This window comes from Puma concolor, chromosome B3 (genome assembly GCF_028749965.1).
Source record: "Puma concolor isolate L17-30 chromosome B3, mPumCon1.1.hap2, whole genome shotgun sequence".
NCBI lineage: Eukaryota > Metazoa > Chordata > Mammalia > Carnivora > Felidae > Puma > Puma concolor.
In genome coordinates this window covers 83,374,502-83,446,590 of record NC_141672.1, presented here as the reverse complement: position 1 = coordinate 83,446,590, position 72,089 = coordinate 83,374,502, and the positions used below count along the sequence as shown (strand labels likewise).

At 37.4% G+C, this 72,089-nt stretch overlaps 1 long non-coding RNA gene across 1 annotated transcript; it reads left to right on the top strand.

Annotated features, from left to right (window-relative positions):
* Positions 1–25,102: 25,102 nt before the first annotated feature.
* LOC147580165 (uncharacterized) lies at positions 25,103–54,848 on the top strand. The gene is made up of 3 exons (XR_015251894.1): positions 25,103–25,340; positions 29,646–29,724; positions 54,728–54,848. It is a non-coding gene; the product is annotated as an uncharacterized LOC147580165 (long non-coding RNA).
* The last annotated feature ends 17,241 nt before the right edge of the window (positions 54,849–72,089 follow it).

Sequence of the window (72,089 nt, the reverse complement as noted above, 5' to 3'; positions counted from 1 at the left end):
TCCTTCATTTCTGCATTGTATTTGTCCTCTTTATTTCTACATTTTAACAAAAACCTATGTGACTTCTGCAATAAAAATTTAGATATGTAAACTTCCAGGAAAATATCCTTTCAAATATACATTAACACTTCTAATTAATAATGGTTAAAACTCAATTGTGCATTTTCTATGTGACAGGCATGTTCTACGTATTTTATATGCAATAACTTACTTAATCTTTCTAATCACTCAGTGAGGTGGAAAGTATTATCCCCATTTTACAAATGAGAAAACTGAGCCACCGAATGGCTGAATAACTTGTGCAAGATCAAACACACTAAGCAAGTTGAGAAGCCAGGGTTGAAAAGGACAGTCTCACTCCATAGTGAGCCTTCTTAGCCATTGCACCTTTTCTCCACGTGATGAACAGATTTACAATAACACAGCAATGAATAAGGTACTCAGAGTACAATTTAAACAAAGGAAAATGATTACCAAAACATCCATGAACAAACACACACATACACATACACCCCCAATCCAAAACAATGAAATGGTAAAGGCATCAAATTTTAGTGGTGACTGTTTTTCTGTGGTATAGTCAGAAAAAGTTTCTTCATATTTCTGGTTTTCTATATTTTCCAATATTTAGTTAACAATAGTATATCTTTTGTATTTTTTTAATTCTTGAAAAAACAACAGATCAATAATTAAGAACTATAATATGGGAGGGCCCCAAATTACACTCTCAAGAAAATATACAAATTTTGGAGGCAAAACTTATGAAGAGCTTCAAATTTAAATTGTAGAAGTCCAGCATGCCTCCTAGAAAGTGAGCAGAAAGACTGTGGCTTCCACCACTTAAGAGTATTAACTTCTTACAGTTGGGATAATGTCTCTTCCTCACTTTTATTGGTGTGTGTCTTTTTTAAAAAAAAAAATCTTTTTTTAACATTTATTCATTTTTGAGAGACAGAGAGAGACAGAGCATGAACAGGGAAGGGGCAGAGAGAGGGAGACACAGAATCTGAATCAGGCTCCAGGCTCTGAGCTGTCAGCACAGAGCCCGACACGGGGCTCAAACTCACAAACTGTGAGATCATGACCCGAGCCAAAGTCAGACACTCAACCGATTGAGCCATCTAGGCGCCCCTTGTTGGTATGTGTCTTAATGGCTACCATGAAGTTATGAATCAGATGGCCATCCATTGCTAAACCTGAATTGATTTGTGCTTTGTCATATGTTTTTCCTGGGTGACTTGACTTAAGAAGTAGGTAAGAAAGGGGGATAAGTAAACTAGCAAACAAACAGGTAAACATTACTACAGAAAATCATGTATGCATTTTTGCTGGATTCCTTTCAAATTATTGGCTGCAAATCTCAACTTGGCGCTCAGAAATACAAGATGCTAGTTGTTTGCCTATTAAATTCAATTTTTTCCTCTTCAAAATATCTATTTCATCCTTTCACTCTCCTCAAATCCTCCACTAATGTTCCTCTATTCCTTCACTCTTAGATGATGCTTTTGCTCCATGTTTTATGGACAAAATAGATGTGATCAGAATCACTGCATATTTCCACTACTAATTCCAATAACCTACCTGCATCTGTAATCACATAGTCTGTCTTCCCTTCCCTTCTGCACAAATGTAAGCAATGTCTCCACTCTTCTCTGAGACCAACTGTTCTACCTGTGCTATGCAGCCAAGCTCCTTTCCTTTCACTTCATATCCGTTACTCTTCTCTACTGCATCATTCAGTTTCCTTCTCTGACTGATCACTCCCACAGACATAAAAATACTCCTTAATGTTAACTTTCTTTTTACAAAAAATAAAGATCTTTCTTGAGCCTGTTTATTTCTCCAGACTTTGCTCCATTTCTCTGCTCCCTATTGCAATAAATTTATATTTTTTAACTGTCTGTATTCCCCAAGTCCAATTTTTAACCTCCCAATATCTCTTGAAGATACTAAATCTTTCCTGTTGCTCCATTGAAGGAATCTTGTCTTCAGTGATCAGGAGTAAACTATGTTAAATGTTGCCTTATCTAGAATTTAGTGATTCCACACATGACTAATTTTCCTCCACCTTCACTGATCACTCCTTCCCAATCTGCTTTGCCAGCTTCCCTTGTTCTGCCATATCTGTCATGATAGAGTATCAAAGTTCTATCTTTGGCTCTCTCTTCTCTAACTACAATCTCTCAGATGATTCATTCAGTTCAAATACCATCTATATGTTAATAAAACTTAGTTTATGTCCCATGTCAATACTTCTCCTTGAACTCTGATCCAACTGCCTATTTGACATCTCACTTGGCTCTCCAATGGGCATCTCAAACTTAACAAAGGCCACACAGAACTATTGGGTTTTAAAAAAAAAAAAAAAAACAGAACAAAACAAAACAAAAAAAAACCTCTCCTGGGTCTTTTCTATTTCAGTACTCAGCCATTTGCACAATTGCTCAGGCTTGATACCTGGACGTCAATCTTGAATTCTTTTTTACCCTCAGCACACTTATGTTCAAGGTATAGGTAAGTCCTTTGTTCTACCTTCTAAAATTCACTTAAAACTTGACCACCTCTCAACACGTCCATCATTACAACTGGTCCAAGCTACCTTGCCTGGATGCTGTGATAGCCTGTGATTTTATGCCTCCACTACCACTGTTAACTCTATGATCCAGCCTCCACAAAGCCGTGAGTGAGCTATTCAAAGCATAATTCATTTTATGTCACTCAACTCCAGCCCCTACACACACATATACATACTCCATCACTACCTGCTTGCCTTGTCTTAAATCCTTCCCATGCCTTTCCATTATATTTAAGTAAAAATAAAAACTTATCACTATGGCCTGCAAGACTCTACGTGACCCGTACGACCAGGTCCCTGACTGCCTCTCTGATTTTCTTTTAATCTCTCCCTTGGTTACTGCAGGGGTGCCACACTGGTATTCTTTATATACCCTGAAATCAGCCTCATGCCTGTCTTTCCTTTGACTGGAAAGTGTTCCACTAAATGTTTAAAAGGCTGAGTCCTTAGCATCATTCACTGTTAACCTAGATGTCACCTCCTCAGAGAAGGAGCTAAAGCTGCTCATGTACACACACACACTACTTACCTCTCTCATGTTAACCTATATTATCTTCCTCATAGTATTTGCCAGGATTTGAAATTATTTTATTTTTTGTGTGTGTTTATTGTCTTTTCCCCCCAGTAGATCATAAGTTTCTTGAAGCTAGGAATGTTTTTTATAGGCATTTCTGTGTTCACAGGCCCTAGAATATGTCCAGTATCTAGATGTCACAAAATAACAATTTTTGACTGGTCACGGGGAAAAAAAATATGTCCTCTTCAGAAGAAAATAGGTTGTCTATTTAAATAAGATTGTAAGACTAAAAACTATGGACATAGCATGCAGTTAACCAAGGGAAATCTGGGACAGAGATGGCTGGAGAAGAAAAAGAAGAGTGGTTATGGTTGTTGGAGATAATTAGTCTTCTTTCAATATTATTGTAAACAGAAAATATACTTATTTCTTTAGAGATGTACTGAACCTAATAAAACAATGTGCTGTGATATTAAACTTTGACTGTCATAGAAGACTGGTGAGTAAAGAAATATATGTGCCTCTTGTTGGGATGAGCACTGGGTATAATATGTAAGTGATGAATCATTGTTATCTACTCCTGAAGCCAAGACTACAGTGTGTTAGCTAACTTGAGAATAAAAAAAGAAAGAAAGAAAGAAAGAAAGAAAGAAAGAAAGAGAGAGAGAGAGAGAGAGAGAAAGAAAGAAAGAAAGAAAGAAAGAAAGAAAGAAAGAAAGAAAGAAAGAGAAAGAAATATAGGTGCTTGAACATGGAGCTTTTGAAGTGTTCTGTAGGTAAAAAAAGGACATTAAGAAAAGAATATAATGACACAAATATCAGGGTCATCTTTGGAATATAATGATCTGAAAGAACTTTTAATTTTAAGACACATTAATAGAAATGTTGCTTAGCTTAAAGTCAGTCTCCAGTTCACTGTTCGTATATCTTACAATATCTCCAACTTTCCCCCTACCTAAAATATAAATAATGTGAAAGTCCCATGGGAGTCCCCAAAAGGAGAAAGGTAACTTAACTTTAGTATTTGAACTGCAAAGTAGTGATCAATTAGTTTATTAATAATCAGATAATTGAGCAGGGGGTTCCTGAATAAAATGAAAAGTAGAAATAACCAGCAGGACAATTTTAAGAACCATCTCTCAGCTTTATAAACTAATCCTCCTCTAATGGCCCTTTTTAATGTAATTTATAGTTTCATCATTACCCTTTTTGTATTAGTAATTATTTCTAAAATACCAAAGAACCATCTTTTTTTCAAGGTCCTTCCCTCAGTCTGATTTACAACCCAGCTCAAGTTGGACTCTGTCTTTCTGAGGTTTGACATTTCAAAATATTTATTGCTCTTTTACATTAATGCCTTTCTCATGAATCTGAAGGTGACCGTTATTTCTTTCATCGTGTTGTAATTAAATGGATCAACTATTGCTTTATTATTTCCACTATTTGTCTGCACAGCACATTAAAACTTTCAGATTAGAAAGTGATATTGAGTGCTGTGTGAACTATAACAAACAAATATTTCCGAAAATATAGGGTCCTCTTGATGCATCGCTGAAGGAGCTGTTCCAAGCGAAAGCACAAAATCTTTAATATTTTATTGATCAGATCTAAACCTTCTGCCCAAAGTGGCAATTAAATTTCAATTAAACTGACTGAAAGCATCATATTAAATTTCAGCACTTTACGAGCTATCAGATAATGCTGCAGGACAAATCTTTAGTATGATCACACTCTTTTCAAATTATATTATCCTGTTCATTCACAATAAAAGTGACAGTTTTAGGTATACTTTCAATATTTCTTGAATATAAACCCTCTAATGAACACATTTTATTGCCTTTAAATCAATTATTATTGGATATTTTAATAAAGTGAATTGAGCACTTTGTTTTACACACTGCTTAGAAGTTATTATATTTTGCAGTCTGCACAGCAAAGAACTGAATCAGAGAGAGAGAGAAATGGCCAACTACCTGACAGTTTAGGAAAAACGGAATGAGCCATTTATAAGGAGGTGGGCTTCCTGTCTCACTCTATAACATTTAATGATACATGCTAATTAGCATTTGATTAATGGATTTTTTTTTTCTTTCTGAAATTTAGGTGCAAGTTCTAAAAGTAGCTCTTCTCACAAGAGGAAGATGCTAGAAATCACAAAACCATACAGGATTATACCTTGTTTGGGAAATTAGGAGCTTCAGGTTTTTGCTTCTTTGTTTCTGTCTCCTTTGCCTTTTGGATTTGTGATTTATAACACTATATTGGAAGTTTTTAGAACCAAATTCATGTTAAATGTTGCCCAAGATCGTACCTATCTGAATGATATAAATGGAATCCTGAGGCAGTTTGTTCTTCAGACTCCAGATGTCTGCATACAGCTGGGGTGGTCAGTATTATAGCCAAAATGGCCAAAATGGGTGCTTTGGCTCTGTGCTATCCAGATCCCTTGGCACATACTTGAGATACCATCTCATATTCACTTTGTACAAAGTTCAGTGTACTAGTCCCATTTTATGCATATATGGGCGCCATTAACTTACAAAATGGACAAACATAGCATGGAAAGGCACTTGGAGAGAGAAGACTAGGCAAGAGAGTGGCTTCAACTTTGAAAGAACCAAGCCGCATATAAGGGTCTTGCCCTGCTTTGTGAACGCAGAGATGCCTTTACTGGTGAAGTTGAAAGGATACTATAATCACCTCAGTATAATTCATTAGAGTAGATTAAATTAAAATTTAGATGAAAATCATGATTTCTTATTGAAATGATTTAATTAGATTATAGTCCCTAAAGTTGAGTAATTGAGTCTCAAGGCGACAAGGGACTTTAACAAGCCATTAAAACTATCCTTCTGTGTGGAGTTGGATTAAGGAACCAACAGCAAGTCTGTTCAGGGACCTGGCATCAGTCTCTAAGGATACAAGAACGTTATTTCAAGAAATACAGGGCGGCTAACTCTGGCTTTCACATACAACCCATATAAGAGGTAAGCTACAAATTGGTCAATTCCTGCTGAATTATTAAAATATTAAAAAATTTAATATTAAGTCACAATTTTAGAAATATTCCTTCCCAGCACTGTTTTTTTCTGTTGAGCATGGTCCACATCAGCTGAAATTAGGCTGTTTACTGTTTACTTGGAATGAATGCTATAGGATCAGTCCCAATAGCAGCAATGAATTGTGGTTTAAAAAAAATAGGTAATACAAGCAATTTAAAAAAGTAGTATCAACCACTTTAGACTATCAATTGTACTTTAAGTAGTTGAAGTGAATTAAGACACCAGGCTCGGTACAACTTTTTTTTTTTTTTTTTTTAATTTTTTTTTTTTCAACGTTTATTTACTTTTGGGACAGAGAGAGACAGAGCATGAACGGGGGTGGGGCAGAGAGAGAGGGAGACACAGAATCTGAAACAGGCTCCAGGCTCTGAGCCATCAGCCCAGAGCCTGACCCAGGGCTCGAACTCACGGACTGCGAGATCGTGACCTGAGCTGAAGTCGGACGCTTAACCGACTGCGCCACCCAGGCGCCCCTCGGTACAACTTTTAATACAACAAAATCAGTTTCTCCTTGACTCAAATTCCTGAAAGGACCCGACGAAATGCTGTGCTAAGCAGGACACCAGGTATCATTCTTCACAGATCACAAATATGGGCATGGGAGTTATTAAAAACACATTCTAGGGGCACATTCTAGGGTGGCTCAGTTGGTTAAGCATCTGGCTCTTGATTTTGGCTCAGGTTGTGATCTCATGGTTCGTGAGTTTGAGTCCCGCATCCGGCTCTGCACTGACAGGGTGGAGCCTGCTTGGGGTTCTTTCTCTCCCTCTCTCGCTGCTCCTCATCTCTCTCTCTCTCAAAATAAATATACTTAAAACAACACCCACATTCTAACTTTAAAATAGTCACTATCAGTAAATCCCCATACACATAACTGGGCCCTAACTATAGCTTCAGTCTACTTATTTGGGTTCTGTTTTCAGTTAAGCAGAGACAGTTAACAACAGGCAATCCTAAAAATGATTACTATCATATCTATCATATCATATTACTATCATTTCATATCTTGGTGTTTCACCCATTGACAATATGGTATAATATGGGAGGGGAGGAGTTGGCCTCAGTTTGTTCAATTTTTTTGAAAAATAGGCATAGCAGAGGCGCCTGGGTGACTCAGTCAGTTAAGTGTTGGACTTCAGCTTAGGTCATGATCTTGCAGTTCCTGAGTTTGAGCGCCATGTCGGGCTCTGTGCCGACAGCTCAGTAATGCCGACAACATTAAAATCTGGAGCCTGCTTCAGATTCTGTGTCTTCTTCTCTCTCTGCCCCTCCCCTGCTCATGCTGTGTCTCTCTTTCTCTCAAAAATAAATTGGCATTCAAAAAAAATTTTAAAAAATAGGCATAGCAGAAAATATATTTCCCAAAAACAGTTGAATCTTTCCAAGCTGAAAACCTCAGAGCCTGTCCACATGGACTTCCTCAGGTGAAGCTGGATGACTGGAAGGAAGCCAGGATCACTTCCTAACCACTCTGCTACACTCAGCCAGGCCCTCCGGAATTCATTCCCTTTCCTAGATGTCTTCAAAGTGTTTAGGGTGAGGCACTGAGCTGAGAGAACACATGAGAAAGTCTACTTATATTTATTTTTATCTAAAAATGAGAAAATTCATCATCATTGAAACAATATAGAATTTGACCCTGACAACCTCATTCAGACATGAGTTGCAGCACAAGAATAGACTGAATAGACTGAGCGAGGTAACAATGCACAATCCCTTGTGCATTCGCCTGGTCCAGCCTATCCGAGTACATATCCTTTGTATCTCCCCAGTTAGATGGGCTTCCAGATCACGTTGTCTCATTTTCACTAAACGGATCCTCAAAGGATGGCCGCATGATTTGGAAAGATTCCTGCAGAAGAGCTGGTCGTGTAAGCTCATGCAACTCCTTCACTTACTCCTGATTGAGTGCTTCACTGTTCATGCTACAAAAATAATGATGGCCTAAATTGGCCTAACAAAAATTCAGGAAAAAAGTTTTTAAATTATCAGGAAGACTATTTGAGATTTAGATATACATTCACAATTACTAATAATGACCTTCACCCTGTTCACGTGACAAATATTTCCTGAGCACCTCCAGTGGGTTGAGCACTATTCTAGGTCCAGGAGATGGTGGTGAACAAAAAGACAAATTCTTGCACTCATGGGAAGAAGGGAAGGTGTATAATAACCTAAAGAAACAAATTATGTAGAGTATTCAAAGGTAACGCGAGACAAAAGAAGCAGGGAAAGGAGACGGGGAATGCCAAGGAAGGGCTTATAATTTTAAATAAGATTATCAGGGGTCTTACTGCAATAATGATACATGATAAAAATCTTACAGTGATGACCAGTGACACATATCAAAACTAAACACCCACTGCATGAAAACAAACGTCTACAGTTTTTTTTTTTTTAATTTTTTTTTTCCAACGTTTATTTACTTTTGGGACAGAGAGAGACAGAGCATGAACGGGGGAGGGGCAGAGAGAGAGAGAGAGAGAGACACAGAATCAGAAACAGTCTCCAGGCTCTGAGCCATCAGCCCAGAGCCTGACGCAAGCCTGACGCGGGGCTCGAACTCACGGACCGCAAGATCGTGACCTGGCTGAAGTCGGACGCTTAACCGACTGTGCCACCCAGGCGCCCACCCCTGATGTCTACAATTTTAAAGCAGAGGCACTGGTTGGGGCGCCTGGGTGGCTCAATCGATTGAGCGTCCTACTTCGGCTCAGGTCATGATCTCTCAGTCTGTGAGTTTGAGCCCTGCATTGGGCTCTGTGCTGACAGCTCGGAGCCTGGAGCCTGCTTTGGATTCTGTGTCTCCCTCTCTCTGCCCCTCCCCTACTCATGCTCTGTCTCTCTCTCTGTCAAAAATAAATAAACATTAAAAAAAACTAAAAAAAAATAAAGCAGAGGCACTGGTGAGATTCAAAAAGGAAATATTGTTTTAAAACTTTTAAAAATGTACTTCAAAATTAGTTCATTCCATTAAATCATTTTGCATGTTTTAAAAATAAATGTAATAGCACAGTGGGAACTGTATATTATTTATAAATAAAGAAATAAATATTCGTATCATATGTTAGAAATAAGTTCTCCAAAAAGCTTTACTGATGGGGTGTAGGATAAAAGAATTTGGGGACTCCTCCTCTCAACTACAACCAAAATAATTTTTCTTTTTATTACATTTTTTAAATGTGTATTTATTGTTGAGAAAGAGTGTGAGCAGGGGAGGGGCAGAGACAGAGGGAGACACAGAATCTGAAGCAGGCTCCAGGCTCTGAGCTGTCAGCGCAGAGCCCTACATAGGGTTCTAACTCACCAACTGTGAGATCATGACCTGAGCAGAAGTCAAATGCTTAACTGACCGAGCCACCCAGGCATCCCATAAAGTAGTTTTTCTAAAATAAATATCCTACTATATCTCCTTGCTTATTTAAAGTCCTTTGAGAGCCGCCTGGGTGGCTCGGTCAGTTGAGCGTCCGACTTCAGCTCAGGTCATGATCTCACAGTTCGTGGGTTCAAGCCCCGTACCGGGCTCTGTGCCGACAGCTGAGCCTGGAGCCTGTTTCAGATTCTGTGTCTCCCTCTCTCTCTCTTCCCCTCCCCTGCTCACACTCTGTCTCTGTCTCAAAAATAAATAAACATTTAAAAAAATAAAAAATAAAATAAAGTCCTTTGAAAGTTTCTGATTGCCCTATGGAATATATCCAGATTCTTGGCTCTTGAGACCCTGAGTGACCTGTTTGCTCTCTCCTCCCAACTTCAACCTGCATTTCTGGGAGACTGAACTCCTACTTCCTAGGGTAGACCATTCTCTCCCTCACATCCTGGATTTCATACACCCTGTTACCTCAACTGGAAACCCTCTTTCAGGGACCTCTCTCTCTCCCTGTCTCTGGGCCCCGTTCTTCACTTGGCCAACTGCTCTTTGTTCATGATGTGAGTCATTTCCTCTAGGAGGCCTTCTCTGACTCATCAGGCCCAGCTTAGTTGCCCTCATAAATGATCGGTTGGGTGCATATTTACTCCAGCCTCCCTGTGAGCATTGGAGGGGCATGGGTTTAGTCTGGGTCACTGTTGCTGCTTCAGAGCCTAATCCAGTGATGGACATAATCAGTGTTTTGCACAGATTTGTTCAATGAGTAAATGAATAAACAAATGGATGTAACCATGGCATATTTAAGTATTGCTACTGATTTCATAGCTTCTTTCCACACTAGTATAATTTAAAGTTCCATTGATTGTGCTGTCATAACAGCTTCTTTTATATATAGCTTTAAAACAGAACAATTTCACCCTGGATTTTAATTATTTTCACCTTGGGTAGTGTGATCACGGGTGGGATTTGACAAGTTCATGGTGCTTCGGATTGTTCCTGGTATACAATGAATACTCCAAAAATATTTATCATCTGAATTTCCTTGAGAATGTAAGATATGGTCCTCAATTAGGGCAAATATTTGTTCATCGATGATTAATTTTCACAAGACACAACAATGTCTTGTGACTAGGATCTGTAATTTTATTTTGCACTACTGAGAAGGTTACCTCTCATTCAAATTTATGAACCTGAGATAATTTTTCCTTTTATATTTTTAATTTATTTTACAATCACACTGTGAATATGATAGGTGGATGATTATAAAGTAATAACAATACACCATATCTGTATAATTGTTTTATGTGTTTTGCACGCGCGCGCGCGTGTGTGTGTGTGTGTATGTATCCAGATGTGTCTTCCCCTGGTAGCCAAAGGCTGTCCTTACCTCACTGACACCCGGTGGTTCCACAAGATCCCACCTTATTTATGATCTGCTAATTAGGAAAAACATGAGAGTAAATGGGACTATAAGGAACCAGACCTTCCTCCTTAAGAAAGACTGGTCACATAACCCCTGCTGGGAATTATGCAGGTCTTAACTCCTCCCGGTTGCACCAATCCCCTAATTGCTCAAGCCTTGGGACAGCAAAAGGACATGACAAAAGAAGAATGTTAAGAGCAGACAGACCTGGACTGACTCTTGTAGTAGTCAGGCTACATTCTTTCCACAGAATTCTCTTCATTTTTTTTTTCTTCATTTTTTTTCCCCTAAAAGCAACACCAATTTTTGATGGATAGTTAGGGGCAACTCCTCGCTTTGACCAGAAAAGAATCAAATCAATGAATGTAAACACAGAAAGAGATGCTGTTTGTTTAGAAGGACATGCTCTTGGCATTTAAGCAGACAGTCTGCAATCTGAGCTGTGTGTTGTGTTGATAAAGTACATGGAATTTGAGAGAGCATTTTTTTCCATGATTCAGTATGTTTGGTTTACCCTTAGCTATAAAACACCTTTTCATACAAATCTGCCTTTCCTTCTAAGACATACATATGTAAGCCATCTTGACAAACTGATCAAGTCAAGCTGCTAATAAATTTATTTGATAGCTATTCTTTGCTTATCCCGAACCTCCTAAATATCTAAATTCCCAAAAGTAATAAAAGACTAATTTTTATTGCATTTTAATGGAGCGATTCGGCAATCTTTTATGCTTGTGTTTTATTTTAATTACAGTGAAAGCCTTCAGAAAAGCTTCATGCAAAAGATACAAGTAGATGGGGAAAGGAAGGCAGGGAGAGGAGATGGGAAGTGAAGGGGTTTGCTGTGCTCAGAAAGTGCTTTTCATTTCATTGAGCCCTTACAATTCATTCTCAAGTACAGTAGCTCTGTTGTGCGAGCAAATCTCTTTGCCTAGACCATAATAATTGAACTTTTACAGATTTCTCAAGTACATCGGAACTGCTGCTAAATCAGAAAGGGTGAACTGAAGCCTGCCCCACTCTACCACACTTACTCATCTCCAATGCTATGCTGGATTTATTTTTGACACTAAGAAAAGAACCATGAATTTTTGTCAACTGCAGCATGGGAATTTACATTTGTTCTATAAAATGCACTGAAAGGACCAGCCTGCTCTTTGAGAATGGGAAATGTAATCTATCCAACTCTCAATAAACTTGAGAATATATATCTGGTTAAACCCATCTAAAATGAGATGCAGTCCTGGCAATATGGTGGGCTCAGAAAGGCTGGCAATAAAAGTAGATATACAGTATCTGACATCAGATTGTTTCAAGCTTAATTTCAGTAAAGTAATAATGTCAGGAAAAGAAACGCTCTGTGATGCACAGATTGATACCATTAGATAGAAACTATGCAATGCCTTATGAACACAACCATTTTTGACTTGATATTATGAGTAAAGAATAGAGCAGTATTCCATGTGCCAGCTTCAGATTTGTGGTTATAAAAGTTGACCCGAAGAGTGGTCATGGAAAGGGACAAAATATGGCATATATATTCTTCTGCAAATAAAATCAATTGGGATTATATTACCCTAAAATATGTCCTGTATAAATGCCCTCCACAATTTGCCCTAGGTAGCAAGTAATTGCCCACAATAGACCAGAGAGAGCTTTCAGACACATAATATTAAACAAAGAATGTGTATGTATCATAGTCAAATGAAAGGAAAGCACCTCTGTGGCACTTCTAGCCTCAGCAGCAGAAGAAATGCATGAAATAATTGGTGGAAGGCGATGGATATCTTGAGAAACCCAAGCATTGAAAGCCCAGTTCCATTTATTTTTCTCTTAAATTGCTTTTTCCAGTCAATAAATAATCACATAATCACATCCTACATTCGGTAGAATATACATGGTTGCTGTCCTTAGCAAGTTTCATGTGTGGGCTCACACCTCTATTCAGGATTCCAAGTGTCAGGCCTGCCTTTGGTTTGCATGTTAACAAATGTCAAGTGTATTCTGCCTTCCAAAACAATGGTGTTTCTGGTTTTACTTGTCCTGTATGAAAGATCAGTCCCTATTCTCCTTTCTCTTTTGGGGAAGACATTATAGCAAGTTCAGGTACAGAGGAAGTTTGTAAAAAAAAAAACGAAGTTGAATACACCCATAAAGGTAAAAACACACATGGAAATATACACTCCATTCCTCCTTCCGTAAACACACACACACACACACACACACACACACACACACACATTTTCTATCCAAACATGGCTGGAAGCCCTAACAAAGAGATTGCTTGGATACACACTCTAGAAAACAAGAAGACAAATAACCCATAAATAATTCTCCATTGTAATTTTGGAAAATATTTTGGTGTGCCTAAATCAATAACTAATGCCACAATTAAAAATTATTCCTAAATCCATTTCATTAAATATTGTGTACGTTCCCAATTATGCTGTGAAATGAATAAAAGAGAGACGTTAAATTTTTTTCTTTCGCTTCCAAAATAATGAAAAGATTACTGACAAATCAATACTGCTGCTATTAATAGTTGCATCCTCAAGCCATTTTGGGGGAGACATTCTGCTTTCCCTATTTGTACACCATGAGTCTGTCCTCTGTCATTCCCTTTCTCTTTAATCTTGTGTGAGTGTACAGCTCACTCGTCCTTATTTTATTGACTCAATCACAGGCGTACTGTCACTTTTTATAAAATGGTCACTGCAGAATCACATCAAGCAAATTTTTGATTCTGCAGTCAGTAATTTAGTGCCTTTATGGAATTGCAATTTCAGGGCTCACTGCTTGTTTTTCTAAAATGTACTTTAGGAATTAGTTACTCCAGCCACAAATCAGTTGAATTTATGCACAGTTGTAATACAGTTTATGGCCTCATGGTACATTGCTTCAAAAACAGCAGATGTGAAATTATGATAAATATAATGAGTGTTTTTTTGCCTGATCTAGTGGAGTAGAGAAGGATCTGGAGCGTGTTTACCTATCCCATACAGTACATTTAATGTCTTAGTCAGGAGCCCTGACAATGGCTGATTAATGTCCTCATCTCCTTTATTAAAGATAAGAGTAGCACTGCAGTCAGGAGATAGAAAGCACACCATAAATCTTCGTAAAATGAGCAGTCAAATAATCACTCATCAGAAATAAAATCTACATACATTAACACTAACACTCAGCCTTTCGCGCACGCTCCCATAAAAAGCAAGAAGAGATGGCGGACCCGAAGTTTTAATTTGAACTAGTTCTTTAAGTTGAGTATTACCAACCCCGTAACCTGGATGCAAAAGCTGGCATTTAAAAGCACATGCGAAAGGAGCAGATGCCTCATCATTACATTAAGAGCATGAAGCAGGCAACAATTAAGCGATTCACTGGAAAGACATAATGCTGATCTATGCTAGCAATTAATCACAGAATACATTAGACAATGATGGGTGACCTACAAATTTTTGACAAAATAATTTTTCATCATGTTGGCGATTTCTTAGCCTAATATGCCTGCAAGGCACAGAGTCAAAACCTGTCATTTATTCCATCGCTCCTTGACAGGCGGCAACCTGTCTTCCAGACAAAATGAACATTATCTGTGCTCACTAGACATTTAGTGCAGGGCTTAGCTTATGACTAATGATAATCGGCAGACAGAAATGTTAGAGTCTGAAATAATGTTCTCTTTGTTAAAGAAATTTCTTGAGGTAGAATTTTCTTTCCCGAAAGATGTATAAAGATAAAACCTGGTTTTTATCTGGGTTTTAATGCAACTCCAAGAACCAATATTTCCTTTCTACCAAAATAAACAGAAGGAGGTAACCATTTTTTAAATTAACATCTCATTTGAATACCTACTCTTGCCTGAAAATTTCTTACGTGGTTAGAAACTGAGATACAAAGGAAAGCTCAGGAGATAGAGCCTTAAACAAGAAAATATGGGCAAGCTGTTTTGTGTTCCAGGTTTTATTTTGAATCTGGTGGAAATAAGTTTGAAACATCATGAGTGCGTGTGCCGCAGAATATAAATAAATGAAGACCGTGTTGAGAAATGTACTCCCACCTCTCCTATATCTCTTGGTTTCTATCCGTCACGAGGTTCTTCAAAGCCTGAGACAACGTAAAGCATATCTGAGGAAAGCAATTTTGAGTGAGAGAATTGCATAAAATTGCAAATTTATTAAATGGATCTAAAATTCCACAAGCAAGTACTTTATGTTGTACTTATAATTAATATAATTGTTTTATGCACTTTGGATAAAGAGAAATGGATTTTTTAAAGTTATTTTTCTTGTGTGTTACATGTGCAAAATGCCATCCTAGAGGTAGATTTTTCTTTGGATTCAGGCACCAAATTCCTATTAGCCTTAATGGGACTTACACATGCACATTGATAGGAGAATATACCCCTTAGGCTGGAAATTTAAAAGAACAAATGGCAAGGACATCAAAATAGTAAAGTCTAATTTAGATGATCCATAAGCCTGCACAGTTACTTTCCTGAGAAGGCAAACAAATGTTATGCCTTATGATGTTGCTGATTGTTTTGATAGCCCTGTAAATACATCCTCTAGACTCATTACTTAAGGGAAAAGTCTGTTTTTATCAAGCAATACAATTTTTGACCATACATGTTTGGTTTAAATTACATATATTTTTTCAAATCTGCATAATGCATTATTGCAAGTTATTATAATATAGTTTACCATTTCAATCACAACATCCTGCTTTGTATCTCTTTGTACCTATCATACAGCCTGTACATCATTCTTTTCTCAAAGATGAAAGGGAGGAGGAAGAACCCAAAAAAAGGCTGTTGACCCTGAATTATAGGTATTTTATTAGATTTGCCCCAAATTCCTTCTGGAAAGAATCCGGTTGGTGCATGGTCCACATTGTTCTGATCAGATGGCTCCTGGTATTCTAAATCACATACGTTTGTTTTACCAGCATACAAAGCCAAATAAATAGTCATCTACCTGGCAAAAGTGGGGCTCATTCTGTTATTGTTCCAAACAATTCAGTGAAAGATGCTGAGAAAATTACCCCTTCCTCTCCAAATATAACCAGGGTTTCCAGTTCAAGGATCTGGGTATACTGAGTATGAAAGCTAATATTTAAATGTCTGTCTAATCTCAGGATAACAAACAACTTTAGCCTTCAGTGATCACAAATCCCTCATTTTCTGGGCTTTCATTTTATCTCTTGCAAAACAAATATGAAAAAATTATCACCCTTTTTCCCCATCACAGGGCCTCGTTCTCTGTCATGTACCTATTGATTCATCAGCAGCAAGAGGCTTCTAAATGAGGGTGATGAGAACCTGCATATTGTAACAGGTCTCCCCCAGAAGGCTACAATTTTGCCATTTACCAACTGGGTTAGAATTGCTGCTTTCCTGCCAGGGCGAAGCTAGTTCTCTGTCTGTTATTCTCACCTCCGTAGGCAACCCTCCAGAAAATCCTTTGTGTTATTCAAAACTTTGAAACTGTACCTCAATATACGTATGAATGAGTCCTATGTGCTTGCACAGTCAAATGGTCATTTGGTACAAGTCGCCCACTAAATGTCATGCAAATGTAAATTAAATTTGAGAAATGTAAATTAGTATGTTGAAATGTAGAAAGTAGCCAGGGTAGTTTGGAGCTATGGAACTAGAGGTCCATGCATGCTAATTCTAATTCTGGAAGTAACTTATTTCACGAGTTTGACCTCACTTCCATTTTTTTCTCTTCCGGCTCTTACTTACTACATCTCTCCTTTTCCCTCATCTGCCCTTCTCCCTCTGTGTCAGCCCATGGACTCATCCCTCTGTCTGTCCAGATGTAAAATGGAGACAGGAAACACGGATTCAAACATCTGGTATCTGGATCATAATCACAGAGTGTTGCCCAGGAAGAAAAGTTTGAAAACACATAGAAGAAAATAACTAGCGAGGGACTTCTATGAGTATGTAGATAATGACACTGCACATGGGACCTGCTACTTTGTTCCTGTTTTCAAACCCACACTTTATTAAATAAGGGAGATTCAGGAATTGTTTTCAAACCATGCCTTCAATTTTCTGTCTTCTCCTCAAGTTCACAGGACAGTGGTGACGATACTGAGTAGAAGACAAAGTCATAACATCACTGTACATTTGAATGGAGGGGATTTAGAAACGATCCACCCAGTGCATGAATTCCTCTCTACAACATCAGAGGTAATGACCATCTGTGTTTACGTCTGTTCTCTAGTGATGTGAAATTTACCTTGAGTGAGACTGCCTTCCCATAAGAATATAAAAAGTTTAAAAATAATAGTTACCATTTATTTCACATTTACTGTATACCAGATGTTGGGGAAAGACCTTTACATACGTACCCTCATCTAAATCCATTTGAAGGATCGTAAACCATTTTAAGGATAAAGTAATGAAACTTCCATGGGGACCGAGAGCTACTTAGTTCTATCTGAAACTAAATACACTTCTCGTGGTGAGTGCTTGTTAATGCAGATGATTGTGGGATCACAATTTTGTACACCTGCAGTGAATACAATATTTTAAAAATAAATAAGTAATTTAAAAGTCTTTGCAAGAAAACTAAATTTATCATAAATCAGATTACAGATATTAAGGTTTTGGAGCCTAAAGCATATGCGATGGTTCTCCTAGGTGTCACCAGAATCGGATGTGTTTTCAGATCTCCGGATGAAGCTGCATTTTTGACAAAGTAACTACAGTATATTCACTTTACTCTTGTCCTTAGTATAAGAATTAACATGGAGATTTTCTGAATCATTTTGATGTTTTTAGCACTGACAGTTTTTCATCATTTTTGACTAGCATAGAACAGGAAAATTGCAGGTAAGATTCTCTCTTTTTTAGGCTTCAGTGATTCTGGCAGTCTTCCAGGAGACAACAAGCCCATGTATGCCTCCTCTTTGCCTTCGAAAGATACCCAACTTATCTCTGAGAGCTCCAGAAGTACATGTTTTTTGAGAGAATTGTTCTGCCTGAATCCAAAGGAGGTAATAGAATCCCTGAATCATAATTTATATTTTGAGATCTCATTAGTTACTTAGTATATAACAACTACCAATGGAAGATTCTTACCACTGTTACTTTGCTTCAATCATTCCCATCTTTAAAGCAGATGTGGGCATTTGGGTTCTTTTCATACTTTGAAGGAAACATATATTGAATTGTGAGAGCATGCAATGTAAAACTTCAATTGATAAAAGTATCAAAGGTAAGCTAATATAAAACCTTATTCATTCAATATCCCAATGATATGGGGGCAGTCGTAATATACAGCTAACATGTAGAAGTCCTCAAATGTTAAGACACAGCCTTCTACTTTTTGTGGAGGGGAACAGAAAACCACAAATAATTTTGTGCACTTTCTGTCTGGGTGGTCTTGGACAAACCAACATTTGTCTTTGTAGCCAAAGACAATTCTTACCTTTCTGGTCATATGTTACCTGATTATCTGCAGTATTTATCATAGTAATAATTTCCATCTTCTTGAAACATTTTTTTCTGGCTTCCATAATATCATGATCTCCTACTTTTCCCAGTGGGACACTAATTCTCCTTTTCAGACCGCTTTACTATCTATGTATTCATCCTCTACCATACCTTAGGCCCTCGCTTGTTCTGTGTATACACATGCTTTCTGCTTGTTGAATTCACTCAGTCACATGGATTTAAACAGCATCCATAAGCTAGACTTTTAACATCTTACTGCCTATCTGACATTTCCACATGGGTATCTATTAGCCATATCAAACCCATGACCCCCGAACCAAAAGTAAGCCCAAGACTCTCTTCCCTCTGTCTTTCCCAATTCAATTTTTTTTTTCAACGTTTATTTATTTTTGGGACAGAGAGAGACAGAGCATGAACGGGGGAGAGGCAGAGAGAGAGGGAGACACAGAATCGGAAACAGGCTCCAGGCTCTGAGCCATCAGCCCAGAGCCCGACGCGGGGCTCGAACTCACGGACCGCGAGATCGTGACCTGGCTGAAGTCAGACGCTTAACCGACTGCGCCACCCAGGCGCCCCAGTCTTTCCCAATTCAAGAAGTAACACCACCATCTCCTCAGCACCTCAGGCTAAAATTCTAGGTGTCATCCTTGATTTCTACATTTTGTTTACCCTCAGCATCCAATTTTTCATCTAGCCTTGATGATTCTGCTCCAAAACAAATTTCACACGTAAACAATTCTTTCTCCACTATTACCAGCATGGCCTAAACCACCATGCCTGCCTTGCCGTGGCATTCTATCTGGTCACTTTTCTTCTGTTCTTTTCTTCCTTCATACATTCTCCACACCACAATCATCCTGTCCTTTCACTGTATAATCATACCACATCACCCTCCCATTTAAAAACCTTCCAATAGTTAGCATCAGAAAAAAAAATCCAAATTTTCTACACTGGCTTGCAAAGCTCGCATGATGCCTGTCCCTGCCTATCTCTCTCTCTTCTTTTATGGTCCTCTTTTCATTATGCACAAGCCACAATGAGCTTTTTCCCCTCCCCTGTTTGTCATTCATTCATGGCTTATTAATGCACTACAACTTTTCATTAATTAGTACCTCTGCCTAGAATGCTCTTCTCCATCTTTGCCAACTGGCTTCTTCTTATCATTCATCTATCAGCTTAAATACTATATCCTCAAAGAAGACTTTCCAATCAGCCCTGCATACTCCTTGGAGAAAGGCCCTCGTGCATCTTGTTCGTAGCTCCATCCCCCAACACCCAGAACATGACTAGCACTTGGTGGACGCTCAATAAATATTTGTTGAGTGAATGAATGGGCTTCATTTTTCTTAACTGTAAGATGAAGGAATTAGATTGGATAATGGTTAAACCCTTTTTAGTTCAATTGTATTAAGTATACGAGTTGGTCACCAGTAATTTAGGGCATTCATATCGAATCTACTCTATTCCAATATATTTTTCCACTTGAAAAGATTTTCTTTCCCAATGATAAAAGTGATTAATAACTGATATTGTTGAGCATGAAGATGTCATATCTTTTGGAGGTAATGTTAACTGTGGCTATTTTTATTAGCCAAAAGTACCAGCACCCTTTTTATAAAGCTGTTTTGACACAAATCTGCTGTTGATGTTTGATTTATTTGTCCACAGCAAAAAATTTATATGCTGATAGGGATGTAAATAGAGATGAGGCGATACATAGCATTTTATAATTTATCATCATATCAGATCTTATATTTTTTAACAGAAAAGATAGAGAAACACACTGTTAAGACTAACACATAATGAAAATCTACGCATGTCTCACTTTATTCTCTTTACATATATACTTCTCTTACTGCCTCTACAAGATACACACCTATTTCAGGATGGTGTGATTTAACTCATTTATCCAAGCTTTTAAGAACTTTTGCAGTCCAGTTTTATGATTATCATTACCTATCATCTTTTACCATCTGGATGAATTTCTTGGAAACAGTATGTATATCATACTCTACTGTGTCTTAAAATGTCCTGATCATCTGAGGACTTAGAAATAATCTCAAATATAAACACAAAATAGTTGTCCATATATTTCAGAGATTTATATGGCTAAAGTTTCCTGTTTTATATTTTTCTCTGATTGCTTCATTTGCCAGCCTCATCTTCTGGATCTTCTTAAAAGAAATGATTGTTTCTTATACACCCCGTTGCTTTTGAGTCTTGCATGAAAACTATATATGCCTGTGAAGAGTTAAATGTTAAATAAGCAGCTTCTTTATTTTGGTTTTTGGTCTCCCAAACTAAAGTTATTTTTATGTTTTATCTGCACAACAGTAAAGTATCAGTGCCGTCATGGAATTACTTCTTACAATTCATTACATTAAACAGTGGTTATAATTATAGACACATCCCAGTGTATTTTACAACTGTGTCCTTTCTTTTGCATAGATGCAGATCCATATTCCAGGGTAAAGCAAAGGCTTGTATTATTTGGTCACCTTCCCAATAGGTCATTTCTGCAGCATTTTCCCAAAGTGAGACAGTCAGTCTCAAACACACAGAGCCTATGACCTTATCCTATGATGATTTTTTAGTTATTATTGAAGGATAGTTGACATACGGCGTTACATAGGACTTAATGTTAGTTACATGGAGGGGAGTCTTACACCAAATATATGGACCCATATATGGGAAACATGAACACATTGTCATTATCACTTGATAGCTGGTAGTTATAGTGGAAAACAAACAAACTACCCTTTCTTTTTCAGGAGAACACGATCTTTAAGCCACATTCCATTTATCTATATCAATGTTTGCAGAAGTAAATATCTTAGGGTACCACCCACGTAGTTATTTGTTGATTCATTCCTGTAGTCTATCAATCTTTTTTCAATTCGGGGTGCACGGCTAGGGTAGTGTGGCAGCATATATTGCATCTCTATGATAATTTAATTTAACTGTAGTGCGCTGGGGTCTAGATTGCTCCTCTTAGCAGCCAGAGGTGACCGCAAACAGTGCCAGGGCCTAGATTGTTGTCAGCAATAATTACTGGCTAAAGAGAGCTTTGACAGAAAATGACATTCTGGAGAAATATCCATCAACAAGAGTCAGAGTGTATATAAGGATATATATAAGGGTATTTTAACAAAACCATAAATTTCTTTGTCAAAACAGGTTGTAATTTATTGGCTAACCAAGTCTCTAAACTGCATTTGCATTTTTGTTTAAGTCTGTATGGTATGTGTTTGCTTCAGGCATATTTCCTTAATGGGTTTATGTGTACTGATAATCTGGAAATGAAGTAAATGTCTGGGCTAAATACTGGAGAGAGTACAAAAGGAAAGAAGGGGAAAAAAATTTTGCTCATATATTTTCTCATTTTTCTGCTCACACAATAAAAATTCAACTTTAAAAATCAAAGGAAAGAAGTAAATGGCTCTTCCCTCTTTAATTACCATACTTAGGAAGAACTGTAAGTACACACACCATTTCAGCAAATGGCATTGGATCTGAGTGATGCCATATGATGCTAAACTAAAACGTTTGCCTTAGAAAGTGCTCTTTCGTCATGTGCTGGCTTTCTCAGCCCTTATTTCTGTGAAATAGAAGTCAAAAGAAAATGATAGGTATCCCAATGCTATGACTGCATAATGCTCTCCCACCCCCACTCCCAGCCTTTTAGGCTAACCTTCTTGGAAAGTATCCGTGAGCAAAACAAAACAAAAACCCACTATTGGGCTAAGTTAGCATATCTCTAGGTGGTCATAGAAACAAATTGATTTTCATATGGGTTTACATTAGCTACAAAATAATGACTAAAGCGCTCTGTCCTAGTGACACCGCTTAGCAACGGCTTGCTGAAGGCTGTGGGATTTCTGGTGAGCAATTTAGCCTTCCTGGTAAGAACGAGTGGAACGTTTGTTTACACAATCCATTTGAGAAGAGGAAGAATGAAAATAGCCCCGAGGCTATCATGAACATTAAGAAGAAAAGAGTATGTTTGGAAAACTTCATCTTAGTTAGAAAGTTTTCTAACACTACTGTCCCAAACAAAATGAAAGGAGAGGAAATCAGAAGGCAGTCCCACTGTCCAGTAGCTTGTTCTTCAGGAGCCCCAGATCCTGGTGACTGAAACATTTTCTCAGACAGACGTTATCGTGTTCTCCCTCTTCCTGAAGCAATGTCTCCATTCATCCCAATGGGGTTATTGCTGCATAGTGATGAGGAACCTCAGGGTTGTAAGTGACTTCAGCTTCCATCTTGTCAAGTTCTCAAACCCTCATTCCAGCATTAACATGACAAAGTTCTTCTTTCATGACGAGGATCTTTCATTTCTTTGTCTACTCCACGAGAAAGGCTTTAATAGTAAGGGAGTTCCTAGAAGGAGTTATTTCAAACCATACATATATTCCTCATTTGAGGTATTTACTCATGATGAGCTTGGTCTGTAACAAAGAAGCCAGCATATGTTTTACTCTACCTTGTATTTTTCCTGCTGATTTCATAAGTATATATATATATATATATATATATATATATATATATATATATATCTTGATTCTCAAACTGCATTGTAAATTCATCAATAATAAAGCCTTTGTCTCATATACAAGCCATTGAATCCCACCCCCCCCCCCCCCAGAACACCTACAAATATGAGTCGTTGGCACCTGAAAAGTGCTTATAAATACCTGGGGCTTGATGATGTGAAGGGGACTATTTTGTATGTGTAAGAGCAGGATATAAATCTCAGTAATAATTTTTCTTTCTTTATTCCACAAACTACTGAAAGTACCTTAGTTTCCATCCATGGAGAGAAAAATTAAAGAAAATATTGCCCTGACCTCAGTGAGCTAATAGTCTGTAAGAAGAAATAGGCTTCAAATAAATAATCACAATGTCTTAGGATACATGCTACTATCAAAGTTTGCATGAGGTCCAGAGAAAGAAAAAGAAGTAGAGGCTTGAGTTGGTTTTTAAAGAACATATTCGAAAGGTGGAAGGTATGGGAAAAACTTTCAAAGTAGAGGGAAAAGTAATCATTGTTACAACTGGAATGTAGTGAATGTTTGAATTATTGAAGAAAGAGCTGAAGAAAGCTAAGGGTCCAAAAACATAAATGCACGCTACCCACAAACTGTTTCATTCTTCAGAAATTTCTTCAGGTGCTGCCCCCAGCACCACACTCTTCATTTGACCTCATCTCCATGGCAGACATTTCCCTTCAGATCCAGTTCTGAAGCACTGCATCTATCCCGGAGCACACCTTCATCTGAGACACAAATATTAGCTCCCTTTTGTCCTTTTACCCATGATCATGGGACAGATGCTGAAGGCCCCTACTCAGGAAAGAGTCCAAGCCCCTCACCCATCCACGTACACCAACAAAAGCCTAGACAGTAAACTTGGCCAGGGAACTTCTGTTGCATGCCTTGCAAAAGAGTTTGGACTTTACCCTCTAGTCTAGGCAATGGGGTTCCATTTGTATACTTTGTTCAGAAAGTAAAAGATGAACATTTAATAGGCTATCGCTAAAATGGCATTAAATGTAGATCATAATCTTTAACTTGCATTATGGTCTTCTGAGAATTAATAGAATAATTACCTTAAACCATTAATCCAGGTAAACATTTGATCCATTGTTGTTTAGATTTTGGAAAGAGCATGTGAATCGAGTCTTGGAAACACGCCAATATTCTACTCTGCAGTTTTTAACAGCACTCAGAGAACCATTTTTCTGATATCCATATGTCATTACGTGTAGATGATTTATTAATGATCAGATGTATTTTAAAATACTGTACATACGCAGATTATAATGTGCCCAATAATCATGCACTACAGTGCATGATTTATGTTACAGACTTCTCTGTTTAACATCAGAGTTTTGTTTTTTCTGGAGGCAATCTCTTCAGAAAAGATTGGTTTCATGCCTCTGGTGTTGTTCTGTGGATAAAGGAGCTTTGCATTACAATCCTAAGAGAAGGAGCCATTTTTCTTACCACAGCTAACAACCATTTTAATCATTGGTGCAACACTGTCTCCATTGAACTTCCAGTTCAGCTTCAAGTTTCAGCAGTCAGAGTCTATCTATAAAGATGGTATTCTCTCAGTGAACGTATACAGCAATGATTAGGGCAACAATGTTTAGGTAAAGTTAAAGACTCTTCATGTCTCCTGCGTACAGTGGTACAGACTGTGCGTTGACCACCTCCAGGGAGAACCATTCATAGTCACTGTAGATTCCTTTACTTATGAGAACTCATGTTCTGACAAATAAGAAAATGTTTTAAGGAAAGAAGAGCTTCTTCTAATGTACACGAATGTGTCATTTAGGCCAGCAGCACATAAGTATAAGAGATGGAATATAGCCAAATTTATAAATTAGTAGTATTTCTTCTTTATTCCCAAACCCATGAACAATATTTTGATAGTATGCTTTAAAAAGGAAACAGGGGCGCCTGGGTGGCGCAGTCGGTTAAGCGTCCGACTTCAGCCAGGTCACGATCTCGCGCTCCGTGAGTTCGAGCCCCGCGTCGGGCTCTGGGCTGATGGCTCAGAGCCTGGAGCCTGTTTCCAATTCTGTGTCTCCCTCTCTCTCTGCCCCTCCCCCATTCATGCTCTGTCTCTCTCTGTCCCAAAAATAAATAAATGTTGAAAAAAAAAATTAAAAAGGAAACAAAACCAAAAGTGCTTGGAAAGTTTGAGAAATGTTGAAGGAGGTTGAAAATTAAATAGCAGTAACGCTTAAGAAACAGATTAAAATATGAAAGCAAACATAAGTTCAAAAGAAAAACTCATTCTAGAAATATGATTTCAGGGTGAAGAACCACAATGACCTTGCAAAGCGGAAAGGCCTGACCCAATGATTTTTTACTAATCGCAACTTTACGAACAAAACTAAGCCGAGAACGGCCAAATTCCAGTACATACTACTGGTGACTTAATTAAGACTGTCCGGAAGATTTTTTCCAAGTCTATAAATTGTCTTAAGATCCGGCCTCCCTGGGAGGGATCATAAGTCTTTTAACTTTTGAGGAGTACCATTTCCCCTCTATTTACAGTAGGTAAAACATCAGCTTGGAGCAAAGCACCTTGGAAGTCGGAGATAAAATGCAGCACTCTGGATAGTAGTATTTATTAAAACAACAGTGGTCTTGACTGTCAGAGTTAAAAGACCTCTATAGAAAGACTTCACTTCTTTATTCTTCCCATTCATGTTTTTATTTATTTTTTAGAGTAAGCAAATGGGGGAAAAAATTATATTGGCAGAGGGCTGACCTCTATTTTATATAATTTGTAGCTAAAAAGCTTACAGGCTAAAACATGTAAATATATGCAGATCTGAGAGCAAGACCTCAGAAGGGAAATAGCTGAGCAAGATTGAAGAGAATGTGGGCCATACATAGGAAAGCCGCTGGGGCTCTTAGCAACCTGGAAACCTGAAATGAATTATTATCTGGTCCGATTGTGACCTACTTAGTCTCCTGGCAGCATGTTGGCATAAGGAGAAATTTGGAGCTGTAGGAATGGCTTATTTACTTGACCTTGAAGATACCCGAACCAGTCGGATGACTGCTGATTCGGCCCAGTGAGCAGACACTGCTGGAGTTGTAAGCCAATCACATTGTGCTAAGATGACTCACCATGCGTCGTGGACAAAGACGGCCTGAGCCTATGTCCTCTGCTGAGTTTCTCTTTTATTGGAATATGCTGTATCAAAGTGGTAAGCATTGCTGATAATAGCAAATAGAAGAAAAGCAAAATGTACACCACCAACATTCTTACTTTTTTCAAGCCTACCGTGTTTTGTTTTTTCAATAACGTCACAAGAAAAGACACAGAGCATGAATTTCAGATGAAAGTTAGAATGAGAAATCAGTTGCTTTGAATAAAAGAGCAAAGCGTTTCTCTAAAAGGGAGAGTGTGGGTGAATGGAAAGGGGAACTATTTGTAGCAAGGTAGAGAAAATCAACATCACATTTCCTCAGACCTCAAGAATTCCCACCCACAGACTTTGATCATATTAAAGAGCTGGAGTGATCCAAAGAGAACATCAGTTGTACCTGTTGGGGCTTATAGACAAGGAACACAAGGAACAAAATCGTAATGCTACCTAAAGCAACATATCAGAGCTCAGTTCCCCAAATGCTCAGAACCTTCAGCATTTTCCCCACACTGCTCCCTGCAGCAAATATTCCTTCAAAGTCTCCTTGAATGTAAATCTTTTCCCATGCCGCTATGAATCCATGGAGTTTTGAGTAAAGTGGGCTGAGGTAAAGGCAATGCCTCTTAGTCTTATTTTCCTCTTTTGAGAAAGAATCTGTCGAGGGGCTAAGTTGTGCCCTCCACTCAATCAAAGCAGACATGAATTATAGTTGAAATTAGATGCTACACTTAATTTTGCTTGCGTATGTCTGGGGTATAATATATGTCTCACAAATGGGTTCTTTCAGAAGAGCCAAAACATGAGATGCCATGATTGATGGAAAATTCCAAGTAACCCAATTAGCATGAATGAAGAAGTTATCAAATGTGAAAACTTTAGGTGAATTAACTGTCATCCAGTATGTTATGATGTGATGAATAATGAGCATCTAGAGTTTTATTAATGAGCATCTAATGGAAAAGATGGAACTGGTACCAACAAGTTTAATTCCCAATAATGTGTAAAACAAGCCTAAGCCAGGACCAGAAGATCTGTTGGCACCAGACCCAATGACCTACAACAGGAAGCATCTTAACTTATAGGTGTGTTAAGAAAGACACATGCCAGCCAGCCCACAGTTCACGGGTCAGGAACTCCAGCCTTAAATCACTCCAGCTGTTACTCTATTGTCTTGACTGTCACAAGTGTGTCTCAGGATATATATTACCCAGAGAATCACCAAAGTCAGTGGTTTTTATCTGTACTTAGCAAGGTAAACAACTAGTGGAGGGCTATAGTTGTACTGAGATTTCCAAATAATATTACAATAAATTCTTGCACATGGCATAGTTATCACTCACAATTGGATATTATCTTTTTTTTCCTTCAGAAAAGCTTTCTATTAAGATGATTTCATTTAGAAATTACAGTGAGGCTTATTTGTGGCCAGAATAAATGGCTGTCTATGCTGAACAGTTTGAAAGATCCCAAAACATCTCCAGAATAAGTTGTTGCTGCTGTTGCCTGAAATTCTGCCATTAAAGATTTGTTCCATTGGGCACTGCCTCTTTGGGAAGAGGAAAGATAGCGTGTACAGTATCTTCTAAGCCAATGTCAAATATTCACACAAAGGTGTTAGTGTCCTTCCACAATGGAGAGACTTCTTGTGAAGAGGGAGAAGAAAATGGTAAGGTCCTGATCCTCATCCACCATGAAAGGGGAACCTACATGGACTTGTGTCCCTGGAGTTAGTAGATTCAGTGAAAAGAATAAATTCCACCAGAATCCTTGAAATTCATTTTCTTCCCTGCATTCCATCTCTGCACAAGTTCTGTCCTTACAGAGGTCTCTTTAACCCAGGCCACTTTTCTTTCACTTTTCCTGGGTAACTGAGAACTGTTTAAGATTAGAGAAATACCTTATTCTTTTACTCCTATCACAATGATTAGAATATTATGTACGTTCAACAATTTTTCAAATGAGAAAAATTGGAGTTAAGAAAATCCCTAGGATAGGGGCACCTGGGTGGCTCAGTTGGTTAAGCATCCAACTCTTGATTTCAGCTCAGTTCATGATCTCACAGTGGTGAGATCGAGCCCCGTGGCAGCATCCACACTGGGCATGGAGTTTGCTTAAGATTCTCTCTCTCCCTCTTTCTCTGCCCCTCCCCTGCTCATTCTCTTTCTCTTTCTCCCTCTCTTTTTTTTTTTTTTAAAAAGAAAGAAAGAAAGAAAGAGATAAAGAAAGAAAGATAAAGAAAGAAAAAATACTTAGGATAAATCCCACTTAGTTCACAATTTTGCCTTGAGTTACCCTAATTCAATGAAACTTATTTTCCTAATGTGTTTACACATTACATATACCTAATGGTGTTTACATCATTACATTGGAAAGACATTTGGCTAGAAAAAATATTACCAATGATAATGATTATATATTAGAATTATATGCATAAAAACCTTTAAATCCTCATTAAAAAGCATCAATGCCAAAAAAAATCATCGATGCTACTATGCCTATCATGAAATATCATGGTATTAAAATAACTAAAGAAAACACAAAAACACTAATTCAAAAGGATACATCATGCACACTTATATTTATAGCATCGTTATTTACACTAGCCAGGATATGAAAGCAGCCCAAGTCTCCATAGATTGGTGAATGGATAAAGAAGACATAGTATGTATATACAATGGAAGAGTATTCAGCCATAAAAAAAAGAATGAAGTCTTGTCATTTGCAACAACATAGATGGAGCTAGAGTATAATAGTGAAATAAGTCAGTCAGAGAAAGGCAAAAACCATACGATTTCACTAATATGTGGAATTTAAGAAACAAAACAAATGAGCTAAGGGGAAAAGAGAGAGAGAGAGAAACCAAGAAACAGACTCTTAATTATACAGGACAAACTAATGATTACCAGAGGAGAGGTGGGTTGGGGGAATGGATGAAAGAGGTGATAGGGATTAAAGAGTGTACTTGTTGCGATGAGCACTGAGTGTTGTATGGAAATTTTGAATCACTATATTGTACACCTGAAACTATAATAATGTATAGAAACTAAAATTAAAATTAAAAAATAATCAAGAAAGAAGGAAAAAGACAGGAACTTATCAATGTGCTTTTTCTAGCTCATATTATGTAGCCACTTTTGAGGGGGGATATCTCTGACTTTCTAATATTTTTATTAGTCAGAAATTCCCCAAATTCTAACTTTCACTTAAGAAAAGTATTTTTGTTGGAATATTTTGGTTTCCTTTCAAATCTCTTAATTCAGTAAATTTAAAAATATATATCTTTGTCAAAAATGGATCAAATGCATTTAAAAATAGAGATTAAAAGTTTGAGTGATGGTCAAACAAATATCTTTTGGAATACATGCTGCTGTTCTGGTGATGCACCTATAATTAATAAGAACTAGTGAATTGAGGACAAGACTATGGATCATTCTATTCTCAACTTATTAGTAATGGGTGGCCTCTGTAGACAAAAACTAGATTTGGGATGTTTACAGTAAATGCATTTCCTTCTGAAAAAAATGAAATATCATTTACAGCCTATCCATTGACTTTCCCTAGGAAAATGTTCTTAATGGACACTAACAGGAGCAAAATGACAGGCATAGAAATGACAACATGGAATCCCAAAATTCTGAAGGTGAGTGGTCCTTTCTTCTGGAGGTGGATTAATGCAAAGGTTAGAAATTATTTAAATTTATCATTAAATTTAGTAAATTTCTGTTAAATGAAGGAAGCTTTTGCACTTAAGAAAAACAAAAAGATGCTTTGCTCTTCATTTTTTCTAAAGAAATGGATAAATGAAAGGAAAAAAAGAGGTGGGGGGAGAAAAGTAAGAAAGGGACCTACATATGTTAAAGGATATTTACATTTGTAGTTAGGAGTCATTAGACAAGAAAACCGAAGAATCATTTCTTTTTTTTTCTTCCAAGTTTTTATTTAAAATTGAGTTAGTTAACATACAGTGTAATATTAGTTCCAGGTGTAGGGTTTAGTGATTAATCACTGACATACAACACCCAGTGCTTATCACAAGTGCCCTCCTTAATACCCATCAGCCATTTAACTCATCCCCTCACCCATTTCCCCTCCAGCAGCCCTCGGTTTGTTCTCTATAGTTACGAGTCTGTTTCTTGGTTGGCCTCTCTCTTTTTTCCCTCTATGTTCATCTGTTTTGTTTCTTAAATTCCACATATGAGTGAAATCATATGGTATAGGTCTTTTTCTGGTTTATTTCACTTAGCATTATACTCTCTCGTTCCATCCATGTTGTTGTTGCAAATGGCAAAACTTTATTGTTTTTTATGGCTGAATACTATACCAGTGTGTGTGTGTGTGTGTGTGTGTGTGTGTGTGTGTGTGTGTATACTGCAACTTCTAATACAAGTTTATTGAGAGGTGATTTTACAATATGAGCCAAAGCATTCAAAATCTACATAACATTCTGATTCCATAATTCCACATCTAGGAATTGATGTCAACAAAATCATCAAACAAGTGTATTTAGATTTATGTATCTGGATGTTCTTTGATATTTTGCTTATTATAGTAAAACGAATTTATGATGTTAAGTGTTTGGTTAAGTAAATTATATTCCATGATGGTATAGATATAGATTTATTGACAGAAAAATGCTTGGTGTCTTTATTGTATAAAAAAAGCAGATTGGGGTGCCTGGGTCTCTCAGTCAGTTGAGTGTCTAACTCTTGATTTCAGCTTAGGTCTTGATCCCAGGGTCATGGGATCAAGCCCTGTGTTGAGCTCTGTGCTGAGTGTGGAGACTACTTAAGATTCTGTCTCTGCCTCTGCCTTTCTCCCTGCTCCGTGTTCTCTCTCTCTCTCTCTAAAATAGAAATTTTTTTAAAAGCAGATTTTAAAGTGACATATATGGTACAGTCCCATTTTGTATGTGTTTTTGTGTATTTTATATATTTTCCCAAGAATATTTCATATATATGTGTATGTGTGTATATATGTGTGTGCTGTGTGTACATGTATACACACATACACATATATGCTAAATAAAAGTGGTTACCGATAAGGGTTGAAATTCAGTTTTTATTTTTATTAATATTTGCATAGTCTAGCTTTTAATAATGTGAATGACACAGATAAGTCTAAGAAAGATATTAAAGAAAACTGTTCTTACAATATACTGCAAATATTAAATTCAGGAAAACATATTATGATGATATTTGCCTTTAATGCTGACAACACTATTTTTACTACAGTTTTTATTCGAAACTAGAAAAAGGAAATGATTTCACTCTAGAAGTTTCCTCCATCCAAGTACTTCTCTCTGACTTCCTATTTATTTACCATATCTTCTGGGACATGACTACAAATCAGTTCCCAACTTGGGAATACACAAACCCCCCAAACTAATATGTAAAACAAATTGTTCCATCGTCCCATGGTTAACAATTGTGAAGAATTATTGGTAGTATAAATAATAGTCAATTGAAATTTTAGAACAGATATGGCTCTGCCTGAGTAGTTTATTGGAAAATCATTTGTTTCACATAAGGTTTGGCATCTAGTATTCAATGTGAATTATGTGGTTATAGCCCAGTTTATTATATTTCTGTTTGTGCCAGTGGGTATATATGTGTCTTAGGCTTTAAAAAGGTAATTTGTGCCCTCAAAATGTATTATGTAACAAATTGTGATTCATGCAAATCACTTTGATTTGTTTTCCAAAAATGTAACCGGCTTCAATTAATCAGTTGCTATTCATTTCAGATGTTTCAATTGCGCTCACAACAAAAGCTCCAGTGGGTTATCACTTACATGGGGGACTGACCTCCCAAGGGTATGAAAGACACAACAATCAGACATTATACCAAGCATACAATTATAGCGTGTGTCCCCACAAACTCCAGTAAATCACACATCACTTTATGTTGGACTCCCACCTCTCTGAAGTTCTCCGTCACTCAAGCCACCTACCTGCTGTAATCAGAGCAATCTGCAGTGCATGGATGCACAGCTCTCAACCTGCTGAGACCTAGTCCACGATCCCCAGTGTGTAGCAAAAGTCAGCCAAGCAGATTGCCATATCTGTGTTCTGCAGCCCGCCCATCACGATGTATCAGTAGCCCCAAGTGCTGTGCTCCCGTACATGGACCTTTTTTTATAAAGAAGGAAAGTAAAAGCAACATGTCAATTGTAATTGTGGTTAGGCATTGATGATACACAATATTGTCCCATAGCTTTTATTACTTGAGATGCAAAAATGGACATAGTGAACAACTTGCAAGAGACGTTGTAAACTAACTATGGAAAATGTTCTCTTTTATAAAGGTTTTATTTTAATTATGGGACATCTTAAAGTATAATTACCACTCATGCTTTTACTTAAGTGTCACGTTGTCTCAACCCTATCCCATTGAATGAACTAATAATAATGGACTGGGATTAGCATTTTGTAAGAGGTATATTATTATTTATTTTCCTAGGAATAACAGGGTACTTAGTGTCATCAAAAATAGAGGGCATTATTAAACCAAAACCACTTTTCTATGCCAGCTATTTATAAACCAACATATGAATAGTTCTAAAATATAGGGTACTGAAATGACTAATTGTACTGAGTAGATACTCATTAGGGGTAAAACTGCCCACGAAGGGAAGATTTGTCTATGGAGTTCTGATATCACTCTGTCAGCCATTGCAAAGTTACTCTGACGATAACACAAGATCTTATTTCTTCTGGGGCCAATTACCATGGAAAAAAGTAGAGGTTAGAGAAATGTAGCCTTAGACATAGTTCCACCATGTAGGGATGTTAGGTCTGAACCAGGATGCAAGAATTTTCAGGAGAGTAGACAAAACAACAGGAAGCCGATCATACAGCATATAACTCTGGGAACTTTCACATGGTTGGGTATCTGTAAGATAAACCTCAGTTCCATCAAGGTAAAGGCCACAAACAATAGTTGGCAAGTGCTTCAAAAGGAAACTCTCAACTTTGACACTGTTGACATCGTACGTTTACAGTTCTAATTTTCTGATCTCATTCTTCTAATTTGATACAATGAAGAGAAAATGAAGTTGAATGAGCAATTTATTTATTGAGTTCCTGCCATGCTATTCTTTTTAAAAACAATTTTTTTAACATTTATTTATTTTTGAGACAGATAGAGAGCCCGAGTGGAGAAGGGGCAGACAGGGAGACACAGACTCTGAAGCAGGTTCCGGACTCCAAGCTGTCAGCACAGAGCCCAGCGCAGGGCTCGAACCCACAAACCATGAAATCATGACCTGAGCTGAAATCGGTCACTTAACCGATGAGCCACCCACATTCCCCCCTGCCATGTTATTCTTAATCAGGACTTCTCTATGGCGTTGAACCCAATAATCACAATAAATCTGTGAAAGATAACAATCACCATTCGAGCCATCATAAAATCAAAGATAAGTTAACAATACAGGCTTGTAGTGGGCCTGAGTACTCCAAATGGCCAGATTTTCACTTGAGTTTTAGTGGTCTGGATAGAAGATCAAGCCATTCCCTTAAGCCAAAGCCTAATCGTGAGCAAGGCCCTAACTCTCTTCAGGTCTGTGAAGGCTGAGAGAGGTAGGGAAGTGGCAGAACAAAAGTTGGAAGCAGAGGTTGGTTCACAGGTTGAGTTAGCCACCTCTGTAACATAAAGTGCAAGGCAGAGCAGCAAGTGCTGATGTAGAAGCTGCAGCAAGTTATCCAGAAGAGCCAGCTAGCTAAGGTCATTAATGGAAGTAGCTACCCTAAACAACAGCTTTTCAATAGAGACAAAACAGCCTTATTTTGGCCTCAAAGCTTCAAAGGACAGGCTGACTCTCTTTAGAGGCTAATGCAGCTGGTGACTTTAAATGGAAGCCAATGTTCATTTACTATTCCAAAACTCATAATCCTTAAGGATTATGTCATATCTATTCTGCCTGTGCTCTAGAAATGCAACAACAAAGCCTGGATGACAGCACATCTGTTTACAACCTGGTTTACTGAATATTTTAAGCCCACTGTTGAGCATAATTGCTCAGAAGAAAAAAAATTGCTTTCAAAATATCACTGTTCATTGACACTGCACCTGATCATTCAAGAGGTCTGATGGAGATGCACAGTGAGATTGATGTTGTTCTCATGCCTGGTAACACAATAACCATTCTGCAGCCTATGGATCAAGGAGCAAGTTTTATCTTCAAGTCTTGTTATTTAAGAAATATATTTATCCACATACATGTATCTATCTGCCATAGATAGTGATTCCTCTGATGGATTGGGCAAAGTAAATTGAAAACCTCCTGGAAAGTATTCACCATTCTAGATGCCATTAAGAACATTTGTGAGGGGCGCCTGGGTGGCGCAGTCGGTTAAGCGTCCGACTTCAGCCAGGTCACGATCTCGCGGTCCGTGAGTTCGAGCCCCGCGTCGGGCTCTGGGCTGATGGCTCAGAGCCTGGAGCCTGTTTCCGGTTCTGTGTCTCCCTCTCTCTCTGCCCCTCCCCTGTTCATGCTCTGTCTCTCTCTGTCCCAAAAATAAATAAACGTTGAAAAAAAAAAAAATTTTAAAAAAAAAAAGAACATTTGTGATTCACGAGAAGAGGGCAAAATATCAATGTGAACAAGAGTTTAGAGGTTGATTCCCAACTGTCATGGATGACTTTGGGGAGTTCAAGACTTCGGGGGAGGAAATACGTGTAGATATGGTGGAAAGAGCAAGAGAACCAAAATCAGAAGTGGAACCTGAAGATGTGACTGAATGGCTGCAACCTCATGATAAAATTGTAATGGATGAGGAGTTGCTTTCTTATGGATGAGCAAAGAAAGTGGTTTCTTGAGATAAGTCTATTTCTGGTGGAGATGCTGCGAAGATCATTGAAATGACAGCAAAAGGCTTAGAATATTACATAAACTTTGTTTATGAAGGAGTGGCAAGTTTTGAAAAGATTGAGTTTAATTTTGAAAGAAGTTCTACTGTGTGTAAAATGCTATCAAACAGCATCACAGAAAATCATTCACGAAAGGAAGAGTCAATTGATGCAGCAAATTCATTGTTGTCTTACTTTAAGAAATTGCCACAGCCACCCCAAACTTCAACAACCACGTCCCTGATCAGTGACCAAAAACGACTCCCAGTAACTCAAAAAGTTAGGAATTGAGTTTTTAAACTCAGAAGTATCTCTAGACAATTACCAGTGCTCATATCGCAAGCCCTACTGAAAATAAAATGCTGATCTTTACTTCTAAGTATTTGAAGCCAGTGGCAAATTGGATCTAACTGAATCTATCACAAAGCCTGTGTTCAGCTCAACTGCAGATTAGACTGACTCAGCACTGATCGTAGCAACCTTACAGAAGAAGGGGAAAGCCCTTTGCTGGTAGTTTCTAATGTTATTAACACAAAAGACTGGCATAGATTAAAATAGGATAAAAATTTTAAAATGTGAAGAAGTAGAAAAATGAGACCAATAAGAAAAAGACAGAAACAAGCTGACAGATAACCCAGATATTGACTTTAGCTATCCTGAACTTTAAAATAATTCTGGTAAATGTGTTATAATATCTAGTGAAAGTTGATGAAGGAAGAGATTGAAATTTTCAGAAGATATATAAAACTATCTTTAAAATCTAATTAGAAATGCTAGAACAATATAAGAAGTTTAAAATTCACTTACTGGACATAAGAGCATACCGGACACAGCAGAAGAAAAGATCACTGAATTGGAGAACAGCAACAGAAATAAAACAGAAATAGAAAAATAAAAAAAATATCTAAACTGAACAGGGAGTCACAGATTTATTGAATGATTTCAAATCATCTAATATATGTGTCATTTAAGTTCCAGAAACAGAACAGAGAGAGAGAGAGAGAGAGAGAGAATGGGGCAAAGAATTATTTCAAAGAGATAATGGCTGCTAGTTTTTGAAATTAATGAAATATATCAACCCATATATTCTCTGCATAACATAGTCAAACTACTCTAAAAGGAGAAAATCTTAAAAATAGCCAGAAAAAAAAAAAAAGACAACTTATATGCAAGAGAACAGATAATAAGAATAATGGCTGACTTCTCATCAGGAAAAAAAGGCAGAAGGCAATGGAATAACATCTTTGAAGTCCTAAAAGTCTAAATAGAATGCTGTATATAGCAAATACATTCCTCATAAATAAAAGCAAAATAGATATTTCAAATAGACAAGGTCAAGAGGTTTTATATTGATAAATGCAATCTATGCAAAATGCTAAAGGAAAACTTTTAGCATTAAAGAAAATGATACAAAATAGAAGCCTATACCTACAAGGAAAAAAAATAAAAATCACCAAAAAGGGTAACTATGTGGGTAAATCTAAGAGATTTTTACATATATGTGTAAATACATATTATATATTATTATATATAATATATTATATATTAGAAGGGGAAATGAATCTTGTATCTATTGCTCTTCTATAATTAATTATATCCATTACTATATATTATTTCATATAAATACATTATATAATACATATTATATTTTTATATAGTATATATTTAAATATATTTTATATATAAAATTCTCTTATATTTATAATATGCAGTATACTTAAGTATAATATGTGCATATACATATGTGTTTATATTTAACCTAAGACTATTGAAAATTTAAAGCAAAAATAATAACCATGTATTTAAGATAAGACATAAGAAAACATATAAAATCACAGAGAATAGGAGGGAGATTAAATAGAATTCTGCTGCTTGGTATTGTCTTTCTCCCTCTCTCTCTCTGTTTTTCCTCTGCTCTCATCCACACACAAGTGTGCTCTCTTTCTCTCTCCCTCAAAATTAATTAAAAAACTCAAAAAACAAAAACAAATGAAACAGAACTAACTTTATTAAAAAAAAAAAGTAAGGCCCAACTACTTATCATTAAGATACACAGTGTAGGGGCGCCTGGGTGGCGCAGTCGGTTAGGCGTCCGACTTCAGCCAGGTCACGATCTCGCGGTCCGTGGGTTCGAGCCCCGCGTCGGGCTCTGGGCTGATGGCTCGGAGCCTGGAACCTGTTTCAGATTCTGTGTCTCCCTCTCTCTCTGCCCCTCGCCCGTTCATGCTCTGTCTCTCTCTGTCCCAAAAATAAATGAACGTTGAAAAAAAATTTAAAAAAAAAAAAAAAAAAAAAAAAAAAGATACACAGTGTAAATATAATGAGGAAATAAATAAAGGCACAGATATACACTGAAATAGTGGAAAAAGCTGTTGTAGCTATCAGAAAAAATAGACATTGACAAGTTTAGAAATATTTTCAAATGATAAAAGGGCCAATTCATTAAAAAGCTATAGGAATTTTAGATACATATGCACTTAATGATAAAGCTTCAAAATACATTGACCAAAAATTGAACAGTACCAAAAAGATAAGTACACAAATCCACAATGATAATTAGAGATTTTAACACCCATCTATCAATAATTGCTAGGCCAATAGAACCAACTACATTGAAAAGTAAGTAAAAATATAGAAATTCTGAACAATACGACCATCGAAACTGAACAAATTAACATTTATAGAACATTCCATCCAACAACTCTGAGAAACTAATTTGTTGGAAATGCACATGAGATAACCAAAACATATCATATGCAGGGTCATAAAAGAAATCTAAAAACTGTCAAGAAAATGAAATCCCACAGAATATTTCTCTGACTACAACATTATTAAATTAGAAATCATATGTAGGAAATCTTAACTTATTTGGAAAATAATGTATGCATGTCTAAATAACGCATGAGATAAAGAATAAACCACTAGGAAAAAATTTAAAGTATTTCAAACTGAATAATTATGAAAATAAAATAGATAAAAATTTGTAAGATGCAGTTAGTCAGTGCTTGGGAGAAATTTATTGATTTGAACTCCTGATTAAAGAAGAAATGTTAAAAAGAAAAAGGAGAAATCTTTAAAATAAATGATCTCAGCTTTTATTTCAGAAAGGTGGGCAAAGTACAGCAAATTAATTTGAACTAACATTTAAGTTGTTTAGTTGGTGTGTTGTTTTATGTTTTCTATTTCATTAATCTCTGCTTTTATTTTCTTCCCTCTATTTAAAAAAAAATAGCAGAAATTAATGAAATAGGACACATAAAACAACACACCAACTAAACAACTTAAATGTCAGTTCTTCGAAGAGATTAATACATTTTATAAAATCCTAGCAAGATTGGCCAAGAAAAAAAGAGAGAGTAAAAACGCAAATTGCTAGTGTCCAGAATGAAAGAGGCAATAGTGCTACATGGTCTATAGTCATTAAAAGAAAAAGAAGAGGATACTTAAGCAATTATATGCCAATATTTTGAATATTGATGAAATGGAAATACATTGAGAAATACAACTTACGAAAACTGACACACACAAAAATAGAAAATCTGAAAAGCCCTATATAAAACAGGAGAAGTAATCTGAATTAAAATTTTATACATACCACACACACACACACACACACACACACACACACACAAATTTGAGGGCTATATGGTCTAACTGGCGAATTCTACTAAACATTTCAGAAGAAATAATGCCAAACTTACACAAAAGTATTCACAAAATAGAGGAGAAGGAAAGAAACATTTCCCAACTCATTTTATGGGGCCATAATAGCTCAAATTACAAACTTGACCAGGAAATTACAAAAAAAAATTTTTAAGGAAATAAAATTGCAGATAAAAATCACTTTTGGATGTACATAAAAATCCTCAATGAAACATTAATAAACCAAACCCAGTGATATATAAAATGGGTGATATATTCCATAATTAATGGCATATATACCAGGAATGCAAAGTTGATTTAATACTCAAAAACCAATAGAATTTATCACATTAACATAATAAGATGGGAAATCATTGAGGTGCATAAAAAGCATTTAACAAAATTTAATGCTTATTTATGATGAAATTCTCAGAAAACTAAAAATAAGAGAATTTTCTCAATATAATAAAGGACATCTATTAAAAACATATACTTATCATCAAATTTAATGGCAATAGATTGACCACTTTCTCCCCAATGTCTATTCTCACTATTTTAACATTGTTCTTACTGAAAGTTCTAGTCAGTGCAATAAAACAGGAAAAATAAACAAAAGGCATAGATATTAGAAAGATAATAAAAAGAAAACAATTCTTTTTCCCCCAAGATGATATGGTTAAATACATAGAAAACCCTAAGAAATTCATGGCAGGGAGGGGGATCCTATTAGAACTAATGAGTAAATTTAATGCATTGCAAGACATAAGGTTGAAATATAAAAAGCAATTTTATTTCTCTATACTAGCCAAAAAAAATGAAAACCAAAATTTTAAAAAATATACACCATTTATAAAGGCATAAAAATCAAATTCCTTGGAATAAATTTATCCAAATACATGTATTATTTCTGTCTTAAAAACTGTAAAGCATTGCTAATAAATTTAAAGATCTTAATAAGTGGAAAGAGACACTATATTCTTGATTGGGAGACTTCATATTATTAAATATTCATTATCCCCAAATTGATCTATAGTCCCACAAGGGTAACAAAGTACCAGCAACACTTTTTGAAGGAATTGACACAGTGATTCTAAAACTTATTTGGGAATGCAAATTAGTTAAAACAACCTTGAAAAGACTAAGTTGAAGAATTTCCACCTTCTGAATTCAAGACTTGCTCTAAACCTAACCTAATCATGACAGTTTATTATTAGAAGGAGATATAAATAGATTTACATGAAAACAAGAATTGATTTTTCAACAAAGGCACAAGATTCTTTGGGGAAAGCAGTATTTTTTCAACAAATGGTGCTGGAAAGACTGTACAAGTATCTGGAAGAAAAAAGACCCTGGACCCTTCACATCATATCCCAAGATTAATTCAAAATGGATTATCAACCTAAACATAAAAGCTAGAACTTTAAACCTTCCAGAAGAATATCTTTGCAATCTTAGAGTAGGCAAAATTTTCTCAAGTTCCAGAAGGATATCTTAGAGATCATACGTTGGTTTTAACTCAAGAGAGATGAAAGTATATACCCACAAAAAGAATGTTTACTATATTGTATAATTAAAATTAGCTAAGAGACTAGAACTTAAGCATTCTCACTGAATGAATGAATGAATGAATGAAGTGATGAATGTGCTAATTAATGCAACAGTGGGCATTCTTTCACAATGTAAATAAATGTATATCAAATCATCACATTTGTACACTTTAAATATATTACAATTTCATTTGTTAATTATCCTTCAATGAGGCTGAAAGAAAAGAATTTTTAGAGAAGCTATATTCATAGTAGCCAAAAACTGTACACAATCCAGGTGTTCCTCAGCAGAATTGATAAAAAATTGAGGCACAGTTATAGAACTGAATGCTATTCAGAAAAAAAAAAAAAAAAAAGGTAAGAATTACTGGTTCATGCGAAAATATGGATGAGTCCTAAAAATGTTTTTCTTGAGAAAAAGAAGCCATTTATATAAAATCCAAGAACAGGTAAAACTAATGTGTGCTGAATAAAATCAGAGAATGGTTGCCTCTGGAAGGGAAGATGACTGGGTAAGGGCATAAAGGAACCTTCTGGGGTGGCAAAAATGTGCTACGTCTTGTTTTGGATAATGGGTAAATGAGAGTGTAGAATTGTCAAAACTCATCCAATTTGAATACTTGGGATCTGTCCACTTTATTATATATTAAAACATACCTCATTTTTACTGTATGTAAAAATTATAGACTCACTTACCTGAGACACTAAATAATTCTATAACATACTGACAATTGCAAGCCATTTCTAAGAAATTTTAAAATGAGTCATCTTATCCTGAATATAAACGTATTACTGAATTACCTGAATATAACTAAACATATTACTACCATTTGTGGAAAGTAGAAGGTAAAGAAGTTATTTGAGGGGTGCCTGGGTGGCTCAGTTGGTTGAGCATCTGACTTCAGCTAGGTCATGATCTCATGATTCATGAGTTCAAGCCCCACATCAGGCTTTGCACTGATAATGCAATGCGGAGCCTACTTTGGATTCTCTGTCTCCCTCTCGGTGCCCCTCCCCCACTAGGGGTCTCTCTCTCTCTCTCTCTCTCTCTCTCTCTCTCTCAAAAATGAATGAACATTAAAAAAAAAAGCTATATCTCAGTTGATATCATTTAGAGAGAAATAACATGATGTTAAGTATTTAGAGAGAAATAACATGATGTCTGAAATTTCTTTTAAAAGATTCTATCAAGGGGCGCCTGGGTGGCTCAGTGGCTTAAGCGTCCGACTTCAGCTCAGGTCACGATCTCACAGTCTGTGAGTTCGAGCCCCACTCAGGCTCTGGGCTGATGGCTCAGAGCCTGGAGCCTGTTTCTGATTCTGTGTCTCCCTCTCTCTCTGCCCCTCCCCCGTTCATGCTCTGTCTCTCTCTGTCTCAAAAATAAATAAACGTTAAAAAAAAAATTTTTTTTTAAATAAAAAAATAAAAGATTCTATCAAAAATAAAAATGAAAGGGGTGGGGTAAATGAAACAAGGTTGGCAACAAGGTTAACAATTACTGGGTGATGGGGACATATAATTCTTTATACTATTTTATTGTATTATATTTCGTGTATATTGGTAATATACAACACTAAAAATTTACCACAGGTTACTCTTCTGGCAAAAGATACAGCTGGTTATTACTCAAGTTCTTATTATTCATAAGCTTCCAAATTACATATAAATCATTCACTGTTTTTTGACTTTTGTGTTGTACTGATCTTTTTAAGTCATTAAACAACACTAATGAGTTACTTAAAGCAAATATCCTAGTTAGTAAATTAACCTTTTTATTATTTTCTATAGTACATCATTAAATGAATTTTCAGGTATATTTTATATTATTATAATTGACATTATATTATAATTATGTTATATAATTTTCTATTATTAAAATTATTATACTGTTAATAATTATTATAATTAACACTATATATTTATATATTATATTTTATTTTATATATGTATCTTATAACCGGATACTTTCCCTTTTCTTCCTCCAAAAGCAAAACAGTAAACCCAATCTTTATGAAGCCTTATGGACTTAAGTAAACTGGATCTTTTTTCCAAAATTTTTTGATTTTTCAAAAAATTGCATAAAGTGAATGAAATTGATTTTTGCTAACATCAACTTCTGAGCTCCAGTATGCATTTTTAAATTTATTACTGAACGTGTACAGAGCTAAAAGTAGAGAGGTAGACTGTCTTTTCCCGTTATGATGACAATTTAAACTTGACACGTTAACAAATCTTAACCTTTTATTCACCAAGGTAAAGACTCCCTCTTCAGATCTTTCATTATTACCTCAAAGGACCTCTTTTCCAAGTCTTTTTAAAAAATGTTTGTGAAATATACTGAATTGTTTTTGCAATGAAATATTTGGTGGTTAATAGTTTCTTTGGAAATGTTAGTCACACATTGATTATGTGCTTCCATTTTTTTTTTATTTTTATTATTTTTTTTTCAACGTTTATTTATTTTTGGGACAGAGAGAGACAGAGCATGAACGGGGGAGGGGCAGGGAGAGAGGGAGACACAGAATCGGAAACAGGCTCCAGGCTCTGAGCCATCAGCCCAGAGCCTGACGAGGGGCTCGAACTCACGGACCGCGAGATCGTGACCTGGCTGAAGTCGGACGCTTAACCGACTGCGCCACCCAGGCGCCCCTGTGCTTCCATTTTTAAGGAAGGTTAATTACAAATCAAGATGCACACGGACACAGACGCGCGCGCACACACACACACACACACACACGCCCCACACACCCTATCCCAACACCCTGATGTCATTCAAGACTCAGTTTAATTCCAAGGTACTCCACAAATCCATTCTGATCCCACATTCCCCACCTGCCATATCCCTTCTCTGCATCCCAGTGCATTTGATCTGCATCACTTTTAGGATATATATTATCTTGGGTCCACATTTCTGTCTTTGGAGAGATTGTGAGTCATCGTGTAAAAATCCCTCTGCTTTGAAATCAGAAAACGTAGTTTCTTCAACCTAGGCCAAAAATCCAAAGTCTCTGGACCTATTTCCTCATCTGTTATAGTGAAAGCAACATTAACCTAGCCTGCAATGTTATTCAGAGAATTAAATGAAATTCCCTGCTATCCTCATATAATGTCCAGGACATAGTAAGATCTCCATAAATGTTAGCAGTTTGTATTGTCATGTAGTTATTTTCATTCATCTCTTCCCACACTCCCTGTAAGTTCCTCAAGGATAAAAATTGTGCCAGTTAGTTGTTTACATATAGTAAGGTCTTAAAATAGTTCAGGAGGAGAAATAAAGGGGAAAAAATGGCATTTTAAATGGATAAGAAACATTAGGTAGCATTTTAAATAAAATGTATTTATTTACCACAGAAATCAGGGAAATACATCATATTGGATGATTAGATTCTCTTCAGAGAATGCAAGCCAGTATAAGATTGCAGAAAAGCACGTGTTTTAAAAGTAATTTTAAATATGAGTTGTGTTTAAAAAATTTTTTAATGTTTTTCTTTATTTTTGACAGAGACAGAGAGACAGAGCACGAGTGGAAGAGGGGCAGGGAGAGAGGGAGACAGAATCTGAAGCAGGCTCCAGGCTCTGAGCTGTCAGCACAGAGCCTGATGCGGGGCTAGAACTCATGAACCACGAGATCATGACCTGAGCTGAAGTCTGACACTTTAATGACTGAGCCACCCAGGCGCCCCTAAATATGAGTTGTGTTTATTAGCGAAGATAGTAGTTTCTTCTACCCTTACTACATTTCACTTACCACACCATCTTCAGTAAGTAATTTGGTATTAAACAAAATAAAATCCCATGGTTAAACTGAACATTTCAATCTTCAGCAGTTGGTGCTACCATTGTTGGAGGATTCCCCAAGCACCAAAGAAACAGAGAATGAATCTAAAATGAAAGAGTAAGCCAGGAAGCGCAAGTAGAGAGATTTGGAAGAGATGATAGGCCAGAAGTCTGGGTCACTTTAAGAAACTTAAAGCTACCTGGATGGCAATCAGACACTCAAATTTTTGCTGAAAAAATGTGTACCTAATTCTGCATTCACAACAGCATTGGCATGCCTAATCAACTATAGTTATACCTACAAGTAGAACAGGAAAAATGGAGTAAATCTTATTTCATTGGGAAAATACTAACATTTGATTCCTTTCCAAAGCTCCAAGATGCCATATGAATGAAAAATTGCCGAGTGTTCTGAGCTACAGAATCATCTGAAATGGCAAAAGTTAAAATCTCAAAAGTCAAGGCAGATATGGTCTGCTTGGCTCCATAGCCCAAACTGGATTCAATTTCCCAAGTCTAGTTCACATCCAAGAATGCAAATAAACACTGCCACATGAAATAAATGTGGGGAAAGACCCAGGCTGATTAATTGTGATGTATACATCCAAATAGAAAAAGGAAAGTCAGAAACCAAGTTGAGATACAGTCCTGTCAGAGTGCTCTAAATTGACAGATTGTGGCCTTGTAGTTATCCAATTTATTCACATTTTTATAATTAGATTACAAAATGAAAACCTTTTATTCTGAGCAATAGTCTTACAAGTATTCAATTTTCAGATTTCCCCCAAAAGAAATCATTTTCCCCATTATTCATGATTACAAATGGTCCTTTCTCAGTGTATCTGAAAGAGACTGTGTAGCCTGTCCTTGTCCAATGTTATGGAAGTTTATACTTAAGACCTAAATCTTCACAGGCAGATGCCAAACGATGAAGCCATCTCTAAAAAGTTCAACCATCTAAAAGATTCCAAAAGGATACAGGACCTCAGGTGCCACTGATTGAAAGTGATATTTATCACACAATCTAGCTTTACTCAGTTTATTTATGTACGCTGCACTGATTGTAGAACAAAATTATAATGAAATGTATTTGCACTTGTAACCTAAGGCTACTGCAGGTACCCTACAATTTCTGGAGCATATCCAATTCAATCTAATTTTATTCTTTTTAACAAATTAAGTGTCACTTAATTTGTATACCTTTGTAAAACTTTTCATACAGTAAATTTACAATTCAGAAAACAAAATTATCCACAAGTAGAAGAATTTCTTTTTTTATTTAGAAAAATACTATCACCATGCCTAAAATGTATGTTAAATCTAAATCTCTTTCTGTTTAAGATATAGTCTCAGAAAGGACTATCCAGAGACAACAACCCCTTGAGACCCACTCTCAGGCAGACACAGTGTAGGATTAACATGGAATAGTTCAAGTCAGTAGCCATTTACTAACTGTTTCCTGAAGGTTGTTACACACCGAGCTTGATTCTGAGCAGATCAGAATGGCCGCAAACCTTCTGGGTTGGTCCTTCAGGCTTCAAAGGGACAATCTTCTCTTTGTCAAACTCTCCAGTAAATGGGGACTGGATGTTGCACCGACTTCCTCTAACTTGTTCTTGGCAACATCACTGGAATAAAGGTGCCCAAAGGGAACCATGGAGACCCAGCTCTCCCCTGGAGAGCAACAGAATAATCCAGGAAAGGCTTTTCAGGCTAGTCTCCTTTTTTATTTTTAAGTTTATTTATTTATTTTGAGAGAGAGAGAGAGAAAGGGGTAGAGAGAGAGGGAAAGGGAGAGAATCTCAAGCATGCTCTACACTGTCAGCGCGGAGTCCGATGCAGGGTTTGAACTCACGAACCGTGAGATCATGACCTGAGCCAAACCCAAGAGTTGGACACTTAACTGGTTAAGCCACCCCAGTGCTCCCAGGCTACTCTTCTCAAATGGTTTACTGGATTGTTTTCGTTTCTCCATTTCTTTCTTACTTCCTGAAACTGCTGAAGAGATGGAAGTCTCTCATCTTTTCAGGGAGATTGTTTTTCCCTTTGCATTTTAGGTCTCTTTTTTGGTGACTTCTTCACTTTATCTTCTAACTTTTTTTAATGAAATATTGTCAAATTGGTTTCCATACAACACCCAGTGCTCATCCCAAAAGGTACCCTCCTCAATGCCCATCACCCACCCCCCATAAACCCTCAGTTTGTTCTCAGTTTTTAAGAGTCTCTTATGCTTTGGCTCTCTCCCTCTCTAACCTCTTTTTTTTTTCTTCCCCTCCCCATGAACTTCTGTTAAGTTTCTCAGGATCCACATAAGAGTGAAAACATATGGTATCTGTCTTTCTCTGTATGACTTATTTCACTTAGCATAACACTCTCCAGTTCCATCCACTTTGCTACAAAAGGCCATACTTCATTCTTTCTCATTGCCATGTAGTATTCCATTGTGTATATAAACCACAATTTGTTTAAACATTCGTCAGTTGATGGACATTTAGACTCTTTCCATAATTTGGCTATTGTTGAAAGTGCTGCTATAAACATTAGGGTACAAGTGCCCCTATGCATCAGCACTCCTGTATCCCTTGGGTAAATTCCCAGCAGTGCTATTGCTGGGTCATAGGGTAGGTCTATTTTGAATTTTTTGAGGTTTCTCCACATCCTCGCCAACATCTATAGTCTCCTAATTTGTTCATTTTAGCCACTCTGACTGGCGTAAGGTGAATTCTGAGTGTGGTTTTGATTTGTATTTCCCTGATGAGGACCGACGTTGAGCATCTTTTCATGTGCCTGTTGGCCATCTGGATGTCTTCTTAAGAGAAATGTCTATTCATGTTTTCTGCCCATTTCTTCACTGGATTATTTGTTTTTCGGGTGTGGAGTTTGGTGAGCTCTTTATAGATTTTGGATACTAGCCCTTTGTCCGATATGTCATTTTCAAATATATTTTCCCATTCTGTTGGTTGCCTTTTAGTTTTGTTGATTGTTTCCTTTGCTGTGCAGAAGGTTTTTATCTTCATGAGGTCCCAATAGTTCATTTTTGCTTTTAATTCCCTTGCCTTTGGGGATGTGTCAAATAAGAAATTGCTGCAGCTGAGGTCAGAGAGGTTTTTTCCTGCTTTCTCCTCTAGGGTTTTGATGGTTTCCTCTCTAACATTCAGGTCCTTTATCCATTTTGAGTTTGTTTTTGTGAATGGTGTAAGAAAGTGGTCTAGTTTCATCCTTCTGCATATTGCTGTCCAGTTCTCCCAGCACCATTTGTTAAAGAGACTGTCTTTTTTCCATTGGATATTCTTTTCTGCTTTGTCAAAGATTAGTTGGCCATACTTTTTTGGGTCTAGTTCTGGGGTTTCTATTCTATTTCATTGGTCTATGTGTCTGTTTTTGTACCAATATCATGCTGTCTTGATGATTACAGCTTTGTAGTAAAGGCTAAAGTCTGGGATTGTGATGCTTCCTGCTTTGGTCTTCTTCAAAATTACTTTGGCTATTCGGGGCCTTTTGTGGTTCCATACAAATTTTAGGATTGCTTGTTCTAGCTTCCAGAAGAATGCTGGTGCAATTTTGATTGGGATTGCATTGAATATGTAGATAGCTCTGGGTAGTGTTGACATTTTAACAATATTTATTCTTCCAATCCATGAGCACGGAATGTTTTTCCATTTCTTTATATCTTTTTCAATTTCCTTCATAAGCTTTCTATAGTTTTCAGTATACAGATCTTTTACATCTTTGGCTAGGTTTATTCCTAGGCATTTTATGCCTCTTGGTGCAATTGTGAATGGCATCAGTTTCTTTATTTGTCTTTCTGTTGCTTCATTATTAGTGTATAAGAATGCAACTGATTGATGCACATTGATTTTGTATCCTGCGACTTTGCTGAATTCATGTATCAGTTCTAGCAGACTTTTGGTGGAGTCTATCGGATTTTCCATGTATAATATCATGTCATCTGCAAAAAGTGAAAGCTTAACTTCATCTTTGCCAATTTTGATGTCTTTGATTTCCTTTTGTTGTCTGATTGCTGATGCTAGCTCTTGCAACACTATGTGAAACAACAGCGGTGAGAGTAGACATCCCTGTCATGTTCCTGATCTCAGGGAGAAAGCTCTCAGTTTTTCCCCATTGAGGATGATATTAGCTGTGGGCTTTTCATAAATGGCTTTTATGATGTTTAAGTATGTTCCTTCTATCCTGACTTTCTCGAGGGTTTTTATTAAGAAATGATGCTGAATTTTGTCAAATCCTTTTTCTGCATCGATTGACAGGATCATATGGTTCTTATCTTTTCTTTTATTAATGTGATGTATCATATTGATTGATTTGCAAATGTTGAACCAGCCCTGCAGCCCAGGAATGAATCCCACTTGATCATGGTGAATAATTCTTTTTATATGCTGTTGAATTCGATTTGCTAGTATCTTATTGAGAATTTTTGCATCCATATTCATCAGGGATATTGGCCTGTAGTTTTTTTTTTTTTTACTGGGTCTCTGTCTGGTTTGGGAATCAAAGTAATGCTGGCTTCATAGAATGAGTCTGGAAGTTTTCCTTCCCTTTCTATTTTTTTGGAATAGCTTGAGAAGGATAGGTGTTATCTTTGCTTTAAATGTCTGGTAGAATACCCCTGGGAAGCCATCTGGTCCTGGATGAAACTCTTATTTGTTGGGAGATTTTTGATAAGTGATTCAATTTCTTTGCTGGTTATGGGTCTTTTCAAGCTTTCTATTTCTTCCTGTTTGAGTTTGGGAAGTGTGTGGGTGTTTAGGAATTTGTCCATTTCTTCCAGGTCGTCCAGTTTGTTGGCATATAATTTTTCATAGTATTCCCTGATAATTGCTTGTATTTCTGAGGGATTGGTTGTAATAATTCCATTTTAATTCATGATTTTATCTATTTGGGTCATCTCCCTTTCCTTTTTGAGAAGCCTGGCTAGAGGTTTATCAATTTTGTTTATTTTTTCAAAAAACCAGCTCTTGGTTCCATTGATGTGCTCTACAGTCTTTTTAGATTCTATACTGTTTATTTCTGCTCTGATCTTTATTATTTCTCTTCTTCTGCTGGGTTTGTGGTGTCTTTGCTGTTCTGCTTCTGTTTCCTTTAGGTGCTGTTAGATTTTGTATTTGGGATTTTTCTTGTTTCTTGAGATAGGCCTGGATTGCAATGTATTTTCCTCTCAGGACTGCCTTTGCTGCATCCCAAAGCATTTGGATTGTTGTATTTTCATTTTCATTTGTTTCCATATATTTCTTAATTTCTTCTCTAATTGCCTGGTTGACTCATTCATTCTTTAGTAGGGTGTTCTTTAACCTCCATGCTTTTGGAGGTTTTCCAGACTTTTTCCTGTGGTTGATTTCAAGCTTCATAGCATTGTGGTCCGAAAGTGTGCATGGTATGATCTCAATTCTTGTATACTTATGAAGGGCTGTTTTGTGACCCAGTAGGTGATCTATCTTGGAGAAGGTTCCATGTGCACTCGAGAAGAAAGTATATTCTGTTGCTTTGGGATGCAGAGTTCTAAATATATCTGTCAAGTCCATCTGATCCAATGTATCATTCAGGGCCCTTGTTTCTTTATTGATCCTGTGTCTAGATGATCTATCCAATGTTGTAAGTGGAGTATTGAAGTCCCCTGCAATTACCACATTCTTATCAATAAGGTTGCTTATGTTTGTGATTGTTTTATATATTTGGGGGCTCCCGTATTGGGCGCATAGACATTTATAATTGTTAGCTCTTCCTGATGGATAGACCCTGTAATTATTATATAATGCTCTTCTTCATCTCTTGTTACAGCCTTTAATTTAAAGTCTAGTTTGTCTGATACAGGTATGGCTACTCCAGCTTTCTTTTGACTTCCAGTAGCATGATAGATAGCTCTCCATCCCCTCACTTTCAATCTGAAGGTGTCCTCAGGTCTAAAATGAGTCTCTTGTAGACAGCAAATAGATGGGTCTTGGTTTTTTATCCATTCTGATACCCTATGTCTTTTTGTTGGAGCATTTAGTTCATTTACATTCAGTGTTATTATAGAAAGATATGGGTTTAGAGTCATCGTGATGTCTGTAGGTTTCATGCTTGTAGTGATGTCTCTGGTACTTTGTCTCACAGGATCCCCCTTAGGATCTCTTGTAGGGCTGGTTTAGTGGTGATGAATTCCTTTAGTTTTTGTTTGTTTAGGAAGACCTTTATCTCTCCTTCTATTGTAAATGACAGACTTGCTGGATAAAGGATTCTCGGCTGCATATTTTTTCTGTTCATCACATTGAAGATTTCCTGCCATTCCTTTCTGGCCTGCCAAGTTTCAGTAGAGAGATCTGTCACTAGTCTTATCGGTCTCCCTTTATATGTTATATCATGTTTATCCCTAGCTGCTTTCAGAATTTTCTCTTTATCCTTGTATTTTGCTTCACTATGATATGTCGTGCAGATCGATTCAAGTTACGTCTGAAAGAAGTTCTCTGTGCCTGTTGGATTTCAATGCCTTTTTCCTTCCCCAGATCAGGGAAGTTCTCAGCTATGATTTCTTCAAGTACACCTTCAGCACCTTTCTCTCTCTCTTCCTCCTCTGGAATCCCAATTATGCATATATTATTACATTTAATTGTGTCACTTAGTTCTCTAATTCTCCCCTCATACTCCTGGATTTTTTTATCTCTCTTTTTCTCAGCTTCCTCTTTTTCCATAATTTTATCTTCTAATTCACCTATTCTCTCCTCTGCCTCATCAATCTGAGCTTTGGTCGCCTCCATTTTATTTTGCAGCTCATTTACAGCATTTTTTAGCTCCTCTATTTCTTAGTCCCTTGATCTCTGTAGCAATAGATTCTCTGTTCTGTATACTTTTTTCAAGCCCAGCGATTAATTTTATGACTACTATTTTAAATTCATTTTCTGTTATATTGCTTAAATCGTTTTTGATCAATTTATTAGCTGTCGCTACTTCTTGGAGTTTCTTTTGAGGAGAATTCTTCCATTTCGTCATTTTGGATAGTCCCTGGAGTGGCGAAGAACTGCAGGGCTCTTCCTTTGTGCTGTCTGGAGTAACTTGCGTTGGTGGGCAGGGCCGCAGTCAGACCTGATGTCTTCCCCCAGCCCACTGCTGGGGCCACAGTCAGATTGGTGTGTGCCTTATCTTCCCCTCTCCCAGGGGCAGGACTCACTGTGGAGTGATGTGGCCCGTCTGGGCTACTTGCACACTGCCAGGCTTGTGGTGCCGCTTCAATGAGATCTGGCATATTAGCCGGGGTGGATCTGCAAGGTGCACAGGGGCGGGAGGGGCAGACTCAGTTTGCTTTGCCTTTGGTGGTCTTCTTTGGGTGGGGCCCTTCAGCACTGGCACCAGGAGGGAGGCAGACCCGTCAGAGGGATGGATCCACAGAAGCACAGCTTTGGTGCAAGCAAGTTCCCTGAGGGGAAATGGTTCCCTTTGGGATTTTGGCTGGGGGATGGGAGAGGGAGATGGTGCTTCCCAGCGCCTTTGTTCCCCTCCGAGCTGAGCTCTGTCCTCCAGGGCTCAACACCTCTCCCTTCCATTGTCCTCTAGCCCTCCTGCTCTCCGAGCAGAGCTGTTGACTTATAATATTCCACATGTTAAGTCCCACTGGCTGTCAGAACTCACTCCAGCCAGCCCCTCCACTTTTGCAAGCCAGACTCGGGGGCTCTGCCTTGCTGGGAGGGCTGCCCCTCCACCACCCTGGCTCCCTCCCGCCAGTCCATGTAGCTCGGACCACCTCTCCACCCTTCCTACCCTCTTCCGTGGGCCTCTTGTCTATGCTTGGCTCCGGAGAGTCCATTCTGCTAGTCTTGTGGTGGTTTTCTGGGTTATTTAGGCAGATGTGGGTGGAATCTAAGTGGTCAGCAGGAAGCGGTGAGCCCAGCATCCTCCTATGCCACCATCTTCCCTCTTCCTAAAAAACTCTTCTAACTTTTTAACTTATCTTCTTACTTTATTACTTTTCATTAACTCTTTTTGTCTCTGGTCTTCCTTTCTATAGCAACCTGGTATGTACTTGAGGAATGCAGTATTTTATTTTGTAAGGGATACAAGTGATCATTCTTTAGAGTCTTCTTACCCCAGTTTAGTTCTCTTCCCCCCCCCCCCCCAGGTTGCTTTTTTTAGTTTGTTTATTTGAGTCTCCAGCTTTGGCATGGAAGGCTTTCCTCAAATGTCGTGTGGTGCTTGATTTCACACTCATCTCTAAGCATGGGGTGTATAAATTGATTTGAAGATCTGAGCTTCAGAACAGGGTTTGCTTGTAAGACTGAAGCAGAGTTTTACTGAATCATCATCTGACTGATTTGCTTTACCAGGTAAACCCCATTAGGTTTAGCTCTTTGTAGGCTCTTGAGAGTCCCTGAGAAGAATCCTGTAAGTCATTGACCAGAGGGTACAGTACCGGCCGCTAGGATTTTGGAAACCAAATGGAATCAAGAGTTAGAAATGAGATGTCTTGTTCAGGTGGAGATACTCACTTATGTTTTTCAGTCAGCGCCTCCAGTCTTAAAACAGATGTGTGTATCATCTTGCTTTCAGCCCTACATTGACATATGGTCACAAATTCTTGTGTCTTTATATTTATTGTTTATGTAATGATTTATCAATTTTCCTGCCTGCCGGCTTCAGGTCAGCTTTCCAAGTTCTGCTAAGTCAGTCACTACTAGTATATCTATTTTTCAAGTTCAAAAATGTGAAGATATTGGCCATTGCCAGTTCTTTGGCCTCGTGACGGTAAGCCTATGGATCTCAGCGAGCAGTATTGCTTCCAAGGGGTACGTTGCAAATTTGTGGAATGGTTTTTTTGTTTGTTTGCTTGTTTTTGGTTATCACAATGATTAGGGGATACTGCTGACATTTGATACACAGGAGACAACTTCATTTTTGTTATTCTATAAATATTTTGCCCATTGAATCATATCACAGTCCACTCCCAGATAAGAATTGTGGCTATAGACACATGTCTGATATATAGACTCTGAATTCTGCAGAAATACCCTAAGTGAAAATTATACTTTTTTGCACTTGTAAAGGGAATTTTGATTTTTTTCACTTTGATCTGATCACAAAGAAAATTTTCCCTTTTCTAATGTCTATTTATCCACTCAGAAATGCAAATTAGTTCTGCTGATTTTATTAAGCTGTTGTTTTTGTTTCCTTTCACATTTTTAATTGCATCCTTCATGGGAATGCATAATTAGGCCTTGAGTCTAATTTATGATAAATACAATTTATTCAAATATTTAACAATAATTAATGGCAGCCTCAAAAAGAGCAAGATTAATAAAATCTACAAACCAATTTTTATTTTTTATTTTTATTTTTATTTATTTTTTTTTTTTAATTTTTTTTTTTTTTTTCAACGTTTATTTATTTTTGGGACAGAGAGAGACAGAGCATGAACGGGGGAGGGGCAGAGAGAGAGGGAGACACAGAATCGGAAACAGGCTCCAGGCTCTGAGCCATCAGCCCAGAGCCCGACGCGGGGCTCGAACTCACGGACCGCGAGATCGTGACCTGGCTGAAGTCGGACGCTTAACCGACTGCGCCACCCAGGCGCCCCTATTTTTTATTTTTTACAAACCAATTTTTAAATTGGTAATTCCCTTACTGTGAGTTCCTCATGGTTTAAAAGCCACAAAATGGAAAAATGAAGTGTTCTCATGCCAATAAGAATACGCTTTCAATTCCTGGAAGTTAATATTTCCGTCACACATGTATTTATCTTAACTCATATCTTATTTCCCCTGTGATTTGCATCATCTTGTATTATTCTACATCAATGATAAACTTCTAGAAAAGGATTAAAATAATGTATGTAATGCTTCATCTTCAAAACTTCACATGAGAAGTCAAACTGTCAAAACTAGTCAACCCATTATTTTTCTGCAAAGGGAGGATAAATGTACATTGGTCATATTATGCTAAAGATCTGCCAGATAATCTTATTAAATAATTTATACAATATCCTGTTGGCCTACTGTAGTTAAAAATAATAAAAATACTTCTTATATAATGTAACAGAATAAATTGCTAATATTACAGAAAATCGTTTTCCAAGCACATCACCATCAGAGGACTAACAAATTTAAACTGTTCAGAGCAATCCCACTTACTAAAAAGTTAATATACAGCATATCTACCATGGCTACTTCTTAAGTGTAAGTCATTCATCATAGTAATTTTATTTCTTGAACTATTTACATAGGATTTACCTCACTAAAGTCATTGGCAAACATCTTTGTTTTCAAGGGTAGCTTAAGATATATATATATATATATATATATATATATATATATATATATATTTGTGTGTGTGTGTGTGTATAACATTGCCACGGCATTCACAAAGACACAATTTGTATTATATTTTAAAGCAGGATTTCAATGCTCAGACTTTTGCAGGCAAAAAATACTAGTAGGCTCAAAAGTCTATTGTTTCTGTGCCTATAAATTACTCTTCTAGTAATTTCCCAGATGTTTCCAGCTTGCCATAGCTAGTTGAATACAGGCTAGTAAAAGTCTCCTCATTTCCAAATCATGCATACAGTAAATATTTTAGAATGTCATAGCCTTTTTTTTTTTTTTCAAAAAGAAGCTTCAGAGGAGCTCAGAGGATAAAACCAGGGGACTATCTATGCATATCAAATATTTTATTTCTAAAGGAAAAGGAAAAATATATCAAGTGTATCCCAAACACAAAATATTTTATTAATATTTTAAAGTCATATATCTATGGGAGTGTATTAAGAGGGTTTTGAAAGTGTCGTTCACACCCAGCAATAATAACAAAGCCATATAAGCCAAAAAATAATCACTTTTCTTGTATCCAGCAGAGAACTAACATCACAAAGCAACCAAGTAACCTGAAATATAAGAAGAGACAGGTCCCTCCAAAGAGAAAGGAAGTGATCTCTGGCTCAGTTCTAAGAGAATATGTGGGGAAGAGATGCTGAGCACCATGTAAGTAAGATTTCATCTAAAATTTTTAACAAATTTTAAGGGCTCACTGTAAAGTAGCAAGAGCACATAAAATCCCTAAGAACTGCTGACTCAAGGGGGTTCCTCTTGCAGGTTCTTTTCTACCAACGTTCACAGCTCACCAAGGAAAAAGACTGGGCAGGACAAGAGACCAGAGAAATCCTTCCTCAGTAGTATAGGCACTGCTATGGAAAAATCCCAAAGCCCCACCAGAGCCTTCTCCCCTGTGGAATAAAACTCTTAGTCCAATGGGCAAAGGGCAGAAAGCCTGGTGCTTCCAGGGGAACCTGGGTGGCTCATTTGGTTAAGCATCTGTCTGACTCTTGATCTCAGCTCAGGTCTTGATCTCAGGGTCGTGAGTTCAAGATTCATGTTGGGCCATGCACTGGGAATGGTGACTGCTTTAAAAAAAAAAAAAAAGAACAAAAGAAAAAAAAAACACCTCTTGCTTTTAGGGCACAGATGCATAGAAAAATTCCTATATTCCTGGAGAAGGGAGAGAAAACCCAGACCATGAGTGATCCCCGATTGCTGGGGAGAGGCTGGATTTTCTCACACATAACACCCACCATGGCAAAATTTGGCTGCCACATGGAGAAGAAGCAGGGTCACTGAGAAAGCTCCCCACTGAGATCCAAACACAGATGGCATGCCTAAAACTAAAGCTGGGCTAGGATGCACAGAATCACCTTTGCTCTGACCTCTAGGCCAAGAAACACTGAGTTGGAAACACTCACAGTTTTCCATTGTAAGAAAGCCAAGAAAATGGAGACAAAACTGCCTCTTAGGCACAAAGAAGGACAAGAGCAGAAGATGGAGAAGAGATGTTATGAAAACTCTCCAGCAACCCAGCCATACCATATACATAAGGTAATTCTAGAAAGATTTGCAATGGGTTGTGCACAGAAGGTGATCATAGCAACAACACACAAATACAAAACAGCTTACTCCTGCCTACTTGGATACACACTCCAACATTTATGACCTAGTAGAAAAACCTTGCCCATTTCTGGACATAACTTCTGTTTACTTCAGTCTTTACTGTTGTACATAAATGTGAACATTTATAAGAAAAAAAAATCTCCTGTTATAACCAGACCCAAGATGAACCAGATATCAAAACTATCAGAAAAGGAATTAAAAATAAGTGCTCATAAAAATAAAAATATGTCAGTAGGTCTAGTTTAAAAGATGGACAAAACGTATTAGGAGAATTTTAGCCAAAATTTAGATGGAAAAATATAATGAAATACTAGAAATAAAAAGCATGGTAACAAGATGAATACCTTTGACAGGATCATAAGTAGACTCAACACAACTAAGGAAAGAATCAGTAAACTTGAAAAGAGGATAATAGAGGGGTGCCTGGGTGGCTCAGTCATTTAAGCATCTAACTGGATTTTAGTTCAGGGCATGGAGTTCAGGCAAAAAATCATGAAGTGATAGAGGGATGGATATGTTCGCTATTTTGCAGTGATAGTTTCATTTGTATACATATTTCAAAATTTACCGATTATACCCATAAAGGTGTGCAGTTATTTATATCAGTAATCTCACGTTTTGTGAGATGGGGCCTCACATTGGGCTCTGGCCTCGCAGTCTGGAATCTGTTTGGGATTCTCCCTCTCCCTCACTCTCTGCCCCTCCCCCACCCATGCACACGCTCTCCCTCTCAAAATAAATAAACATTAAAAAAAAAAAAATAGGACAATAGAAATTTCATAAATAAAAGCACACAAACAAAAAGGAGTGAAATCAAAACAGAACAGAAAGAGTATCCAAGAATGACCAGTCTAAAGTTTGTATTATTGAATCCTAGAGAAGAAAGAAAAAATTAGACGACATATTTGAACATACAATGGCCAAGAATTTTCCAAAAATGATAAAACGCATCAAATCAAAAATATGAGAGATGAAAAATTAGAACAGAAGATAGGAGCGAGAAGCATTTGGAGTATACAGTTATAAGTTTCTTTTACTACACAGGAAGTAATAGAATATTTGAAGGTAGACAGTTACTAATTAAAGATGAATATTTAAAGTCCACTAAAAATTCAAAGGGGTATAAATAAAATATAATTGATTTTTAAACAAAAATCATAACGTTATATTGTGGAGTTTATAACCCATCATACACGTAAAACTTGTGGTTATAGCATAATGTCAAGGGAGAGAAGAAATAGAAGTACACTATCAAAAAGCTCATCTACTCTGTGTAGTAGGATACCACTTGAAGGTAGGCTGTGATTAAAGATAACATATTATAAACAAAAGCAACCACGAAAATAACAAAAGGAAGAGTTCTTGAAATTTAGAAAGCATATCGGTGGTTGGTTGGGGATGCCAGTGGTTAAGGAGCAGAGGTGGGGTCATGGAGTTGAAGCAAGAAAGCATGAAGTAATAGAGTGATGGGTATTTTCACTATTTTGACGGTAGTGATTGTTTCATTTGTATACATATTTCAAAACTTGCCAATTTATACCCTTAAATATGGGCAGTTATTTAGGTTAATTACACCTCAGTAAAGCTATTTTTAAGAAGCTCTGGCAAGCAAACAGCCTATTTTTTAAAAAATGAGCAAAATATTTGAAAAGACACTTCCCCAATGAAAATATATAAATGGTCAAACAAAAGATGAGAAGGTGCTCAACATCACCAGTCATTAGGGAAATGCAAGTTAAAACTACATTGAGATGTCACTTCACTCCCTTAAGGTGTCTGACAGCACTGAGTGGTGATGAAAAATCAGAACAACTGGAACTCTGATACATTGTTGCTGGAAACGCAAAATAATACAGCTGCTTTGGAAAACAGTTTGGCAGTTTCCTACAAAGCTAAACATACTTATCATAAGACACAGCAGTTCTGTTCCTAAGAGAAATCCAAGAGAAACGGAAGCTTGCATTCTTACAAAAAGCTATACATGAATGTTTCTGGAAACAATCTAAATGTCCCCAAACCCGTGAGTGGATAAACAAACTGTGAAACACCCATAAACAAAGGAACACTACTTAGAAATAGAAGAGAATACATTGATACATACAGCAACACAAATGGATCTCGAAAATATTTTACTGAGCAAAAGAAATGCAATGGAACATTTACTATATGATTCCATTGATATAAAATTCTGGAACAGGCAAATCTAATCTACAGATTAGCAAATAGACTGGGGGGTGCCTAGGGCTGGTGGTGGGAAGAGAAGGGCTGGAAAGCAGCACAAGAGATCTTTTTGGAGGGATGGTACTGTTCTAAATCTTGATTGTGGTAGTGGTTATGTGAGTGTAGAAATTTGTCAAAATTCATCAAGCTGTATGTATAAAGTGAGTGCATTTTATTTTATGTAAAGTTCACTTTAATAAGGCATAGTTCAAATTTAAAAAGAAAATTTAAGGTCATGGTGGCAGTCAGTGAGGAAAAAGAAATCACCCCAGGTCCTTTTATTTGCACCAAACCCTGGACTTAACTTTATTAACTGGAATTTTGTAGATGGGTTCCTAAACAAATTCTGATATTCAGTAAGAAAAAAAAAATCTTACCTCCTCACAATACAACCCCTTTTTAAAGGTCTTATAGTAGTAGAGATTAATGCTATAAAATTTTTAAACTACATTTACACACTCTTAACAATAAAGAAAAAGCTGTTTTCTAGATGTGCATTCTACTTAATAGAACTATCCATTTATTTTAATCCTCTTAACCTTCCAAGGATGAACTGCTTGATAATTTCAACATCAGAAAAGCCCCTAGAAGGCTTCTTCTGTTACGTGAAGAATTGGTATAATGTTAACTTTCAAAAGCAGGATTCCAATTAATATGGACTATGTCAAACAACAAATAAAATATGCACAGTAGAGAGATTGGAGAAAACACACACCAAACTGTCAACTAAGTTGTGGTACTATGGGTGGTAACTTCCTCTTCTACTTATTGGTATTTTATAGTTTCTAAGGTGATAATATAACTTTGTGATAACAATGCATAAAAATTATTTCTAATTGTTTAAACACAAATAAAAAGATAAATACATTTCTCATTGTCCTGCATACCTCTTTATCTGAAAGTTTTAGGCATCTGACATGGACAGTGTTTAAAGATGAGCAGAACATACATGCTGTGGCTAACTTCTGAATATTTTCCTAATTTTGAAAGGCGAGTTTTCCTACCTAGAGTGTCTATTTTCTAGAAGCTTGATTTGAGCAGCTGTATAAACACATATTGAAAATTCATACTTTGGCAATAGAAAGCTAAGCAGAGGCAGAGAGCATATTCTACAGGCATCTGGCCTTAGGTCCTCTTCCCCAAGGATACTGACCTCTGAATAGCATTGACAGCGAGGTCATCCATCTGTCCTGAGATGGCTCTGCTACTGGCATTTCCCTTGACTTCATAAAGAGTAGGGTGGCCAGCTCCACCCTCTTAACCTTCTAAGGAGCTGCTAAGTTACTCATCAAAACCAGACCTAGGAGAGGTTTTTCGTCATTTTTACTGTTCAAATGTCTACACATTTCTTATACTATCTACAAACTCCAAAGTATTCTGCCTTTTAAAGCAAGAGCCTGAAATTCCAGTGCTCAGTCTGCAGGTAACAAATGTACATCCCACGATATTCTTTACAGTCTCTGGTCCCTATGTGAACTCAGACTGCTATATCAGGTAATTACAAACCAGCAGCAAACGAGTCACTAGGAAAGGGAGGCTAAGACAGGCAAACAACCAAAAGAGAAGAACATAACCTCAGCACTTTTCTTTATGAATCCAACATGTTTTTGGTTTTTAAAAAAACGTATATAAAGGAAGACATTGCAAACTCAGGTGGAGATCTGTTTGATTGCTTGAAAGCCACTCCAGACCATCAAGGCAACCTCGTGCCATCCACACTTTAATATTGATATGGTATTCCAAAGCAAACCCCAGAGCATGCCACTGTGTGTTGCGTCTTCATTACTTTCTTGGTCCTCTCTGACTTATCTTGCCTTAATAAAGTCCTTGTCTCTCTCTCTTCAACCCTGTTTTTTACATTGATATTCTTGACTCCTTTGTGGTTGATTCTGTTAACTGACTAATAAATGAATTGGAGATGATTTATGTAAAAATTCGATAAGTGGTGTTTATGGTTGTTGTTGTTTTCGTTAGTTTCATAATCTGCCTGCATTTTCCCCTCTCTGGTCTTCCAAACTTTGTTGTCCATCATATCAAATTTGAAATCTTTTTATGCATTCTAGACCCTTGCTACTCAAAGTGAACCTGCAAACCAGTAGCACTGATGTCACCTAGGAGCTTGCTGGAAATGCAGTATCTCAGGCCCACACCAAGCCTGCTAAATCACAATCCAAATTTTAATGAGATGGTGCATGAGCACTCTGTACTAGAAAAGCACGGAGCTGGAGCACATTTTGCTAGCGCCATTTTGCTTGTTCCACTTTCCCTCTAATCTTCACTATGCTTCTAATACCAGCAAACTCATCTCGGTAGTCTTTCCCATTTTGTACTTTTTCCACATGCTGTCTGACATTGCTTAATAAAATCAGCATTTTTACTCCTTTTCTATGAATGTCCAGATTTTACTAGTTACTCAAGACCCGTCTCATTTTTTAAAAAAATTTGTTTAAATTCTAGGTAGTTAACATACAGTGCAATATTGATTTCAGGAGTAGAATTCAGTGGTTCATCACTTACATACAATACCCAGTGCTCATCATAACAAGTGCCCTCCTTAATAAGCATCACTCATGTAGCCCATCTCCCCACCCACCTCCCTCCATCAACCTTCAGTTTGTTCTCTATCATTAAGAATCTCCTATGGTTTGTTTTTCTCTCTCTCTCTCTCTCTTTTTTCCCCCTAAATTCATCTGTTTTTTGTCTTAAATTCCACATATGAGTGAAATAATATGGTATTTGCCTTTCTCTAACGACTTGTTTCACTTAGCATAATACACTCTAGCTCCATGCACATCATTGCAAATGGCAAGATTTCATTCTTTTTGATGAACGAGGAATATTCCATTGTATATATGAACTACATCTTTATCTATTCTTCAGTCAATGGACATTTGGGCTCTTTCCATAGTTTGGCTATTGTTGGTAATGCTGCTATAAACATCAGGTTGCATGTACCCACAGGGCCCATCTCTAGGTCAACTTTTTCTGTGATGAAGAATTCAAAAACATTGACTTTATTCTGTGGCCTGACTTCAGCACTCACTGCCTTTACCAGACATACTGGCACTTACTCATATACCATATTATTACAGACTGTTTCATATCTACTAGTTTCATGAAATAGTTGTATTCACACACACACACACACACACACACACACACACAACAAAAACAAAAACAAAACCTGTCTCATACAGTCCCTATTCAGGATTACTCTTACTTTTGGTACTTAGAAAAATATTGTTAGATTGATTTAAGCTAAGTTTTTCAGACACCAAACAATAATGAAAATGTGAGATCCAAAAAAATGGCAATATGTTTAGAAACATTACAATTTTTCACTAGCAAATGACTTTGTAAGTCATTCTTATAACTGGAAACTTAAAGAGCATGGGATATTTTTCAATTCATTTATTGTATTCTTCAGCTCTTTGGTACTTCTTATATTTTCGATCTCTTCTTTGACGTCCTCACTCTTCATCCATTCTTCTGCTGAGTTCAGTGATCATTGTTATGACCATTACTTTGAACTCTTTATCAGGTAAATAACTTATCTGTGTTTCGTGAAGGCCTTCTTCTAAGGTTTTAGTTTATTCTTTTGTTTAGAACTTATTCCTCTATTTCTTCATTTGCTTAACCCTGTGTTCCTTTCTATGGGTTTGATAAAACAACTGTCTCTCCTAGTCTTGAAGGAGGGGCCTCCTGTAAGAGATGAACCTTTTCATTCAATCGTGCCTTGGTTCTTGGTTATCTCTCAAAATTGTGCGATTGTCCAGGTAACCTATTTTATCTTTAATGACTCCCAGAAGTTGAGAGTGTGCCAAGGCTGTCAGGGTCTCAAAGGCGAGAATCTCAAGTCAGTACCTAGATTTAGGCTGATTGGAAGCTAGACCCTCAGCAGCTTTTAAAGAGTGTAAAAATATACAGTCCTATGGGCAAGCAAAAACTCCCACGGCCACCAGCGCCAGGTGATTTACAGGTATCCCTTGGGCTGCAGTCACAAATACCAGGGCTCCAGACAAATGAGTAAGTGCCTGTGTGTGAGATACTAGAGAGCTCTAGTGAGGAGGGTGCCAAGACCGTAAGCACCTGTCCACATTGCCTGAGCACACAAGAGCAGGAGAGCTCCTCCATCAGAAGGCCTGAAGTCCGCCCCTCAGGCTCAAGCTCCAAGGCAAGCAAATAGACCTCCTTCACAGGAAGACGGGAGGGAGGGATGTCAGTGGGCCGCTTGAGCAGTGGTCTGGGGGTGGCAGCCTGCCACAAACTATTCCTACGAATGTTAGTCCTGTGGAACCCAGGAACGCAAGCCCCCCAGGCCGCCAGCGCCAGATGAAGAGGCCATCCGCTTGGCAGCACGCACCAAGACTGGGCTTGTGACGCGTATAGAAGCGCCCCTTCGGGACATACCGGTGCTCAGGAGCCTGGCAGTCGGAGAGCGTGATGGCGGCACCTATCCGCCCAAGCGCGGCAGAGGGAGCGTGTCAAGATGGCGCCTGCCAGTGTCCTTCCAGGAGAGCGCCCCGGCCGGCCCCCAGAGGTGTATCAAATCGGATGCCTGCCCTGAGGCCCAGGCTCCAGGACAAGCAAATACGGCTTTTCCACAGAAACACTGGGCCGCGTCACTTGGTTGTCCGTGCGCGCCCTGGAGGTGGCAGCCTGCCGAGAACAGTTTCTCCAAATGTTACAGTTCCGTGGGTCCCAGGAACACAAGCACCCCTGGCCACCAGAGCCGGCAGATCACGGGCATCCCTTGGGCGTGCAGAAGCTTCCCTTCAGGGCCTACTGGCCCCTAGGAGCCAGGCAGAGGGAGAGCGTGAAGACGGCGCCCGCCAGTCTCTATCATGGAAGACAACTGGCAGGCCCGCAAAGGCGTTTGGATTCAGAAGCCTGCCCCTGAGGCCGAGGCTCCAGGACAAGCAGAAAGCAAGTGAGCCTTTCCCACGCAAAGCCCCGAGTCCCTTCGTGCTGGGCCCTGAGGCGGGTAAGTCCGAGAGTGAGAGCTCTTTGAGAGCTCTTTTTCAGACGCTGAGAGCCTGTGGGTCTCGTGGAAGCGAGCCACGTTGGTTTTCCAAACTACATGTTTTGGGGGCTTGTCTCTCAGGTGCAGGTCTTAAAGTTGTGACGACTTCTTGGGGTTCAACTCCCTTGCTCCTCCAAGAGAAGCGCAGGGTTTGGGTTCCCTCTCAACTGGGGGTCGCTGCACGGGGTGGGGGTGGGGGTTCATGGTGAAACTGTGTCCCAGCCTCGCCTAATTGCTTCAGTGTGTGCCTTCGCTCATTGGTCCTGATGCCAGTTTTCAGGGTTTTTTTTTTTTTTTTTCGGATGAAATTGTTCCATATGTACCTGTAGTTCAGTGCATTTGTGGGAGGAGATGAGATTAGAATCCTTTTATGTAGCCATCTTGAACCGGAGCCTTGAGCAAGGGATATAAAGACACGGTGAAACTATATTATTTAGGTTATTAATGTTGAATACAGAAATTATCTAATTTTATGTTAATTCAGTAAGTATTTATTGACTATTACCACAAACAAGGCAAATTTTCTAGGAATGTGGTATAGAGCAGTGTATGCCATTAGATACCTGCCCTCGACAATCTTCTAGCCCTCTATATTTAAGAGTGGATTTTATCTTCTAACTCTGCATTTAATAGAAACACAGTTCAAGAATAATTGTTCACACTCCATTGTTGTATCACCAGGGACCTATTACTATGGAATATTTTTCTTAGACTGTAAGATTTGAAAGTAAAATAGAAGGCATTATAAATTATTTATATATTATCTTACTTTTATGCCTAATACAGTTTTTACATGAAGAAAAAAATCATCAAGTTTTAGTTGGTACAGAATGAAATAAATTTCCTTAAGCAGAAGACATGTAAGCTGACTTTATCCCTCAAAATATGTTTGTTTTGTTTTGCTTCATTGAATTCCTTCAAGTGTGTGTGTGTGTGTGTGTGTGTGTGTGTGTGAGAGAGAGAGAGAGAGAGAGAGAGAGAGAGAGAGGGAGAATGTGTGTGAACATTTTGTGAGCATAATGTGAGCATTAACTTTCAGTTAATAGGCTGTACTGTTCCTTTTTAGTAAACATGTTATCAAAGTATAACATATAGTAAAGTGCACAAATGTTAAGTGTACAGCTTATGGAATTTTTGCAAGGTAAACACATCCATGTAACTAACCATCATCTAGATTAAGATCTAGAATATTACAAGCACCCTAGAAAACTCTTTTACGTTCCCTCCCAGGGCTTACTGCCTCCAAAGGTAAGAACTAATCTGACTTCCATCCCCAAAACTCAATTTGCCTATTGTTGCAAATCATAGAATGTGAAATACAGGATATACTCATTTGCGTCTGACTTGTCTTGCTGAGAATTACATTTCTGAGATCCATCTATGTTGATGTGCTGTGCTTGACAGTGGTCTCTTCTTCTTCTTCTTTTTTTTTTGCCATGTACTATTTCCTTGAATAAACATACCACAGCATCCATTCTCCTGTTGATTGGGTATTTGGGTTGTTTCCAGTTTGGGGTTATTACAAATAATGCTACCATTAATATTCTTATAAATGTTTTTTGTTAAACATCTGTACTCACTTCTATTGGGTATATATCAAGGAGTATATTTGTTGGATTGTAGGGTTGTGCATGTATTCATGTAGATACTACTAAGTTATTTTTGAAAATGATTATGCCAAACTACTCTCCAACCGGCATCATATGTTAGACTTGTTCCACATCATTGTCAACACCTAATACTGTGGGTGTTTTGTTCTTTCATTTTAGCCATTCCAGTAGAAAGGTACTGAGATCTCTTCTTAGTTTTAATTTGAATTTGTTGCATTTTGAGCAACTTATTATATGCTTTTTGGCCATTTTGGTCATCCTCCTTGCACATTTTTTATTTTTTTAATGTTTATTTATTTTTGAGAGAGAGAGACAGTGCAAGCAGGGGAGGGGCAGAGAGAGAGGGAGACAGAGAATCTGAAGCAGGCTTCAGGCTCTGAGCTGTCAGCACAGAGCCCAATGTGGGGCTCGAACCCATGAACTGTGAGATCATGACCTGAGTTGAAGTTGGATGTCCAACTGGTTGAGTTACCCAGGCGCCCCTCTCCTTGCACCTTTTTAATTGGATGTTTATTTTTCTCACTGATTTGCAGGATTTTTTTTCTGAATACATATCCTTTGTCCATGGATTAGCTTTCATGAGGTTATGTCAGTAAACATCCTCAAAATCTCAGTGGCTTAGAACAACAAATATATATTTCATATTTACTTTACCTATTGATTGCAGATTTTTTTCAGTTCTTCTGGACTGTGCTAGGTTAGGCTGGGCTCAACTTTTCTTAGCTTGGCTTGCCTTCATCTGTATTTTCATTCTAAAAAATAAGTGGTGATTGGACCCACTATGTGAGATATCCTGTTCTCATGATTGAAGGTTAGAGCAAGAGGTGGGGCTGGCAGAAGCTATTAATGCCTCTGAAAGCAACTATTCAGTCAGGAAAAACATGTTCATTTATACACCATTGACCAAAACAAGTCACAAGATCAAGCCCGAAGTCACTGGGGCAAGGAACTACCCTCTCCCTAAAAAGGAGGATTAAGGAGACCAGGGAAAACAGAGATAGAAACAGGGAACAAATAATACAGTGTACCACAGTTGGAAGTATATCACAAAAACTTCCCACTCTTCCTTAATAATGTCTTCCAGTAAACAAAAATTCTTAGTAATAATGAAGTACAATTTAATAATTTTCTTTGATTTGTACTTTTTTATTTAAGAAATTTTATCTCTCGCAAGGACATGACTGTATTCTTCCGTGTCCGGGACTGACATTATTTCTGTAAAGGACCAAATAGTAAATATTTCTGTTGTAGCACAAAAGCAGTCAGAGACCATATGTAAATGAATGGGTATGGCTGTATTCAAATAAAAGTTTATTTACAAAAATAGGTGGCAGGCTAGATGTGCTGACCCATGTTCTGTGTTATCCTCTAGAAGTTTTATTGTTTAACTTTGCACAGTTGCATTCACAATCTGTCAGAATTGTTTTGTGTGTGTGTGTGTGTGTGTGTGTGTGTGTGTGTGAGTGATATGAAATAAGGAAACAGTCATTTTTTAGATATGCGCATTCAGTAGACCTGTATCACTAATTGTAAAGACACTCTTTTTTTTTTAACATTTATTTATTTTTGAGACAGAGAGAGACAGAGCATGAACAAGGGAGGAGCAGAGAGAGAGGGAGACACAGAATCTGAAACAGGCTCCAGGCTCTGAGCTTTCAGCACAGAACCCGACGTGGGGCTTGAACTCATGGACCATGAGATCATGACCTGAGCTGAAGTCGGACGCTTAACCGACCAAGCCACCCAGGCACCCCAAGACAGCTCTTTTTCTAATGTGTTAGAGAAATATCCTTGTCATTATCAAGTGATTATATGTGTGGGTAAAGTTAACAATTTTGATCTTCTTTTTCAAACATTATTTGCTCTCCTTGGCCCTTTGCATTTCTGTATAAATTTTAACATCAGCCTTTTTATTTGCTAACACACACACCCCTAGAATTTTTATTGAGATTGCATTTTTTTAAACACACAACACACAACCATACACACACATTGGAAAGGATTGACAACTTTTCGGTAGTTTTCCAACCTATGAATATATGTATTTGTTTATTTTTTAAAAATTTATCCCCCATCCAAAGAAAATTTCTCCCAGTAATAATTTATAATTTTCTCTGTGGAAGGCAAGCACATTTACCAGAAATAAAGAACATTTTATAATATAGAATGGTCAATTCAACTGGAAGATATAATAGTCCTAAATGTATATGCAGCTTAAAATGTAGTTCAAAAATACATAAAGCAAAATGTGTGATAGAGCCAAAAGGAGAAACAGAAGATCCATAATTATAGCTGGACTTTTAATAGATCTCTCTGTAAAGAAAGAAGAATTGAACAAGATTATCAAACACATATACATAAAAAACATACTGGATCATAAAGCAATTCTCAATATATTTCAAAGGACAGGGATTATGTACTATGTGTTCTGACTAGAGTGCAATAAATCTAGAAATTAATAACACAAATTTAACTATGTCTACTTTATCTGATCTTGGAAGAACTATATACTATATAAACTTTGTTTTGGTTAGTACTTGGTAAATCCATTTTCTACTTTAAAAAAAAATTTTTTAATGTTTATTTTTGAGAGAGAGAGAGAGCAGGGGCAGGGCAGAGAGAGAAGAAACAGACTCCAAAGCAGGCTCCAAGCTCTGAGCTGTCAGCACAGAGCCCAATGCAGGGCTCGAGATTACAGACCATGAGATCATGACTTGAGCCACCGTGAGATCATGACCTGTTCCGAAGCCGAACACTTAACTGACTGAGCCACCCAGGTCCCCCCCTTCTACTTTTAACCTTTCTCTGGTCTTAGGTTTAATATATGCCTTCTGGAGCAGGTTGTAGTTGTTTTTTATTTGTTTAATCTAGCCTGGCAATCATAGTCTTTTTTTAAGCTAATGTAGTCTAATTAAAAGTATGTAGTCTGGGTTTTTTTAATGTAATTACTCATACTAAGTTACCAAATCCATTTTCCATTATCTCATGTTTTTTTTTTCTTACTGTCTTTCAGTTATTCAAGTATTCTCATTATTCTGCGTTAACACTGTAACTCTACTGACTCTCTGTCCTTTTTATGCTATTGTTTATCATGACTCTACCTACATTTTAAAGACTCTTTTAAAGACATCATTATTATTGCTTATAAAAGTATATATATATATATATATATATATATATATATATACACACATATATATATACATACAGTTGTTTATCTTTTCTGGTGATCTTCATTTCTTCTTGCATTTCCATTCATTTGTCTGTTATCCTTTTCCTTACCCAGAAAGCCCCTATAGCATGTCTTTTAAGTGCAGACTTCCTGGCTATGAATTATTTCCATTCTTGTTTGTGTGAAAATATCTTTATTTTGCTTTAATTTTTGAAGAATATTTTCTCTGGGGGTGCCTGGGTGGTTCATTCGGTTGAGTGTCCGACTTCGGCTCATGTCATGATCTCACCATTAGTGGGTTTGAACCCTGCATCAGGTTCTGTACTGACAGCTCAGAGCCTGGAGGCTGCTTCAGATTCTGTGTCTGCTTCTCTCTTTCCCCCTCCCCGCTCATAATCTGTCTCTCTCTCAAAAGTAAACATTTAAAAAATTAAAAAAAATTTTTTTCTCTGGCTGTAGCATTTGAGATTGGTAATTATTTTCTTTCAGCACCTTGAAGATACTTTCTTTTCTGGTTTTCTTGATTTCTCTTCAAAAGTTAGCTGTTGCTTCTTTGAAGGTTATGAGTCTTTGGGAGGAGGGACCTGCTTTTAAAATTATATTTTTGTTTCTAGTTTTCAGCATTTTTACTATCATGCATCTATATATAACTTTCTTTGTATTATCCTATTGGGGGGTTGCAGAACTTCTTAAATTTATAGCTCAATAGATCCAGCACTTCTGGAAAATTTGAGCAAATATATGTTCAAATATCTTGCTCCATATTTTATCTCATTTTGAGACTCCAATTACATATGCATTAGGGCTTTCTTCACTATATCTCATATGTCTCTTACTTTTTCTATTTTTTTATCCCTCTTGCATTTCATGCTTCAGTCTGGGTATTGTCTACTATTTGAAATTTCCTCTTCCCTCGCTATAATCTGTTAAACCCAAGGATTGAGTTTCTAATCTTAATTATTGTATTTTTCAGTACTAGAATTTCCTTTTGATCCCCCCCCACCTCTCTCTCTCTCTTTTGTTTTTAATTCAAATTCTCTGGTAAATTTACCAGCTTTCATTTATTTTCATGAACACGTTAATCATGGTTACTTTAATTTCGATCTGACAACTCCAATTTCTTTATATTCTATTGCTCTGGTTCTGTTGTCTGTCTTTATTTTTTATTTTTCGTCATGTGACCTTATTTCCTAGGATGCCTGATAATTTAAAAAAAAAAATTTTTAATGTTTATTTATTTTTGACAGAGAGAGAGACAGAGTATAAGCCAGGGAGGGGCAGAGAGAGAGAGGGAGACACAGAATCCAAAGCAGGCTCCAGGCTCCGAGCTGTCAGCACAGAGCCCGACGTGGAGCTCAAACCCACGAACCGCAAGATCATGACTTGAGCCAAAGTCAGATGCTCAACTGACTGAGCCACCCAGGTGCCCCCCGATGATTTTGATTGAATATCAAACATTATCTGGGAAAAGTTACAAAGAATCTGGATGCTATTATCCTCTACAAAAAATTTAGTTTTCTTCTGGCAGATAGAATATGGAAAGATTACTCTGACCCACTCAAGGCTGTAAAATTTCTGTTTACTTTCATTCCTAGGGCATAGGCCTTCAGGAGGTCTCAGCTGAAGCCCTGAGGATGTCCCAGCTCGTCCTCCATAGTTGGCCTGAAACCAGATTGTGTCTCTCCAGAATCCTTAGACTGCTAAGTCTTTGCTTGGTGAGTTAGCTCTTAGCAGTGGCTTTCTACTTAGTTTCCTAATCTCTTATCTTTAGCTTCACTCAGTACAGTTTAGGAGTTACATATGTCTCAAAGGGAAATTCCATGTAGTTCATTTGGCTTCCTTCTTTGCAGTTCCTTTTATCCAGGATCTTGGCCCCAAATCCTGGCTACCCTGGTAACCCTAAACTCCCAACTTTCAACTGCCCAGCCCACTGAAACTGATGCAAGTTTCAGTTCAGCCTTTATGCATTATGCTTGGAATTAGACTCCCTAACCCTAAACAACTTGAACACTAATCTTTAGAAATAGAATAAAAGCGGGTATGGCATGGCTTATCTAATGTTTCCCTTTTTTCTGGATTCTTTGATGCCTTCGAAGGGTTGTTCTCTGTGTTATGTTTTTTTTAATTTACTTTTTATATTCTGTGGAAGAGCTAGAATATCATGGACACAAGCAAAAATCCCTGCCATTCCTTTCACACATTCCTGGCCAAATATATGCATTTATGTATTATCCCTGTACCCTAAAGGCATGTAGATTGTTGATCACTGGTCTTTTGGAGCCATGTGGTGAATGAGTGCTGAGTTGGCATTATGTATCTCTCCATAGGACAGTGCCAAGCACTCTGCTCTTTGGACCTTTTAACATTCCTCAGTAAAACTTTCACATCCACCAAAAGATGTATCCTAAAATCTCTCGAAGTCCCTTTCCAGCAAAATGTATTTTCATTATATTCCTATTGATTCAAATGCCCTTACTATTGTAATGAGCCTTTGAATTCAATTAGGAGATTAAAAAAGTAATAATTGTAGCCAGGGCATGGCTTTGCTGGGGGGAGGGGGGTGGTTGGTGAGAATTCAGGACATTGATTATTGCTAAACACTGAAATATCTTGGCTTTATATCACTTATGCATCTTACCCCTTATACATTCAATCAGGATATATGTTCATCCCCTGACCGGTCTGACCCAATTCCTCCTCACTCTCCTTTTTCCTATGCTGCCATGGCAGGCTTTCTCCGTCCCTTGTCGACTTGATGTGTGTGAGGGCTGTAAAAAGAAGCTAAGTAGTTCTGGCACAGTAAAGAAGTGTGGAGGCAGTGCTGAACAGCCAGAGGACACAAGAGCTCTGCCATATTATACTGTTTGTCACTCTGATGTGAACAATGGCTATGAGGTTATTAAACAGATTGTCCTGGGTTTTTCCTCTCATTAGGATTTTAGCATTCTCTCCCCATGCCATTGTCCCAGGTTTCTTCCCATTGTAACCTCTTAATTATAATGCAGGCTTGAGGAGAAGGATGCACCCACTGGAAACCAAGCACTGGTGCAGTTGTTCAAAGCCACTTGAGTATTCATTTGTTTATTTGTTCCTAGGTTTACAATTCAGCTGTGTTAACTCATGGAAACTGCTCTGGGACAGATTTAAATCAAAACAGACAGTTTCCATTTTTGCTCTGAAAATCAAATGGGAAGATTTGTTTTAAATCAGTGGTTAGTGGCTTGCCCCAACATGCTTGGAATGTGTGTTTACTTTTCAGATATAGGATAATGTATTTTTTTTTACAAGTTAAAATGCCTCTGACAAAATAAGCAAAAAAACACCTAATATGTATGGACTATAGTAGAAATCTAAAGAATGATGCCTTCCCGCTAACAAATAGAAGTTTCTTAGCTGGATAAAGTTTCCTTGAAAATTTATGATAAATTAAACTTCTTATATAGGACCTTCTGTCAAAAAAGAAAAAAAATCCTTATCTTTAAGCAGGACACTCTATTTGTGTGAACAATTCAATATGTAAAAATAATTCCAATTTAAAATTGTATTTGGCTTTAGTGTTAAGTCTGTAAACTGTGTTTCTAAGTGATGTCCAAATCCTTAGCATTCCGTTGATTTAAGATTTATTTAGTAGCCATAATATGCTAGAATAGTAACACATGAGGTTTACTGTGGTGAATTCCTCTTTAAAAAATACTTAACATCCCTTTAGTTTTTATTTCATTTTTGTGTTAAAGAGTACCAGAATTGAAGTTGAAGTAACTCACTGCTCAAAAGATTGGAGTAAGCAGTGGTAACAACTTTATACTTTAATGAGTGAATTGTTGCATCTTTATTGGCAATAGGTTTGTCGATATGTTTCTATAAGAGACAGAATCTTAACTTAAAAGATTCTTACCAGGAAGGCAGAGTGGGGATCTTTTCACAGGAATATGTTTTAAAATCAGATCTTTAATGGGGCGCCTGGGTGGCGCAGTCAGTTAAGCATCCGACTTCAGCCAGGTCACGATCTCGCGGTCCGTGAGTTCGAGCCCCGCGTCGGGCTCTGGGCTGATGGCTCAGAGCCTGGAGCCTGTTTCAGATTCTGTGTCTCCCTCTCTCTCTGCCCCTCCCCTGTTCATGCTCTGTCTCTCTCTGTCCCAAAAATAAATAAACGTTGAAAAAAAAATTTAAAAAAAAAATCAGATCTTTATTATTGAGATTAACGCAATTTAAAACTGTGCAAACTATTTTATAGAAGTTAAAATTTATGG